We start from the raw sequence: 72,089 nt of genomic DNA, 5'->3' as shown, positions 1-72,089 counted from the left end.
ATGCCACCATCTTGCAAACTGACCCTGCTCCCAACCATTCAATCAAATAATCAAAATACAATGCAATGGATTGAAGAAAAGACAACCTTTATCTGCAAAATCATAACAGTAAGAAATTTTGACTCATTTACTTACCACCAGCCAAGGAGGAGGTTGCCAGAGGGAGACTTGGAGGAGATCGACGCGGGATTGCTGGTGGCGCGGAGGAGAATGACGTGAGCGGCGGATGCAGGTGGACACCAGCGATACCGGCACGGTGGAGAAGGGGGCGGCGGTTGATGAGGAGGGGTGAACCGCGATGGCGGCTAGGTCGATGTCCACAGAGAAGGGGGCGGGGGATGATGGGGAGGGGAGAACCGCGACGGCGGCTAGGTCGATGGCGACAGCGGTGGAGTGGAGAAGGGGGCGGCGGTCCATGGGGAGGAAAACGTGGCGGCGGTGGCGGGGGAGGCGACGCGGTGAAGAGGGCTCATCACGAGCCGGTGGAGGCAGGTGGAGGGGCGGTGGAGAAGGGGGCGGGGGAGGAGGACGGTGATGGTGGGGGCTCACAAGCCGGCGCGGAGACGCGGACGGAGGAGAAGGCGGCGAGGGCGACGAGGAAGGGCTTCGACGGAGGGAAGCTGCCGATAGCGGGGGAGGCAGGGAGGCGGACGTCGATGGAGGGGCGCTGGCGGGGGAGAAGGCGGCGAGGAAGGGCGAGGGCGGCGAGAGAGCGGAGAAGGCGATGGCGCTGGAGGGGGAGCAGACGCCAGGACAGGCGACGGAGGTGGCGAGGGAGATGGACGGCGACGGAGGCGGGGATGGAGGGGAATGGCGACAGGAAGTGGTGAAATGGTGACGATGCGAGAGGAATCGGATAGGGATAGGGTGAGTAAGAGACTGAAAAAATACGATAATACCCCTACGCGATTTTTTTTCCCTTAACGAAAACACCCTTTCACATTTCTACTTCCACTAATACTGGTGGGAGTAGAACTAGATCTCAGCCCTACAATTAAATACGATCAATGGCCCAGATTTTTTTCTACTCCGAGTAGAAAGCACCGGAGTGGGGCTGTTTAAAATTAGGAACTTAGCCCCTCAAACAACCCAATCCGAAATTCGCTTCTATGAAGATTTGAACTCAGGTTCTTGGGATGCTACTTAGGTCACTGCAACCGGTGACATGCACTTTTGCTGCTGTAATTGCTTTGTTGACAAATGTCACAAACCAAACGCAAACTACTTCACAACTCACACTCTAACATAGACGAGCCAAGGGTTTTCGTTGATTATTGATCCTAGTTAACAAGACTTGTTAAATTAGGTTGTTGGGACGGCCTTGTTGAGGTGCTTTGTTCTTCTTTTGCTCTCTTTTTGTGTTTTGCTTTTTGGTTCTTTGTATTTGCGTCTTGGACACCTCTCTTCTTCTTCTTTAATGCAATGATATGCAACTCTCATACGTATTCGAGAAAAAAAAACTCTCATGCTCTCTTAGACACGAGCCTATCACTTCAATTTAATTCTTTGGGGTTTGGTTACTCAACCTGAGCTTATCAATGACTAATATGATCATTCCGTTATTCCTATTCAGCTGTCGTCCATCCATTTGCAGAGTTAGTGGCCTATGATGTACTTTTTGCAATCCCAGTGGTCACATGCTTGTTGACTGGAACCATCTCCATCCTTGCATATGCAATTTACATATTCTACATAGACTTCATGAACAACTTGGGCCACTGCAATTTTGAGTTGGTTCCCAATTATCTCTTCAAATGTTTCCCTCCCCTCAAGTACCTTACGTACACCCCTTCGTAAGTACCTCATGTTCCTTCTTGATCTCTATCGATATTCCAAACTGTTGTTTATACTTACATTACATGCACATTACAAAATCGTTTCTACTTAATTTGAACTTTGGTCTTCCGCTGCTAGGTTTCATTCTCTTCACCACACGCAGTTCCGCACAAATTACTCCCTTTACATGCCATTCTACGATTATATCTACAATACCATGGATAAATCATCTAGCACCCTATACGAGAGCATGCTCAAGATCAGTAAGGAGAAATCCCTGGATGTGGTTCACCTCACGCATCTCACCGACCTCCAATCCATTTATCATCTGAGGCCCGGATTCTCCATGTTTGCTGCTAGAGGATACAATCAAAGTAACTGGTCCATGATAACCATCTTGTCACCCCTATCATGGCTCATCGCCATGTGTACCTGGGCGTTCAGTTCTTCTCCATTTGCTGTCGACAGAAGTGTCCTAGATAAAAACCTCAACATGCAGACATGGGCCATACCAAGATACAGTTTCCATGTAAGAATTAATATCCGATCATTCACAATAATGATGATTATGCTAATTAGAATGCAGGGTCAAAGAGTAGTATATCCTAAGAACGTGCATCTAATTTGTGTGTGTAGTACCACTTAAAAAGGGAGAATAAAGCTATCAACGACTTGATTGGAAAGGCAATACATGAAGCTGACAGAAGAGGTGCTAAAGTTTTCAGCCTTGGACTCCTAAACCAGGTGAGAAAAAAGAATAATCATGCATATATACATTTGGCCTGAGAAGGCCACGAAAATGACAAGAATATGAGTTTATAAATCAATGGAAACAGGCACGCAATCTCAATGGAAACGGAGAACGTTATCTTCATCAGCAGCAGCCAAAGTTTGAGGACTAGAATTGTGGATGGCAGGGCAGCAGCCTAGCAGCTGCGGTGGTTTCCGATAGTGTAGCCTCAAGGACAGACCAAGTTATTCTTGCAGGAAATCTTGACAAGGTGGCTCGAGCCGTTGCTATGGCATTATGCAAGAGAAATGTCAAGGTGATTAACCATTTGCAGTACTTAAGGGTGTGTTTGGTTGCTCGTATCTGTCTAGCCTGGCTCATCTCCCTTATCCAGGTTGAGCTTATCCTAGTTAATGGGATACACATGCAGTCGTTTGGTTGTTTGCATTAGTCTAGCTTAGCTGGTATGAGATGTTGTTTGGTTGTCTGCACGAGAGATACAGTTTAGAGGAGAGTTTGTTTGGTTGGTTGTATGAACCGTATGTATGAGGATCTTTTTTTCTGGGTAAAACAATTCATTATTTGAGCTCATGTAGTGGAGTACGTAGTACTATTACACAGTATATCTTATATTAGTGACTAATTACGGCATAGAGAATGAGAACGGTAGAAAAAAAAAGAGTGACCCTCTCACTCCTCGCCGCCGAGCACGGCCCCTGCCGCTGGCAGCCTGCTCTGCCGAGCCCGACTGGTCGCTGTCATCATAATCACCGCATCCATCGCTCCCACCGCTCGCCACTCCTCTTGCTCCACCACTCTCTAGCCGCGCCGGCACGCCGCTCCCTGTGGTCATCATGCTGGCGATGGTTGCTGCTGCTGCTCGCCACCGTCGTCATGGTGGCGATGGTTGTTGCTGCTGGTTGCTGCTGGTTGCCGCCGTCACCGTCGTGGCGGCCAGATCCGATGGGAAGCGCTGGAGGTGTCGGTCGCGAAAGGGATTATGTGGCGGCAGCGCGGACACCGAGGAATGGATGGGGGCGACATCGGCGATGGCGAGGCAAGGGCGACGGTGAGCTTCCCGATGTAAAATCCTCTCTGGGTCTTCTCCTTCCTCCCGAATTTGGCCGAGGTCGAGCCCGGCGATGAGCAATGCAGCAGCAACAAACCCTAGCATTTTCGTTTTGGGGGAGAAATGAGAAAGGGGCAGGGTGGTGACCAGTGACCCCTTCGCACCCCTTGCACACACGGGTAGCATCGACGTTTCTCTAGCCCGGAGCAGAGGGGGTCTCGACCTCGACATCAGTATCCCGCTCGAACTTGCTATCAATGTCGCTAGCAAGTTCGAGCGGGACACTGATGTCGAGGCCGAGTTCTCCTCTGCTCCAACCTTGTAGAGAGTCCATGCTTGTGTTCTGTCGATGAGGCGAACGCAGGTACGACATAGAGGTCTATCAAACCATCAGGGAATACAATGTGAATTTGTGTAGAATACACATGTAGTTCCTAGTTTATGAAGATATACGTGCTTAGTACTTTTTTTAAAACTTTCTTCCCGTACAACAGTTACATAGGCAATGTCGCAGCAAGGCGAACCAATGTCAGCGACTACTAGTGGGACAACTTCGAGCTAGGCTCCTAGGACCCAAAATAGGATTCCTAAGCAAGTGTACACCATAACAGAGGTGGACGAGCTTGGATTTCCGACGGCTCCTCCGAAAGCTGTCAAAAAATTCCCAACGATATGCGGAGACCTACAGAGGCGGAACTTCACCATTCTGGAGGACCACATCGGTCTGGTCCCACGGGCAGAAAAAGAAGAGGCCTGGAAGCAGTTCAAGGAAAGCTTCGAGTACCCTGCAGAGGCCTAGGCAAGACTCAAGCGGCAGGCTATCTGCAAGATGGGGAACTTGTAGAAAAATTTCAAAACCGCACTGGTCACGGACTACGTCCTCAACCCTGCCCAGCCAGAACCATTTGTTAAATACCCGTTCATCACCCGGGTCGTGTGGGAAGAGTTCCATGCTGCCAAATCAACCCCTGAGTCTTGAGCAAGAAGTGAGGCCTATAGGGAGCTGCAGGCAAAGAACCTTCACCCGCACCGGCTTCGCACTGGAGACTACACGGGGAAACAGGCGGAATGGGATAAGGAGGATGAAGCTACTGCGGAATCTAACACCCCGCAAGTGCTTGGTGATATCCCGTTGCAGCGGGCAAGGAACTGGGCAAGGGCAAGGGTGAAGAAGAATAGTGATGGAACACTTTCGTTCCTAAATCCCTAAGATCAAGCGGTGTACCAGAAAATCGTAAGTTCAACACATAGAATAAGTTTCATTAGGTTATATCGTATTCTTCATCTAATTCATCCTAACTGTACCACAGGTCGAACTGACTATTGAGAAACAGTCCTCCCAAGAGGTCTCCTCACAAAGTCGCGAGGATGACGTCCTCACGAAAGCGTTGGGAACCGAAGAACACCGTGGACGGACAAGGGGAATTGGATCCAGTGTTCCATGGAAGCTTGGGTTTCCCCAATACGCGTGGCAGTACAAGAAGCACAAGCTTTCAAAGGCACAGAAATATGCACGCCTTAAGGAACAACTTCGGGCGGAGCTTAGAGAAGAGCTCAGAGAATAGTTCGATGAGAAGTTGTTGCAAGTGAAGGCTCGGGTGGAGACATGCTTAAGGGAAAGCGAGCCCCACGCAGAGGCGTAGCAGCTGCACATCAACTGAGGCAGCGGGAGAACAACCAGAAGGGCCCACCGCGGTGGACCACATAACAGTAAAACCAACAAATAAATGCATTTGTTGTCTTAGCACCACAATACGTTCTAACATATTCTAAGGATACATATCAATGTATCTCAGGAACCCACATCATGCACCCTAGTTGTTAGGGTGACACATGCATTTGCAATTCCTGCCACAGAGGGTCAAGCGTTCAAGCCAACGCTAGAGACCCGAGTGCATGGGGCGCAGCTGCTAGCTGGGCATGGCAAAATTCAAGTGGACTTAGTGAAGCTCGATTGGGTTAACTTCACTCTCTCGCACCCACCAAATGACGAGATTATGACCCTTGGAGCTGCACGTGGGACCTTTATTCAATGGCCCAAGCATAGCATTCAGATCAATATAACTCCTAGGCTAGCACCAAGTTCTCGTACACCGCTGCGGCATCCCCCTCCAACTCTTGTATCTGCCCCTCCTGCCGTTGAGGAATGAAGATCTGCAATTGCAATACGGTACAGATTTTGGTGCCAACGGTACGGAGGTCGACAGCAGGCCGCACCTCCCCCCTTAACATACCCAAATTCTAGGGTTAAGGAATTCTTGTCAAAAATAGTAGGAAGCTAACTTTTCCATTTTTTGAGAGCCAAAAATTTCCATTTTTAACTTAGGTGTGGTCAACCCAACTTTTACTGAAGTAAAATTTAAGAAAAAATTAAAACCTTTTCATCTTTAACCTATAACATAGATGCAAACACAAGTGTAAGCATGCATACTTGCATAAGACATGTTTTGATTTGAGTCTTTCTTGTGCATTTGGATTTTTGGTTGGCATTGCATATTAGGTTTCATGAGCATAAATAAAAGATAAAATTTCACTAATCAAACCTATAACCACTTGTCGGTGATATGGGCCCAGGGGTACGCACAGTAGAGGGAAGCCGCCTTCCTGTCTGGCCACGTGGCTGAGCGGCCTGGCTTTCCCCCGCCTCCTCGGGGGGGAGGGGGGTGGTCAGGTAGCACTGACGCGGCCAGGGGGCCTTTGGGGCCACGTCACGACCCTCGGGCCTTCAGCGTGCTCCACCCCGAGGGCCTCGCCCGACCACCATGTGGCTGGGAGAGCAGGCGGAGCAGGAGACACTGCTCCGCGCCTTCAATGCACGGTGCCCCAACCGCCCCGCGCCGCATTTAATGCGGTGTTGGTGGGCGTGTGGCGCCGCTCGATTGACCCCTATCAATCGAGCACGACCGGTCGGTGACTGGTCGCGGACGATGGGACGGGTGGCAGTGCCCCCACGTTCCGCTCTGTGTCAGGCGGAGTGGGGGCAGATATGCCCTGTCCCATCAGCATGTTCCTAGGAGCGCCCTCCGCGCGTGGTGAGCCTCCAAAGTCTCCATGCGTTTAATGGCGAATAACAGGGATCTCCCCCGTGTCAGGCGGGGGACGGCGTTGGACCCCACCCAAGGACGCATGACCACCTTGCTTCCGGTTGAAGGCACGTACGGCCGTCTGACCCAGGCAGGGTGGGTCCCCCTTTCACGGACGGGTAGGTATAGGCGGCACATGTGGTATCCCCTTGAACTATAAAAGGAGGACCTCGCCCACCGGAAAAAGGGACGACTCTCAGACAACTTGAGCTCGTGAGGAAGAACAACTGGGTTTCCCTTAGAGCTCAAAATCTCTTGTAAAAGTTAACCATAATCCTACACACCTGAGTAGGGTATTACGCTCTCGATAGCGGCCCGAACCTGTATAATCCCTTGTCTTTCACAGAGGCTAGGTAGCAATCTAGCGGCTAGACTGCAAGCGGAAGCACGCTCTTGATCATCGTGCCATCTCCCCCGGCCGAACTCACAAAGGGGGGTCTCACGACCACCCACTAGAGAGGATCTCTCCTCGACACCACTCTTGAGCAAATAATTATAAAGACATGAAAATGATGTTAAATGATATCACCTTAGATCAAGAGATTCCAAATATATTTTTTATAAATAGCTAGATGCATTTATGAGGAGGAAAACCCATATATAAAGATAAGTCTTGCTAATTATCTAAAATAATTTGAGTAAGATAAAATCATGGGAAAATTCATGTAGGCTCTACTTAACACATACAACTCACTGTAATTTTCGTACAATTTAATAACTAAATTTTATACCTCAAATAAATCAGTCAAACCAGTCAAATAGTAGGCTAATTATAATCCTTAATCGGCTAAAACATACACTCACCAAAATACGCATTAAACTGCATATAAGTGCATGAGTGAAAGGCCATTTATCATGAATAAATATAATTTTTCCAGAATTTATTTCATCTGTTTAGACCTCCTAAAAATTTATAAACTAGTTTACACCAAGCCTATTTTCTCTAATTTTCTGAGAGCAAACTACACATAATTTTTGAGTGCAACCCAAAAATAAAATAAAAACTAGGTATATTCACCTACCTCCAGTAAAATCCACATGGATTTATCTACACCATAAATTAATATAGGAACTAACGAAGATGGGAAAAGAAATAATCCTGTAAATAACTGAAAATCGATTTTCAGTCAAGAACCTACCCATCCCTCATGACAATCTCACTGGCTTGTCCTTACACTTGTTAACCTCCCTCAGCGACAAGAAAACAGAGACAGAGAGAGAGCGAAGGGAATCAGAGCCGACCGAGCTCTGGGCGTGCTCGACGCGTGGCCTCGACGTGTCCAACGCGGAGCTCGCCTTCTCCACTCCACTCTTCCAGCCGCGTCATCCATCTCCACTCCTCACTCCAGAGCCGACCAAACTGAGGGCTCCGTCGCCCTCATCTCCATCGCCGGCCACCGAGAAGACGAAGGTCGCCAACGCCATGGAGCCGCGGTCGTTTCCTCTTCTTTTGCGTTCCTCAATCTACTCTTGATGCCGTCTCCGTTCCATCTAATTTCGTCCCATTCCATGCAGCGGTTAAACAGGAACGCGACCGCGCACTCCGAAGCTCTGGAGCGCGCACCGAGTGCCACCGCTGCATCACCATCGTCGCGCCGGCCTCCGTGGACCAAATCCGGCCGAGCCGTCACGCCATCATCATCACCACGACCTCTTCTTCGAAATCCCTCAAGAATCCTAGCCAATGCCGCAACGTAGAGGGAGATCGGCGTCGCCTACCTTAAGTCCGGCCGCCGGCCATCGTCGTCCATACCTCGCTCTCGGGTGAGCTTCGGCGCGATTCCTCACTCGTAGAGCATCTATAGGTTCCCTCTAAGCCGTTCCCCTCCTGTCCTTGGCTGCTCAAAGACCGAAGGAACGTCGACGCCGTCGCCATGCCGATTTCCGTCGCTGCCAGGTCGTCTTCTCCACTGTCACCGATGTTCAGACCAATCCAAGCTGCGGGTCTAGCTTCAGTGAGTACCCAAGAACCCAGTGAGTACCCAAGAACCCAGTAGACACACATGCATGCACCCATTCGCTTAGAAACGAGCCGGAGCTCGACATGCCTTAGCATGCCGAGAACCACCTTCGCTCGCACCAACGCCGTCGTCAATTACGGCCACCGTAGCTAGCAAGATTACCACCATTAGCTTCGCAATGACCTGCTGCATGTTTTTGCTTCTGGTCGCACCGCCGCGTTGTTGGGTTTAGTCCCACATCGGTAATTGATGATGGGGGAGCACGACTTAAAAAGTGGGGGCGATCCTCACCCATCAGACTAGTCTTTTGAGTTGTGTAGGCCCAGGACCTAAAGTTGTGGCTCCGATTGGGCCTGTGGTAGAGCAGAACCAATGTGACCTGGGTGGCCCACGGTTGGTGGGCCGGGCTGCCACACTCTAACAAGTGGTATCAGAGCCCAAGGTTTAGAACCCCAGGTCCCACATCATTCTAAACGAGCCCAAGGGGTACAATTTCCATGGGTCACATGGTGGAGAGGCCAGGTAACAAGTCTTCGGGGTCACATGGGTTGATGTGACGGGTCCCACATTATCCATGGGTCACATGGTGGAGAGGCCAGGTAGCAAGTCTTCGGGGTCACATGGGTTGATGTGATGGGTTGATGTGACGGGTCCCACATTATCCATGGGTCACATGGTGGAGAGGCCAGGTAGCAAGTCTTCGGGGTCACATGGGTTGATGTGACGGGTCCCACATCGGTAATTGATGATGGGGGAGCACGACTTAAAAGGTGGGGGCGGTCCTCACCCATCAGACTAGTCTTTTGGGTTGTGTAGGCCCGGAAACAAAACACGGAAGAAAACGCCATAGGAGATCCAAACACAATAACGACACCGAGGCACGATATTTGATAACGGAGTTCAGCCGAGGCCTACATACGCCATAGGAGATCCAAACACGATAACGACACCGAGGCACGATATTTGATAACGGAGTTGCCTACATCTCCGGAGCACTGATTACGGGCGCTCCTCCCCAATCCAGCATATACAGCGTATCAGAGTTACAACGACTCACGACCGGTCGCTGCCGGCAGCCGCTCCCTCTCGCTATGCTAAATTGCCATGCGGTTACAACAGGCACGCCCCTCTATTTATGAGAGATGCTAGGATAGAGTCCGATTCTTACTCTAGTCCTACACCTAGTACAACTCCAAGTCCTAAACTGTAACCGACTACGTACACATATTCGACGCAAACTCTAACACGCGTAAATCGCAGTCAATCGCCGCCGGCGAGCTCGGCCAAGCCGCTGCCCTGTATTGCTTCCTGTACAGGAATAAGCCAGGGATCTCTTTCACGAATTCGATAAAGTGTAAGGACTAAAGTGTGAGACATTTCACTCACTGACATGTGGGTAAAGGACTAAAGCGAAAATACAAGAGAAAAATGGGGACTCTTTATAAACTGTGGCATAGACACATGTTGGACTGCGGGTTCTATTCCTCGGAACCGTAGGGGCCTTTTTGTATATTAGCAGAGGATGGCATGTGGACCCCATGAACTTAAAATCTGAAAATATAAGGGAAAATCACTAAAGCTTTACATTTTCTGCAGAAAAATGCTCAAACTTGTAAAATCCATATAAAATCAAATGTAGCTCATTTTGAGATGATTCCAGTTGCTATAGATTCACAAAGTTATGAAATTTATTTTAGAAACATAAAAATTGACACACTGTACAAGGTTTGTCTCTAAAATTTATCCAAGATAAATCATACATAAAGCATACCCAAATTATAAAATGCAACCAAAATTCATCTCAACTTATTTTTGAACAAACTTAAGTTCTACAGATTCACCAACATGCACACTCTAGATAGGAGAAATAAAATTATATACTTACTTTAAGCCAAATACGTCTAAAACTAATATCTTCAAAATAATTAGTTTTGTGTAAGGTGAACTTTAGAAGTTTATATAAAATTCATTTTAACTCCTTTTTGAGTAATTTCAGGTTCTGTAGAATCACAAAACCTATACTTCCATGTTATACAATAAAATTATATGCATACTGTATAATGAAAGCCTCTAAAAAAATTTATGTAAGGAATAACCAACGTAAGGTAGCCTTTAATTTATACAATTTGTAGAAAATTCATCCTTAGTCCATATAGAGTGAACCAAGTTTCTATGGAGTCAGCAAGGAGTGAAATTTAATTTAGTAAAGTATAATGTGGCACTTTTTGTACAAATTATAGCTCTGAACCTTAATTTGATAAAATAAGTGCTAATCATATAGTGTTGATTAAGCAAAACATAGGTATGTATATATATATAGACGCACTCTAGCTCTAATTAAACCTAACTAAAATTTGTTAGACCAGACAAGCTATAGATTCATCCTCATTCACTAAAACCTAGATGAACATAGCTCGTGTAACAAACTCTAGGTTGATATGTTAAGTCATTAACATAGAATATTCCCTAAGTTACAAAATGTGTAGTAGAGTAATATCAACTCTAAAATTTGTGAACTAAAATTTAATTGATTGACTAAATCATTCATTTTATACATCACTAGCAAGATGGAACAAGTTCTGGACCTAAACCTCCAAAGCCACATACACATAGAAACTATATGCCTAGAACGCGTTATAACTTGTAGAGTACATAGAAAATTCATGATAACTCCAAAAATTGTGAAACCAAAGGGTTAGTCTTCGAAAATATATCTCTACACTCCTGAGAAGTCAAACATAATAAAAGTCACTTTACAAAAACATTTCACTACGTAACCTAGTAAATATTACCCTATACCGAGTAATTTCTAAAAGTAATAACTCCCAAATAAAAAGAGATAAAATAAAAATTCTTTCACCTAAATTTATGTTAGATCAGTACCTACCCACAGTACACAAATCATGCATTTTAGAGCATTTTGGATTTTTGCCTATTTCAGTGTTTAATTGCATAACGTATACTTTATATAGATAATTGCCTAAACAGTGAAGAGGTGACTTAGGTGCTAACATTTTTGAGGATCAGGCAAGTTCTCCTCCCATCCTTTGAACACATTGAATCCTATGGTTTGAGGAATGAAAATATTTATTTGCAAAATTGCATGCCAACCTAGACTATATCGATATTTAAATTTTTGTTATGGTATATGACCTTTTTGCTGCATTCCCTACCTTGAATAATTGCGATCCTTGCAGTTTGTACCCCTAGAAATGGTTAGAGTACATTCCTTGTGCTCAAATGGGTTTATATATAATGTATATGCAACTACTTGCTTAGCCATGCTTAGAAATATGCAAATGCTCATTCCATCTATAATTAAAATGTGACTTTGATATGTGAACCTTTGCTGGAATAAAATCAATATGATGAGTATTTGCGAACTAAAATGTGTAAAATGTGATTTTAGACTTGGGCGACAAGTGGTGTGCATATGGTGTTAGTTGCATACCGATAGGGGGAGTGTTTGCCCAAGTCCGTAAGGACCAAACTTGTGTCACCAACTTAAAGTTATTCGTACATCCATATGTGTTAGTATGGGATGGCCTAAGCTGATTTATCTACTTAGCATATCTAGCCTTGCATTCTGGTAGGCCGGTGTGTATGAGTTCGGATAACTCAGAGGAACTTCCTATTTATCCCGACATGGTATTTTAGGTGACTAAGTCTATCCAATACAACAGTATTGTGCCACGTGCTAGGTTCTCGTCGTGTCCGCCACCACAGCGTTAAGTTTAAGGCGTGAGCCCGCCACTTAACGGTTCTAGGTATTATTTCCAGTATGCCTAGGATGGAGGAACACGTATCGTGCTGGTGCAAGGCTAGAAATTAAGTAGTGTAAAGGTTTCGTGCTGTTGAATTAACACGTATCGTGAATGCGGGTTTCGATTGCTTCTTCTAGGATGTGAACTTAATGAAGTGAACCCCTAGTCGGTGTGCTTGAGGATTGGGTAGTCAAGCTTCCGTTGTTCTTTAATATGCCTATTTGGCCGGTCGGCCTACTTAACTATTAAATTGATGTAAGTCTCTAAGTCCCTTTCGTCTTAAATGTCTTTGCTATGTATGTCCATGCTTAAGATGAAAGTGTGAATCTAATGCACATCCTGGGAATTTAGATTCACATGAGTATGAGTTAAAAATATTTGAGATGTTGTAGATCTTTAGCCATTTTGTCAAGTCTCCTAAATGTGTAACACATCTGGTCGCCGCCTTCGAGTGCTTTGATGGGCACATCTCATACTGAAGTTGGCTGGCAGGCTAAAAGTCAAGCAATGTCTCCAATATTCTTGTCTCAAGGCATCGCGTTGGATATTTCAAGAGAGCCTACGTTTTAGAGGCGCCATTCTCGGCACCGGCGAGAGAAGTCCTCGACGCCATTGCTAACCGGTGAGCTCCATTTCCATTCAATGTGCTTCTCTAATCCAGTCTCACTACCCTCTCTAACGCCACCAAGAACGCCTCATTTGGTGCAGCCAATCTCCGGGAACGCGACCACGTCAACTCGGAACGCCGTCGCGTTCTGGACACCGCCGCTTCGCCTTTGCTCGTCGCCCGGCTTCCACAGTCCACCATTGGTCAAGCCATCTCGCCATCATCTTCACCAGCACCCATTGACCAAGAATCCCGAAGGAATAGACACGTGGTGAACCACGGTGGGAGATCTCCATCTTCTTCCCCAACTCCGGCCGCCCACGCCATTCCTCTCTTCTTCCTTCTCTGGTGAGCTTCGGCCCAAGCTTTTTCGCCTAAATCTGTCTTGTGCCATCTCAAATCGATGCATGCCTTCTCTTTGAATAGATCAAGACCGGAGGTGTACCGCCAACGACAACCGTAGCCGCTGCGCCGCTGCCAGACCAGCTCTCCATCGCCAAGACCGTGCTGAGCCGTGTTCGCTGCTTGGTGAGCTTTCTGGTAGTCCCTAGGACCTTCAGCAAACACATGCACAAACAGATCGAGTCTCTATCATGGCATGCATGTGCAAGCTGTGCTTTGCCGCCGCTTCTAACATCCTAACTGCCGCTATAGACCACCAAAACTTGCAAGAAAGCTATCTATAGGTTCGTACGGTTGTCCTCTACACCTTTTGTTTTGGGAGCTTGAACTGAATCGCCGCTGTTCGCCGCCGGCGATGTCGGGAAGCTCGCGGGAGAGCTGCTCCTCTGCTCTGTCAAGAGCAAGGGCATGGCTTAGTGAAATTTAAAAACCTCCAGGGGTGTTTCAGAAAATAAACAGACGCTTTACATGTGGGACCATTTACTCATTTGGTAATAACTTAAAAATTAAGAACCTTTTTGAATAAAATCCTGGAGCACGTGCTTAGAGGCTGTGGGACCTATTTCTTGAGAACCCAGGGACTTATGCGCAAAAATATAGTCACTGACCGGTGGACCCGAGAGAGATAATGATTTGAGAAAAATAGAGAAAATGCAAAACTAGTTTCTTATCAACTGAAAAATGGTAAAATTTTAGAAATTTGTAGAAAATTCATTCTAACTCTGAAATTTACAAACTAAATTTTTTTGGAATCATATTTTTATGCTCTGCATCATAAAAATGTTCGACTTAACAAAATCATGAAGATTTATGTCTCAAAAATCCGAAATGCATGTAGGTCTATATTTAATATGAAGACACTTTAAAATTTTGAAACTTTTAAATGAAAACTGTTAAAATGAAAATTATTTCACTAAAAATCAATGTAACACATAACACAATTAATCTATGAAAAACATTCATTTTAGAGCATGTTGGATTTTTATGTATGTTTATAATTTTGATTTTGCATATGTATGTTTAGACGATTCGCAGTCGAATCACGAGGAGACCCACTTCGTAGCTGAGCAAGGAGAGGAAGAGCAAGGCAAGCTACCTCCCCTCTTTGATCACATTGAACCTATGATTTGGAGGTTATTTGAAAAGGATTGCAAAATGTGCATGTTGATTATACACTAGTTCACTAAAACTTTGTAAAAATTTGTTAGATCAACTCCTTAACTTGCATTACCACCTAAACTCCACAAAAGACCTTAACCATTATTCCTAGCCTTAGGAACAATTCATTTTGTCACATTAATTATGATGTTTGGGGTCACAAGTCTATGAAAATGCTTAGCCATGCTTAATGTTGTGTTTACTTACCATTTGGGCTCAATTATGTATATAAAATGATCTACTTTATGGTCTGGATAGAAATAATAAAATGTGATATTTGTTAAATAAAATGTTAGAAAATGTGGATTTTAGGTTTGGCCCTCATGTGGTGCACATATGGTGATTAGTTGTGTGCGGATAGGGGGAGAGTGTGCCCAGACTGACCTAAGGACTTCACTCAATGTCAGTTCGTTTCGTATAGTTCATTTCGTATATAGTACAAACCACATGTGCTAGTATAGGATAGCCCAAGCTTAGTAAATTATTTATGGTTTAGCCTTATATTCTGGTAAGCCGGTGTGTATGAGTTCGAATAATTCAGAGGAGCTTCCTATTTACCCTGATGTGGTAGTTTAGGTGACTAAGCGTGTCCAATACAACGGTATTGTGCCACGTGGTGGGTTCCCGTCGTGTCCGCCACCACGGCGTTAAGTTTAAGGCGTGGGCCCGCCACTTAACGGTTCTAGGTCATATATCGAATATGGCTTAGGATGGAGAAACACGTATCATGCTGGTGTAAGGCTAAATCATGAATTTTGGAAGGGCTTTGTTGTGAGTAATAAATCGGATACTTATGTATCGCATGCCATGCTTTGCATAATTATTATATCGCATCATGTGGGTAAAGTATACGTACTCTGCAGAGTTAAAACTAATCGATTAGCCGTGCTCGCGGTTATGAGCGGCGTGTGAATATGTCATGAGTATAGACTTGTGTTCTATTCTTCCATAAGCTGAATTTAAACTTCAAAATGTGATGTGATTTGTGGATTATGTCCTTGCTGCCATGGAAGGCAATAAGGAGCTATGTTATATGTGATTAACATCTACTTTGATGCCCATTTGCTAAGTGTATGCTTGCTAAACTTTAATTGAAAAGAAATCTGAATTTGAAAATGGTCTTTGCAAACAAAATATGCTTTATGCTGAAAATATCCAATGTAAGCTTTATTTTGAATATGCCATGCATGTAGTGTATTAGCCTTGCTTGGTGCTTGCTGGTACAATTTATTTGTACTGACTCTTGCTTGAATTGTTGTTTTGTTGTATGCTTAGAATTGGTTGCAAGTGAGATCACTCCTGAGGAGGATGATTTCGCATGAATTGTTGTTTTGTTGTATGCTTAGAATTGATTGTAGGTGAGATCACTCCTGAGGAGGAGGATTTCGCAGGGGATGTTTCGTTCTTCTAGGATGGTTCTTACTAGGGTCTACCCTAGTCGGTTGTATGAAAGATCTTTTGGGTAGATTATGCTTCCGCGAACCTAGCTATTTGGCCGGTCGGCCATATGTATCTAAGTACTATGTTGTATGATCCTAACTAACACTTAGAATTTAGAACTCCTTATGTTAGAGATATCATGTGCTTGGATGAAAGTGTTTAGTGTGTTCCTTTTGTTAGGAGCATATTAAACATGAGTATGAGTTAAAGATATTTGAGATCATGTAGATCTTTAGCTATTTTGTGTCAAGTATCCTGAATGTGGAACACATCTGGTCGCTGCCTTCGAGTGGCTTGACAGGCACATCTCGGGCTGAAGTTGACTGGCAGGCTAAAGGCCCAGCAAGGTCTCATGTATCTTTCTCTTGGAGCGTTGAATGTCTTATTATGTTTGATGGAAGAATTGAGTTATTCTATTCATCCTTCAAATATAATAAGGGGTTTGGAGTGCTTCCCACAATATTGGTATCAGAGCAAGACCGACGCAGGAACCCTTCTAAGACTGAATGGTAGCAAGGCTTCAAAAGAAAATATTTTGAGGGTAATATCCTCACTAAGAATATTTTTGCAAAATATAATATATTATTACTTCTTAGCCCTCTTTGGATAAATTTCTTTCCTTTGAATCTTGTTTTGATTTTAAAAACCACATCTTATTCTATAGGATTGGATGATGCATAAATAGAAAAGTAGTAACTCATAGAAAAGACTAGGAAATGAATGAAACAAATTCTATTCAAGTTAGTACTTGAAATATTTGAAAACTTTTCAGTAAATAAATGGCTAATTACTCCTTTCCAAAGTTAAATTCAAAATTTTAATTTTTCATTGATGGCCTAGAAAATGGTAGTATGGGGCAGGATGGAATTGATTTGTTATTAACCACAGATTGCTTGTCATATAAAGGCCACCAGATTTTTGTGAAGCCTCTACATTAAGCTCTTAGCATGTCCTAATTTTAGTGCGGATTTTTCATGCTTGCATCATATTTTAAAAATTGCAAAAACCCTATGCTGCGCAGATTCTAGAGCATGTAGTAGTCACTCTTCATATTTTTGCATAGACCAGTATCTAGTAGCTAAAATTTTGCCGATTTACCAATAGCTACCAAACTTAATTAAGAAACCCTCACATTTTTCCTAGAATATTTGCATGCCTGGAGAATGGGTTAAAAATTCGAACAGCACAGATCAACCTGTAGTTTCAGAACTGCATCATCTAGTTTAGAAATTCATTACAGATAAATATATGTGTCTAAAAATTGTAAACCTTATACCATAATGTGGTGTATAACAAGGGCATCCTTAGGCATGTATTTAACCAAGAAATTTATGCATTCACATGTTGAATTAAGGTTAACCTATTGCATAATAGTATGCTGGACAGAACATGATAAAATAACCATAACACCATTTCCTAGTTCCTAATGAGTTTCAATTGAAATTCTAATTGGTCTATACTTCCAACGCTTGTAGATGTCTACTGTGTGGCAACCACTAGGCTATTCCGGAGATTATGAGGAAGGATCATTGCCTCACATCTTGTGGCTCATGCTGCAACATCTTGGCCATAACCACCCACCGGAGTATCATTTCTTTTCTCTTGAACAGAGTTCATCTCTCCGAGCTTATATGGCTGAGCTGTGTATACAAGGATTTTGGGCCCATGAATCACCCCTTTACTTTCAAGCTTATGGTTGGGATGCACCCTCAGCAATGCATGAGGCCGCATTTCAAGCGATTGTGTATTATCGACATCACAGGCCAGGGATGGATGGGTTCTTTCACTATTTTCCAACTCGCACAAATCAAGCAACTGCCAATTACTATCCAGGTCTCGAGGGAAACATGAGAGAGATTGACACTCCACAGCTTTTCTTAGCCGGCCTAGTTCATGCTATGGATAGATATCTCACGAATACTATAGCTGAGTTGTGTAGATTGCAAGCCAGAGTCGTTATGCTTGATAGAAAAATAGAACAACTTGGGCATCAAGGGCACTTTGATAATGCCAATATTTATGGGAATCATGAACTTCAGCCTCTTACTGAGACTTTGCCTCCTCCAATGGGCGTTTATCAAAACATAAACACTAGAGCCCGCATAAGAGTTGGTTTCCACTGCAATCGTCCAACCATGCCAGACCCTGCACTTGTTGGAGATCCAGTGTTGCTGGGACCATTCTACGTGTTTGAGCAGAATGGGAGACAATACCATTTGACCATGGCCACTCCGTCAACCACGGGGCCTCAACCTCCTATCGGATTCTCCCAAGTTCCATAGAATGGTGTACTAAAGGAAAAATGTATGGGGCGTAACTTTCATTTCTTTTTCCAAAAGATGTATGAGATGACACCCTATTATGTAATCCTTCTAATGGTCAAAATTTGTAACACCGAGACATGAACTTGGTTTCTTATGACCATTATCCAATTCTATGTATCTATGATCACTTAGATCCTTTGGAACTAATGTACTGGAATGAGACTTATGCTCCTTTTGGAATGAATTGCTTGTTGTCCAGAAATTTGTTTTATACAAATATGACACGAATGACTTGTAAATTCAGCTATAAGAAATCATTCCTATGTTCTATATATTTAGGGTGATTGTCACGCCCAGAAATTTAGCCCAAATTTCCAGACTATTTTGTGTACTAAATCCCTGTCCAGGACCAGCCGGGGTACACAAAACGACAAGTAAATATACATATCCAAATGTAAATAAAGCGTAAAATACTTACAGAAGAGGCACTTAGTCCTCACACCGAAACGAAAGCAGCAGCAGCTGAAAAAGGCGATCCTAGCAGGGCTTCAGCTCCACTCCACAGGCAAAAACTCAACTGGGGTCTGAGCCTTGGTCCTCTAACTTCGTCTTCATCTCAGAAGCACTACACTTCTGAAAAGGGGGAAAATAATAGCAAGGCTGAGTACAACCACCGTACCCAGCAAGCCACACCAATGATGCAGACATGCAAGGGGATACAAGGACGCTTGGTGGCTATTTGCATAAAGGCGGTTGTAAAACACTTTATTTAGCAAACAGTAAAATAGTTGAGTAATTAAGGTAATATTAAATCTCCACTGGTCAATGCTACACCACGTTGAACAGGCCCAACCAACCCACCTGAACTACAGTGCTGGTCGATCGCCCATAACCGCGGGCACGGCTATTTGAATAGTTTTACTCTGGCCAGAGGTGCACAACTGTACCCACAAGACACAATACACTGGCATGTCACCGTGCCCGGCCAGACACGTCACCATGTCGAGTGATTGTGACAAGACCCTTCATATAACCCGCACTGACCAAGCACACCACACCTCAGGTTTCACCCCCGCCCCCAGCAGGCAGCGGACAGTCCCCTCTCGTGCCTAGGTGAATCCGGAAGCGACAGAGGCCGTTGCATGGCCCGCCCTGCTCCATCACGCCCACCCTTGCCTGGATGCGTCAGCCAGAGAAAAGCTACACTTCAAGGCAGGCAGTTACCCATTCCCGCTTGTGGCAAGCGTTGTATGTCTTCTAGTGCATCCCGCGAACCGGTCCTTAATTGCCATGGGTGCGACCAGCAAAACCATGCACCCACAGCCCACTATTCAGTCGTATTTTAGTTGGATAATTATGACCATGAAACATGGCCAAATGTCTCGAGCACGCAGCTCATCATGATACTAACATGTCTAATACTGCAATTATCCCATCTACTGAGCTAGTGGTAATTAAGCATCGCTAAGCATATAGTTCTAGCTAGGTCATCAAAGTAACACAAGCTAGTCAATTTATCACCCAAGGTTGACAAAGGACAGATATCAAATAACATGGCACAAGCAAGCAGATAGGTAAACCCTATTCCCATGTAATTAGCAAAACGATGCATATTTATTTGCAAACAATAAAACATTTATAAATTTGGATCAACATGCTCAAGGGGGATGTGTGACTTGCCTTGCTTCTTCACTTTTATCTTCTGAACTCTTTTCCTCGAGACCGTAGACTTCCGAAACGACGGATTCTATACGCTGGCACGCAAAACAAGGAAAAACTCTAATAAACACCAAGGGAATAGTACATAAAAAGTAAACAAACATGTAGAGCTCAATTTTAGATGAATTTTGCAAGTTGAACGCCTCAATTCGGAGTTCATATGAATTAGATTTGAATTTTAAAAGTTTTGAGCCATTTAAATGAATTTCTAGAATTAAATACGATTTATAACACAATTAATGATTAATTTCTCAGAGGAATAGTGACGCGCTGACGTCATCAAGGGGAGGCCGGCGCCGACACGCTGGCCCCGCACGTCAGCGGCACAAAGGGGCGGCGCACGGTGGACCAAGTCCGCACATGGCCTCGGGTGCGCGTCCACCACGTGGACGGCCCAAATCGGCCCGAGCCGATCGAGCGGCCGAGGGGAGCGGCGGCCAGGGGCACGGGCGCGGCACAAAGCCAGCCCGGCAAAGCCAAGGCACGGCGGCGGCTGTCACGCCCGGAATTTCTATCCAAAATTCCAAACGCTTACATGTGCGCGAACCCTCGTCCAGGAATCAGCCGAGGCACACAATAACAAATTGATAATAGAGTACAATTATTACTCTAATTAATAAGCGAATAAAATGTCATTACAGAGGTAGATAGTTCCTCTCAATCAATAAAGATCTAAGCAGCGGAAAATAAGATAAACGGCGCAGACGATTCCACTCCACAGGCAGCTTGACCAGGGCTACACCTAATCCTCCACACCATCAGCATCACTGTAGAACTCCTCCTCTGATGAATGATTGCAAGGTGAGTATATGACATACTCAGCAAGCCACGCAGCAAATATGCAAGTGCACAGGATAACAAAGGATGGCATAATAGGGTTTCATTTGCATAAACAGCATTTAATAAACATTTCAGAATTTAGTAAAACAGTTGAGTAATAATTAAACAATATTATTCCAACGCTATACAACATACCCTGTTGCATAGGCCCAACCATTCTGAACAACCCATCCCGGCTGCACAGTTCTATCTCCAAACCAGGAATATACCATTCCAAACCAGGAGCTAATCAAATTATTACCAGTCATAGTATCTTTTATTATGATGAGAGGTATGAGACTAATCACGAAAGACATTGTTAAACCCGCCCATAACCGCGGGCACGGCTATTCGAATAGTTTTACTCTGACCAGAGGTGTACCACTGTACCCACAAGACACAGCCCCACGACATGTCACCATGCGCCTTGATACCACCACGGTACCTCAGAAAGGAGCTGTGACAGTACCCCTCGCACAACACAATCCACCACAGCGCACCGTTCCTGGATCATAATCACCCCCTTATAAACAAGGCATGGACTCCCCAGCGACCCCCGTGGGCTTATCTCCGCCACTTCTCAGTCTGGTGCCCCGCAATGAACTATGCTATACAAAAGGTAAAGCCGTTGCCCACGCTGGCTTGTGGTTGGCACGGTTAATGTTTCACAACCGAAACTCGTGAACCGGTCCTTAATTGTCATGAGCACGACCATCAAAACCATGTGCTCACAACCCACCATTAACAGGTTTTAGTTGGCAAATTAATTAATTAACCAATCATGATTAACCATCATAAGTTATCATTAAGCCATCATTAAATAATAGTGAGTCATAAGTTATCCCAATAGTGTGCTAATGTTTCTAAGCATGGCTAAGCAATCACATCTAATATCTAGCTGAACCAATATATAAAGCTCAACTAGTCAATTTATAAGAACCCAAGGTATCAAGGAATAAAGTAATCAAGAACAAAAGGGCTATAACAAACAATAGGTTAATTCCACCCAATGACATTCGAAAATAAATGCAATAGTTGAATAGAAACAATAGCTTTAAACGGGATCAACATGTTCAAAAGGTTATTTGGGATCTGTGTGACTTGCCTTGCTGGCCTTGGAACTCTTCAAATTCTTCTCCTGTGAAAACGGACTCTCCGGAAACGTCGGAATCTAAACAAAAAAGAGCAAAACACCAAAACAGCACATAAACAAGCATGAACAGTACATGTGGATATTTTTAACATGTAGATCTCAATTTTAGAAAAATTTAGAGACTTGAACCAACTAAATCCGAGCTAAGATGAATTAGTTATGAATTTTTAAAGATTAAATCGGATTAAAACACTTATATGGATTTTAATTGAATTATGACGCAATAATGAATTATTTTTGAAAAGGAAAAGAGGATTTATTGCGTCAGCGGCTAGGGTTAGCGGTGGACCGGGTGCACGGTGACGGTTCACGGGAACGGACGGCCGAGATCGATCCATCCAAAACGAACGGCCGAGATCGACCGGTCCACAGCCGGACCACGGCGGACGGCATCGATGACGTCGGCGATGACGTCATCTCCGGCGGCGACCGAACCGCGCGAGCTCGCCGGCGAACGACGGCGTGGCGGCGCGAACGGAGAGCACCTACGGGTAGCGGACGGCACGGCGAACTCACCGACGACCAAAGCGACGGCGGACGATGACCGGACGACGTCGGCGACGAGGAAGAAGCGGCGGCAACCTTCGGCTTGATGACGGCGACGGAGTTCCGGCGGTCGACAGCGACGACGGAGGGGCGGACTAGGACGGCGACGCGACGGCGACCACGACGGCGGCCTTCCCGAGCGACGGCGACGACTAGAGCGACGGCGGCGCACGGCTGGAGCGGCGGCGACGACGGCGGCGCGAGGACTCACGGCGCTAGGGCTCTACGGACGACGAGAGGCGAAGGCGAGGGTGGCGACGGGTAGCGGAGACACCGGGGATCCTTTTATAGGGGCAAGAACACGGCGGCGAAGGCCCACGGCGGCCGGCGACGAGAAGGAAAGTCTAGGGTTCGGAGGAGAGAGACCGATCCGATTCGAGATCGAATCCTCCGCTTTCCAAACGATTTTAGCCGAAGTTCCAAAAGGGAAAATGTAGAGGAGATCGAGAAGATCATTTCCCCTCTATTGATTTCACCGGAAACGGAAAGGATCGGCCGGATTTGGAAAGAGACGGCGGCGGCGCGGTGCTAGGGTTTCGGGCGGCGGCGGCGCGAGGAAGACGACGAGTCTGACAGGCGGGCCCCACCTGTCAGCGGGCGGACGCGCGCGCGAGCGACGGCTGCGGCTGCGGACTGGGCCGACTTGGGCCGAGGAGGAGAGAGAGAAGGTTTTGGGCCGACTTTCGGCCCAAAGCCAAAAGAGACTTTTAAAAACCTTTTTCCATTTAAATTATTCATGAAATGCAACTCCATTTATTAAAAATACTTCCTTAGCTCAAATAAATCCCAGAAAAATCTAGGAATTATAGAATTAAGCAAAGTATTTAATAAAATTTTATCTAGCCCCATTTTATATTGGAATTTATTATTTAAAATTAGATCTTCTCTTCTAGGCTTTTAAAATCAATTCTAATAATTCCAATTAAACAACAATTTATATATTTGAAATTTTTAGGGTGTGACAGCGGCGCAGCCACTGGCGGCGACGGCCGGCGACAGCGCGGGGAAAGGCGGCGCATGCGGGCGGCGGCGGCGGCTCACGCGAGGGAGCGGCGCGACCATGGGGTCGAGCGGCACGGGCGAGCGGGACGGCGGCAAGCCGGCCGGCCGAGCACACGACAGCGCCGCGGCGATGCGCCGGGCCCAAAGGCCACCGGCGGTGAGCGACGGCAGCGCAAGGCGGCGACGCACGCACGGAAGTGACGGCGCACGGCGCTACGAGGGAGAGGAGGAGCCCACCGAGGACACGGCGACGAGGGGCGGGGAAAGACGGGGAAGCTCGGCGTTGGCGCTCCTCGGTACGAAGGCGGCACGGCGGCCCGGCGGCGTTCCGCGAGTGGGAACCGGCGGACGGCGGCCGGAAGGACCTAGGGAGGACGAGGGAAAGGTTAGGAATGGGAGAGGGGCTCCCAGCGGCGGGAATCGCCAGCCGGAGGTGAGAAAGAGCAGCGGATGCTCACCAGCGCGAGGGGAACCGTGTTCCGGCAGGATTCTGGTCGTGAAAAGCGGCGGCCGAGGTGCTCCTCGGTGCTGCGAAGCGAGCGGCGGCGACGGCACGAATTGAGGTGGCTAGGAGCGGTGGGAAGCGGCGGCTGGAGCACGCCGATGAGTGGTGGGGAGAGGGAGCGCCGTGGGGAGGTGGTTTCGGCGACGCAATGGGGAAGCGGAGGGGATGCCGGGGTATGGCACGACGCGGCGAAGCCGCTGGTGGCGGTCGCGCGGAGCGGCGGCGGCAGGAGCAACGGTGGCGGCCGGCTGGAGGATCACCGGCGAGCGGCGGCGAGAGGTGCAGCAGTGGCGGCGTGGTTTTCGTGCACAAGAGGGCTCGGGAGAGAGGGGAAAATGGAGAGGGAGGTGCGGGGAATGTTTTTATAGGGAAGGGGAGGTCGGACCGAGCCCGGGAGAGGCGGAGTCGGGGCGGCAACCGCTGGCGGCATGGGCGGCATCGTGGGGTGTGGGTGGCGGTTTTGGAAGGGAGAGGTGGGGGATGAGGAGGACGTGGGGCGGCGGGGTCCCACGGCCGGCGGACTCGCGCGCGGGGTGGAGAAGGAGGGCGGAAACGGCGGCGTCGTGGGGAGGCTCGGGTGGCCATGGCGGCGGTTGGAGCCGGAGGAAGGGGATGACAGGTGGGGCCGCTGGTCCCACTTGTCAGCGAAGGGAGAAAGGAAGGGATGCAAAAAAGACTTTTTGCGAGGGAGGATAGGAGGGAGGCCGAGCGGGCCGAGGGAGGGGAAAGGGAGGCCGGCCTAGCCGGGAAAGAGGAGGGAGGGAGTTGGGCTGAGCCCAAAAAGGGAGGAAAGGGATTTAATTTGGTTTTTCTTTTTATTTAAATGAGTTTAATGAACTTTGTGACTTTAAAATTACTTCTTGAGCTCCGAAACTTCACGGGAAAGTTTTAGAGAATATTTAGGGCCCAAAGAATATTACAAAATATTTTCGGCCAATGATTTTTTTAAGGGAAAATTTTAATTCTCCGTTATTTCACTTGATTAAGTTAATTTAACTTTTATTGAATTTCTAGAAAATGCATTATTAATTGATTTTTAATCCCGACCGAAAATCGGGGCGTTACAGTGATGTATATGTCAAGTCTTTGCACAAACAGCTCATGTACTTGTGTACCTTGAGTGCAGAATGGCAAATACTCGCTCCGGTGATCACTCTGTAGACCGTGCCTGGGGTAGTCGACGTACTGCCACCACTGAGCAGCATGACGATGAACCGTCCCTCGCTTAACTCTTAGCCAATCAGAACCGGCTCTTCGAAATAATGGTGGCGAACTCTGAGAACATGGGGGCTGCTATGGCACAGCAGGCTAACCAAGCTCCTTCCAAGTTGGCAGATGTTCAGCGAACTCATCCGCCACATTTCTCCTCTGCAGCTGATCCACTCGTAGCAGATGATTGGCTTCGTGATATTAAAATCAAGCTAAATCTTTGCCAGTGTGATCCTGTAGAGAAGGCTACATTCGCTGCATACTACCTGCAAGGAGCATCAGCTGCTTGGTGGGAGACATACAAGACTCTCATTCCTCCTGATGAGCCTATCAATTGGACTGTTTTCCGGGAAGGATTCATATCTGCTCACATCCCTCCTGGTCTCATGGAGATCAAAAAGAAAGAGTTTCTTAACTTGAAGCAAGGAAACATGACCTTCATGGAGTTCATGGAACGCTTCAACTATCTGGGTAGATATGTCGCTGCTGACATGAACACTAAAGCAAAGAAGGTTGAGCTATGCAGAGATCGTCTTGCACCTGAACTCAACCATGCTATTACTGCTCATGAAATCACTAGGATGAAGTCACTGGTTGAAAAAGCCCTTCGTGTCGAATCAAGTGAGAAGGAAGCCGTTGAAGATCGTAAGCGCAAGTGGGCTGCAAAGAAATTTGCAAGTGGCAGCAGCTCCACTCGGCCTCGTCTTCCTCCATCTCCTGTGGATCGTCCCATGGCGCCTCAGCCACCACGGCAGATGTATGTGCCTCCACGTCCACAAACTCAGATAGTCCGTCAAGTTCCTCGCACAGTTCAGGCTGCGGGAGATGCATCTCGTAATGATAATGCCGCATGTTATAATTGCGGCAAGAAGGGGCATTATTCTCCTAACTGTCCTTACCCGAAGACTGGAAAATCTGGACCGCATACACAGGGAGCACCGCAAAGGAGAAATGTGGCGGATGAGTTCGCTGAACATCTGCCAACTTGGAAGGTGCTTGGTTAGCCTGCTGTGCCATAGCAGCCCCCATGTTCTCAGACTTCGCCACCATTCTTTCAAAGAGCCGGTTCTGATTGGCTAAGAGTTGCACGAGGGACGGTTCATCGTCATGCTGCTCAGTGGTGGCAGTCACCCATCCCGAAATTGCTCCAGACCAAGCACACTTAACGTCAAAGTTCTTTAGAGATTGGCTTCCGAAAAAGTAATTGTATCATGTTGGTATAAGTATTCTATTAATCCTATTATGTCCTAGGCCAGGATGTCAAATTGGGGTTATTAAATGATTTCAAATGGAAAAGTCACCAAAACCAAAGTTGTAGAACTCATCGAGATGCAAAATTTTTATTTTGGTCATTTCTCCATCTGACTATTTAAACAATTTGAAATTTGAAATTCAAAGTTTGAAAAGTTCAAATAGAATTTTAGATCAGTGAACGACTTCAACTGAAAAAATCATCAACAACAAAGTTGTATAACTCATCAAAATCTATACCTTTTATTTTGGTCATTTTTCTATATAACATTTTTTGAACCGTTTGAATTTTATTTGAAAATATGACAACTTCCAACAACATTTTCAAATACTAAATGATATCACCTAAAAAAAGTCATCAACAACAAAGTTGAATAACTCATCAAGATCTAAAACTTTTATTTTGGTCATTTCTTCATACGACAAAGTGATAGTAACATTGTTCACAAAATTGACATATCTCTTATCTGGTTTTATAAACTATAACACATATATGTAAAATTTGTGAATAATATTACTAACATTTCATCAGATGAAGAAATAACAAAAATAAAAGTTTTAGATCTTGATGAGTTATTCAACTTTGTTGTTGATGACTTTTTCAATTGAAATCATTTAGTATTTGAAAATGTTGTTTGAAGTTGTCATATTTTTAAATTCAAATTCAAACTGTTCAAAAAAAAATGTTATATTGAAAAATGACCAAACTAAAAGTTTTAAATATTGATAAGTTATACAACTTTGCTGTTGACATTTTTTCCATTTGAAATCATTTACTACCCGTAAAATTATTTTGCTATAGTCAACTTACAAATATAAACATTTCATATGAAAAATGGAAAAATAGTCATCGGTGACGGGCTTTAGTTAATGTCCGATAGAGATTAAGTATATAGCACGTCACTGATGAGTCATCTGTGACGGGCCTAGTTGTTATCTCAAACGGACCTCAAGTTGGTGCACGTCACAGATGATGGTCATTTGTGACGGGCCACAACTTGAGGCCCGTTTGAGATATGGAATGTTATCTCAAACGGGCCTAAAGTTGTGGCCCGTCACTGATGATGGTCATCTGTGATGGGCCACAACTTTAGGCCCGTTTGAGATATGGAATGTTATCTCAATCGGGTCTATAGTTGTGGCCCGTCACTGATAGGTATCATCCGTGACGGGCTTAAGTTTTATACCCATCTAACATGTCTGTGTGACCATATCTCAATCGGGTACTTTTCGGCCCGATTGAGATGACTTCCTTGTGACGGCCCGCTATTTCTAAGCATATTAGAGCCCGTCACAGATAGAAGGATCTGTACTAGTGAGTACGTCGACTACCCCCGGCACGGTCTGCAGAGTGAGCTCCAGAGCGAGTATTTGTCATCCTGCACTCAAGGTACACAAGTATATGAGCTGTTTGTGCAAAGACTTGACATATACATCACCCTAAATATGTAGAACACACGAATGATTTCTTATAGCTGAATTTACAAGTCTTCCATTTCATATTTGCATAAAACAAATTTCTGGACAGCAAGCAATTCATTCCAAAAGGAGCATAAGTCTCATTCCAGTACATCAGTTCCAAAGGATCTAAGTGATCATAAATACATAGAATTGGATAATGGTCATAAGAAACCAAGTTCATGCCTCGGTGTTACAAATATTTTACCATTAGAAGGATTACATAATAGGGTGTCGTCTCATGCATCTTTTGGAAAAAGAAATGAAAGTTACACCCCATACATTTTTCCTTTAGTACACCATTCTATGGAACTTGGGAGAATTCGATAGGAGATTGAGGCACCGTGGTTGACGGAGTGGCCATGGTCAAATGGTATTGTCTCCTATTCCGCTCAAACGCGTAGAATGGTCCCAGCAACACCGGATCTCCAACAAGTGCAGGGTCTGGCATGGTTCGACGATTGCGGTGGAAACCAACTCTCATGCGGGCTCTAGTGTTTATGTTTTGATAAACGCCCATGGGAGGAGGCAAGGTCTCAGTAAGAGGCTGAAGTTCATGATTCCCATAAATAATGGCATTATCAAAGTGCCCTTGATGCCCAAGTTGTTCTATTCGTCTATCAAGCATGACCACTCTAGCTTGCAATCTACGCAACTCAGCCATAGTATTCGCGAGATATCTATCCATAGCACGAACTAGGCCAGCTAAGAAAAGCTGTGGAGTGTCAATCTTTCTCATGTTTCCCTCAAGACCTGGATAGTAATTGGCAGTTGCTTGATTTGTACGAGCTAGAAAATAGTGAAAGAACCCATCCATCCCTGGCCTGTGGTGTCGGTAATACACAATCGCTTGAAATGCGGCCTCATGCATTGCTGAGGGTGCATCCCAACCATAAGCTTGAAAGTAAAGGGGTGATTCATGGGTCCAAAATCCTTGTATACACAGCTCAGCCATATAAGCTCAGAGAGATGAACTCCGTTCAAGAGAAAAGAAATGATACTCCGGTGGGTGGTTATGGCCAAGATGTTGCAGCATGAGCCACAAGATGTGAGGCAATGATCCTTCCTCATAACCTCCGGAATAGCCTAGTGGTTGCCACACAGTAGACATCTACAACCTTTGGAAGCATAGACCAATTAGAATTTCAATTGAAACTCATTAGGAACTCGGAAATGGTGTTATGGTTATTTTATCATGTTCTGTCCAGCATACTATTATGCAATAGGTTAACCTTAATTCAACATGTGAATGCATAAATTTCTTGGTTAAATACATGCCTAAGGATGCCCTGGTTACACCCCGCATTATGGTATAAGATTTACAATTTTTAGACACATATATTTATCTGTAATGAATTTCTAAACTAGATGATGCAGTTCTGAAACTACAGGTTGATCTGTGCTGTTTGAATTTTTAACCCATTCTCTAGGCATGCAAAAATTCTAGGAAAAATGTGAGGGTTTCTTAATTAAGTTGGGTAGCTACTGGATACTGGTCTATGCAAAAATATGGAGTGACTGCTACTTGCTCTAGAATCTACGCGGTATGGGGTTTTTGCAATTCTTAAAATATGATGCAAGCATGAAAAATCTGCACCAAAATTAGGACATGCTAAGAGCTTAATGCAGAGGCTTAAAACCCTCCTCCTGCCAAAAGGAGCAGGAGGGTGAAATCTTCTCCACCCCAGCTTAACACACTCAAAAAACCTGCTGGAAGGGGAAAAGCAATAGGAAAGGTGCAAGGGACTCTTCTGGCTCCGAAGAAGCTAGATCTTGGCAAGACGCCATCAGCTCGTCCTAAGCCTCCGACAGAATTCACATTAGGCATGCCATTGGTCAGAGATGACGTGTTAGCGAAGATGGGCCCTGCATGCAAGGAGTTGCACGGCTACTACATGGAGAGGTCCAACGCAAGGAGGAAGAATAGAGAGACCTCCATGACGGGCTACCATGATAGACAGCCGTTCCTCGGGCCTGAAGCCTTCATCGCCGTAGACTTTAAAGATCTATGGGACCTCTACAGGGTGCGGTCGATCGACACCAACCTCTTTAAGTGCTACTCCTTGTAAGTATAGTTGCATACGAGCTATGGTATTCACTATCCATATACTACCGCTTACCCGGATTCTTGTCTTGTTTCTAGGTTAACTTGGAAGCATGTCTGTCGTCATGCACCCCATGTTGCCTTACTCGATCTAGCTGTCGTCAACGAGACAATTATGAACAGCGATCGAGCCAACATGGTAGAATATATCAAGGACTGCTTATGGTACCATCAAGACAAGGAATTCATTATGTGCGCCTACAATCAACAGTAAGCGTGTACCCTACTTAGAATCAAATGTGCGACGCATATAACTTAAGTTTTTAACTAGCAATTTATTAATGTCACAGGCGTCATTGGATTCTTTTGGTCATAGTGCGGAAGTGGAATTTGGTATACTACCTTAACTCCAATATCAAAAAAGACATATGCGATTGGTCGGCGATTGAAGCTGCTTTGAACAACGCCTGGGACCAATATGTGGCAAAAGGCGGGAGGCATAAGGAAGGGCATCCCACACTCGATCACAAAAAAGACTTCCCAATGCATCAACAAGTTGGCGACCAGTGTGGGTTCTATGTCTGGCATAACATGAGGAGCTTCGCAAAAAAGGTGACATTGCTCGACCTTAAGGTGTGTGCTTCCATTGATTATTATAGACATAGGACGAAAACTTGCCAAGTATGTAGACTAACTTGGCGCCTCACATACATGAAAAACTTTCAAGGATCCCGGAAAACAACTTCGATATCATTAGAGATAAGATAGCAGAATTCATACTAGATGATATGTTGTCAAAACAAGGAATGTTTAGAGTCAAGGTCCAGCTAGCTCGTCTCTGAATGGTTGAACATTTGCAATGTTTGCGACAAACATTGGATTTATGTAAATATTCTTTGTAACACAATTTTCCACAATGTTATGTAAATATTTGTATTTCTAATTACATATAAACTTGTTTAAATTTATAACTCAGTTTTGCAGGTTTTGATGCATGTAGGCGGTTTGAAGAGCAAATAGGATGTGAATGACATAAATATGTGATGGATGAATGAATGCTATGACGGAATATGTGAATGGATGCTGGGAATTGTGGGTTGCTGGGAATGGGACTATGTATATTACTTCTATTATTTTTGCTGCAAGCATGGCTAGCAAAGGCCTGAGGCTAGCCAAAAAATAATTTTTTTTTTGGATATACTCATCCCTGGCAGGCATTTCAAGTAGGCCCGAAAGAGATAGAGCCATCTGTGACGGTCTCAACCTTTAGACCGATAGGGATATAGTCATCCCTGACGGGCTATAACTATAAGCCCGATAGAGATAATTCGTCCGGCCTGTGATTATTTTTGACTCAACACGTTGGTTAAACCTATCGGTGACGGCCTTTATCTTAAGGCCCGATTGAGATGATTAGTCATCCGTGACGGGCTTAGTAGTGTGCCCGATTGAGATTAGTCATCCGTGACGGGCTCCTTCCTAGCCTGGTTTGACTCGGTTTGCTTGGTCAAACTTATCTGTGACGGGCACTGTTTTTAGCCCGATTGAGATGACTTTCATCCGTGATGGCCTTGTGCCCGATTGAGATATGTTCTCACATCAGTGACCTTTGCTTAGTGACGGGGGTTATACCCGAAAGAGATGAGGCTTTTAGCCCATTAAAGATAACCAATCCCGTTCTAGTGGCTTAGATCAGAACGAAATCACGTTTTAAGGGAAACTATAACATCATTTCGCTTTTGACAAAATTTATGTAGGTTTTAGTCCAATCTGTGACTAATACCCCTTCCGTTATGGGAAATTTTCATATACTACATGTAGAACAGAATACTGCAGCTGTTTAATTTGCTTCGCAATAACGATAGGGCCCTGATCGAGCAACACTACGTCCCATCTTCTATGATTAGAAAAAATCCGAAATGAAGACATGTTCCATATGCAAATGCAAGACACAAAGTGGTAAAGATCGCATCCCTAAATGGTTAAAAAGTCGACCTAATCAATTTGGATTGCATGTTCCTTTAGAAAAACATATAATTTGATATGTGGTTCCTCAACTATGGAAGTCGCACCGAATATTGGAAAAACCAATTTATAATTGAGCCAAACTTAGGGCCAGTAACCTATAAAATTTTTCAGAGATGAATCGAGAGAGTTAAAAAAAAATGCTTAGTAAAACATCCGGAAAAGAGGTTCATTAAAAGGATCATATTCTGACATACTCTTCATAGCTCATTAGCTACATCAAAGTAGCCCAAGAAACATTTCCACACTTTAGGACCAACATTTACACTTTCTTTTAGGTTTCAAAAAAAATCATATTTAGGTGCACACCTGAAAGAACCTGATGAATATCGATGAGTGATACTGAGTTGATAGTTTAACACCATTCGAGAGTGATACTGAGTTAACAGTTTGACACCATTCCAAGAATTGAATTCATTATGCAAACCAAGACATAAATCATTACCAAGATAAATATCTCCATACATCAAAATCTTTCCATAAATATGGGTCATAAAAATATCTCTACTACTTAAAATAAAGTATGTAGTGGTGGCGGTGAAGCCAACCCTGACAGACACGCGTCCTATGAACCATTGGATTGGGACATCAGACCCCGTCGCACGCGAATCGCTTTTCTCGCTTTCCTCCGCCGCGTCGCTCACGCTCGCGATCCAACTGCCGACGCCACGCCTCCCACTTGTTCGCCGAGCACTGCTACACCTCCACCGCCGGCGCCCCTCAGCCCAGATAGCAGCCCGTCAGCCCATCAGGAAGAGGAGAAGTGGAAGACCTCGATCTTTTCTCAGCTCATCCCGTACGCCGCCCCTCTTCCACGTCTCTCTGGTTTCCACGCCGTGACTCCCGAGAACATCTCGCCGTTGCCTTCCCCCTCGCTTGGAGAACGGCAGTGGGTCACGGCTAGGGACGCCGCACTCGCTGGCTGCCGGCCAACCCATCGCTAATCGTCCAGTCCAGGGGCACAGCCAGCATCCGGCCAAACTTTCACAATATCAGCCACGAATAAGTCCATCAAGGTAACAAATAATGCTTCATCTATTTATTTTTCAATCAACTTCACTGGTTATAGACAAAACCAATTGGATGTTATTTTTCATATTGTAGGGTTAGGAGTCCAGTATGTTTCAATTTGGGTTCTTGAGAATTGGAGTAAAACTGTAAATTGGAGGCAAATTGTAAGTCATGTAAACTGTGATTTTACTTGAATGAATGATAAAAAAAATACACAATTTCAATTTCTGGAACGCAATGATAGAGCATGATACTTGATTTCTTTTTCTTTTTCTTGTTAAGAGAAAACAAGGATGTGGATATTTAGCATTTCTTAAGAAGAAATTGTTTAAGGCTGAAATTGTTAATTGACACAGATGGACTCTGCTGAGACCAGGAAAGAACCAACTGAGATTTTAGCCAATACAGAGATACCAGAGCAGGTCAATGACTCAAACATCACTTATCAAAGAATTGAGTAGATAAAAAACATCTGTGCATCAGAACACAAAAAAACCAAAGAAGGAACATGTAATCCAAATTATGCTGCAAGGTACTTCTATTTTCTTTAGAAATTATGATGTATTTTCTTTTGTTCAAATATGATTTATTTTTGAAATCTTCCGCTATAGATTATATTTGCAGCGCAGAAGATAATCAGATCATAGGTTATGTGAGACAATTACTTGAGAGACAAATGGTGGTCGACATCAGTGCTGCCTTTCTTTACAGATATGACATGGCCTGTCTTTCTTTTTTATGACAGTAGCTATGTTAATGACGATGTACGTACAATTATGTTTAGTATGCATACCACAACATGGCCAAAAACAATCTAATTGGTTTTTTTTTGCATAGTTTATAAATGTTTATATTCATTGTATAAGGGAAGAGAAGCACCTTACTAATAGAGATGGTGGAAAGGTATTTTTGGATAACACTATTATTTCTAGCATTCTTAAAAATAATGGTACCTCAAACTTAGGTCTCAAAAATTATAAGGATGAAACTATTTGTGGTTCTCTGATTTATGTCATTGAATATTGCTGTAGCATTAGCTAAAAAAAACTGATGGGAGATAAAAATGAGGATTTTAAAATATATGGAATAGGTTTGCCTGGTCAATTATGGCCGTGTTTACTTCGTGTGCCAAAACTTTTTTGAAGTATACGGACACACATTTAAAGTATTAAACAAATTTTGGCACACGAACTAAACACGGCCATAATTGACCAGGCAAACCTATTCCAGATATTTTAAAGTCGACATTTTTATCTCCCATCAATTTTTTTAGCTAATGCTACAGCAATATTCAATGACATAGAACCGCAAATAGTATCATCCTTATAATTTTTGTGACCTAAGTTTGAGGCACCGTCACTTTTAAAGAATGTTAGAAATAATAGTGTTATCCAAAAATACTTTTCCACCATCTCTATTAGTAAGGTGTTTTTCTTCCCATATACAATGAATATAAGCATTTATAACCTATGAAAAAAACAATTAGATTATTTTTAGCCATGTTGTGGTATGCATACTAAACATAATTGTAGTTACATCGCCATTAACATAAGTACTGTCATAAAAAAGACAGGCCATGTCATATATGTAAAGAAAGGCACCACTGATGTCGACGACCATTTGTCTCTCTGGTAATTGTCTCACATAACCTATGAGCTAACTATCTTCTTCGCTGCAAATATAATCTATAGCGGAAGATTTCAAAAATAAATCATATTTGAACAAAAGAAAATACATCATAATTTCTAAAGAAAATAGAAGTACCTTGCCGCATAATTTGGATTACATGTTCCTTCTTTGGTTTTTTTGTGTTCTAATGCACAGATGTTTTTTATCTACTCAATTCTTTGGTAAGTGATGTTTGAGTCATTGACCTGCTCTGGTATCTCTGTATTGGCTAAAATCTCAGTTGGTTCTTTCCCGGTCTCAGCAGAGTCCATCTATGTCAATTAACAATTTCAGCCTTAAATAATTTCTTCTTAACAAATGCTAAATATCCACCATCCTTGTTTTCTCTTAACAAGAAACAGAAAAAAAATCAAGTATCATGCTCTATCATTGCGTTCCAGAAATTGAAATTGTATACTTTTTATTATCATTCATTCAAGTAAAATCACAGTTTACATGACTTATAATTTGCCTCCAATTTCCAGTTTTACTCCAATTCTCAAGAACCCAAATTGAAACCTACTGGACTCCTAACCCTACAATATGAAAAATAACATCCAATTAGTTTTGTCTATAACCAGTGAAGTTGATTGAAAAATAAATAGATGAAGCATTATTTGTTACCTTGATGGACTTATTCGTGACTGATATTGTGAAAGTTTGGCCGGATGCTGGCTGTTGCCCCTGGACTGGACGATCAGCGACGGGTTGGCCGGCAGCCAGTGAGTGCGGCGTCCCTAGCCATGACCCACTGCCGTTCTCCAAGCGAGGGGGAAGGCGACGGCGAGATGTTCTCGGGAGACACGGCGGATGGAAACCAAAGAGACGTGGAAGAGTAGCGGCGTACGGGATGAGCCAAGAAAAGATCGAGGCATTCCACTTCTCCTCTTCCTGATGGGCTGACGGGCTGCTATTTGGGCCGAGGGGCGCCGGCGGTGGAGGTGTAGCGGGGCGCGGTGAAGAAGTGGGATGCGCGGCGTCGGCAGTTGGATCGCGGCGCTGCTATACGTACGACTAATTTGTTACGACGGTTGTACGATGAAACGTTTCTTTTCTAGGCTCATAACGCTGATTAACGTTGCAAGTTCTGGTCCCACACTGGACCTCTTCTAACGCTGAGCCGGCCCATATCCAAAACCCCAAGCTCATCACATCATCGTCCTGACATCTTATAATTAAGCCTCCTGACACAGCTAACCAGAGTAATTTATTTTTCCTAATCAATCTTATATACTCGTACTGTCGCTCAACACTTATCATGTAACCTAGCTTAAGTTAAGTAAATTATTTTGACATGAACCTAGTTTTACAAATACTCCATCCGTCCTATAATATAAGAGATTTTGACTTTTTCTTACAATGTTTGACCACTCGTTTTATTTAAAAAATTTGTGCAAATATAAAAAACGAAAAGTTGTGTTTAAAGTACTTTAGAATAAATAATAATTCTAATTTTTTTAAATAAGACGAATGGTCAAACAGTGCAAACAAAAAGTCAAAATGTCTTATATTATAAGACGGAGGGAGTATATATGATCCTTGCACCTCGGTCCCTGGTAGCATCACCCCTAGCTGGAAGTATTCTAAATTTCCAATGGCACAAATCAGGATAAGTCGATAAGATGCAGCAAATGTTCATGTATGAGCCAATGTTTGGCATGGTTTATATTTATTTGGATACAGAGAAAAAAAGGCAAAATAAAATAATGAGTATATGCGTATGGGCTTGGGCTGCAACATACGCATGCACCACGTAACGTTAAGATGCCAAGCGCCGTCCGCGTAACGATGCCAACCGCCGTCCTCGTTTGATCGTATAAAAATCGTACAAAATCACCGTATGCGTAGCATTTTCCGTTGGATCTGTCCCAATCCAATGGTTTCATAGGACACGTGTCCGTTAGGTTGGCTTCACCATGACCACTATAGACTTTTTAAATAGTAGAGATAGAGATAAATTATTCGGTTGGCCTCATACTTACACGTCTGTATAAACAGAGGGATGGACGCAGGTACGAAATTGTGGTGTAAACGATAATTTGGGGGTAAAAAACAAGACAATGGCCAAATCATGGTGCTAATTTTGCTTTCTCGTACTCAATACAATTTTTAGAGAGCGAGGAGGGGAACAAACAAAAGGTTTAATGTCATCTAGAAACTGGCATATTCAATGTTTAATGGATAAATGTAACGGATCATGCTTCCTTGAAAGAATGAAAGATACAGTAATTGAAAGGAAAAATAAATTCTTTATTAAATGTGTAATCTAGTTACATGTAGAGAAATTTGGGGTAAAGATATACACAGTTCAGGAATTGGTGTTTCTATACATGATTGCTCATTTGCTCAGAGAAATGTGTTCCTATAATGGACCATCTCCAACTTTATATGGGATGGCATGATTTCTCTAGCCTAACCTTTATCAGACCATCAGGGCCCTTATGCACATGAAATTAATTATTGAGAGAACAAAAACCTAAATGGAAATTATGTCTTCATTGAAACGAATCTGTTGAAAGACCCAATCTGGCTGTCCATGAACTCTGGTGGCAGTCTTAATTAAGATGCTGAGGTCTCAGCATCTCCATCTTCCGAGTGCGATGAGCCGCCACCATTGATCATCTCAGTATCACCATCACTCTGTCCTACCAGCGAGTCCGTCTTATTGCGCCTTATTAATCCAACTTTCCTTTGTTCTGAAGACAAACAAATGAACAAAAAGTATGTTATAGTCTACTATTAATGATATATATATTGATGTACTTGACTACTAGCAGGGAAAAATTAAGTGACAACCACAAGAAATTTTAAAATTCTCGTCTTACTTTTGCTGGTTATGGTGTCTCGAGTCATATCCAAGAAGTCCTTCCAGGTGTAATTCTGTAGTTCTTTCTTCTCTTCCTCAGAAAGTTCAAAGTTTGGCTCCCTTCCACACATAAAAGCAGCCCTGTGTTGATATGTCAAATCTAGTCAGTTCAAACAAAATATCAGCTTCTCCTACACAATAAATTATGATCAGTTGGCCGCGGCAGATATGCAAGTGGCGTTTGAAGTAATATGCATATGATGCAACCTATACTCTATGTATACAGGCTTGAGGGTTGTATGCCAACAATGATGAGTAGTCCACCTTAAGCATGGAACAATATTGATCTTTTAGGATGTTAACAGTCTTTAATCATTATATAATAAAAAAACCTTAGTTTATTGAGACAACAAACAGATTTGATAAAGCAACATTGTACTGTTTTGGTGAAGGTGCTTCTAAAAATTTTTGGCTATTACTCCGATAACTTTGCAGACTAGCTAGTTCCTTTGTAATATTTTCTAGCATATATCAATATATCACTTCTTCATGATATTAAAGTAAATTAGATTTATAGTATTGTATACAAGTATCAGCATATTACTAACAAAGCAGAACATGATATTATATGCAAAGATAGAAATATCATAATCGTGCATAAAAGTCCAGCTAATACCTATCATATAGTCGGGCTGCTTCCTCCTGTGTCCCGACAGTACCTAAGTGGATTTGTTTCTTGTCAACTTTTATAGCAGCTTGCCATTTCATGTTTTTGAAGTAGACCCCTCTCATTATGCATGGTTCTTGGTCCACATACTGCTTTCTTCTATGTCGTTTTCTGCGCTTGATTTCCTTGCCTATAAATATAAAAGGAAGGAAATTATATTTTTTTCAAAATAAAAATGACACGTTCAGCTTATGCCTTTGGATACCTCATTAAGGATGAAGGTAACCAATGCAAATCTGAAATAAAATAACAAAAGAGTTTCTGTACATGAATAAAAAAAGGGAATTCATGGAAAAGAAAAGGTAGAATCTTTTAGAGAAAGAAAAGGCTCTAGTGAAACATCCCAGGTCAGGTCACTTAGTTATGTAATTCAACTCTATCTGGTTTTGGTGAGAGCAGTTTCATCCTCGACATCACGTTCGGGGTAATCTCAATTCATGTGCAAGTCTGTTCATGGATCAGAAGCGTCCTTTCTATTGGTTGCTAAAACATAATATATCCTGTTGTGTTCAATGCTTCAATGAGAAAGTTGGGCCAAGAATGGATTCAGTTTCATCATGATTCAAGAAGTTCAAAGTCAGCCTAATTTGATGGGACTATTATAGAGTTGTACCTAGATAAGATTTCTGATACCGAATTATAAAACAACCATTTGCCATATAAAATTTACCTGGACTATATACTTTAAGGAAATACAAAGAGTACTATGAAATAATATGAACCTGGATAGTAATGGTTTTTCTCTTCCTTTAAAGAATCAGACCCATTTGAAGATTCCAGAAGTACATCAGAATTTTTAGTCTGCAACAAAAAGGTACATTTTAACAAACAAAACCATCGTTGCCAGTGCAAATAGCATGTGTTCAGAAGCATCAGAAAATAATGTAGTTTCTAAGGAGTCACTATAAAGCAAACCATATGAAACAGAAGAAAAAAAAGGAATTAGTATAACACATGAAGCTACTGTTGAAAAGTGGCACTGCAACAAAACAAACAAGAGCAGCAATCTTGTTATTCAATCCATTGGTTTTACTTATTTTCCCACCATGTAGATAAAAGTACTAGAAGGTAAAGTAGATATGATAAAAAGAGAACACCATCAAAGTAGTCCATTGACACAAGGAGCAGTCAAGCACAATCTATCTTACAGCGCTATGTTAAGAAATAGCTTGTCAGTGCCTGACGTGTTATTTCTGAAAAGCCACAGGTTGTACCATTTATTGTCAGAGAAAGAGCAACTGAATATATTTCTGACATATTCGAAGTTCAAAACCAAAATCAGAATCCCATTCGATTTTGATATCCTTCACAAATACTTGTAACTTTTTACTATGGCTTTTTACTACTTTATTTGTTCACAAATATATGCCACGAGCCCATGAGTGCTTTCCAATTAATATTCACTCATTTGGCCTCATTAATTTTCCTCACTTACTTGCCCGCCAAAAACGCAGTGGACCCATAATCCAGTTATTAATGGAGAAGTCAAAATGGGCATAAACAAATTATTGCCAAGGTAACTCCATTTTAGTAAAAGTTGACAAGGATTTATCAATGTAGTGGGTATAAATTTGAACTCCTTAAATCATACCATTAGTTTTTTGAAGGTGCTAATTTGGTAGTATAATTTTATGGTCAATGACAGCCTTGCGAAAATACAGTTATTTTATTCACACTATTCTAAAATACAATTAAAATGGTAAAAATCAAAGTAAAGATTAAACCAACAATGGTAAATTAACTTGCGAAAATGATTGTCAGAGTTCTGTCACAGAAACTTTGGTGATATGCTTGAATATACCATAACTTGTAATATCCATTAACTATAAATAGAAACTGTGATAGCATGGTTTTCACAGATAATCAAACACAACACAAGGTGGCAACTAGCAAAACATTTTTGCAGCAAAGTTGTACTGGCATTGAGGTGTTAAACTTACCAGGGGCAGCGGGTGCACACTGAATGGCTTTATGTTAGGGTGTGCAACTTCCACAGAATTTTCATTGTCACTAGGCTTTGGAAAATCAACCGGTAACGAATCTTTCCCTGAAACAAAAGGTAAATTAATATGAGCGTTCAAAGTGTACGCATAATACATTCATTGGTCTAGCTGTCTAGGGAGGTATGTGTTGCATAAATGATCCCCTTGCTTGGGTTCATGGGAAGAAGTACGATGAGAAAACAATATAGTCATACTTCGAAATAATCTTATTTTGCCAATAGTATTTTGTCCGTAATCTCGATTGTTGGTCAAATCAACAGTTCACCAGAAGCCATGTGCTTCTAACAGTGATTCACACAGCATATTTGTAGTTACGATGTCTTACTATATTAGGATTTGTATAGTTGCACGAATCTGGCTACATCTGCCCTTGTTTCATTTCTGTGTGCCTACACAATAGTATGAACTTACACCCTTCTTGCTGAAATACTTCTAGAGTTACATGTAGCTTCAGAAAAGAATACCAGAACACTTGACGCTGACATTTGCGATAGCCCTCTAAATTTATTTAAACATAAGTAATATGCAATTTTGCACCATCTGTTCATGTAAAACCGCAGCTTGTGACATTTAACACATTAAAATATCATCTTCCACCATGTAATTTGGACAAATTGAGCACTCTTCCGCCATGTAAAAGCATGTTTATTGTTACAGGTTTGCCTCATTCCGACAATGAGATGGAAATGGTGCATTGAGACCTTTGTGGGCACATCCACGAAATGGCTCATATATCCATGTGAACAAAGACCCAGGTGTGTCCAACATGACCTGTGATGTCAGGAGCTAACCAAATGGAGGGTGAGAATCGGCTTGACCGTTCTGTTATGCCATTGCAAAACAAGGAATTCACTTTCACCTCCTGTGTGGGTGAATAAGCCAGCTCAGACATGCCCCCAAAGAAATCACCTTCAGTATGGCGCACAGCATCCTAACAGGACAATGAATGGCCTCTGGCCATTGCTACACCAGCATTTGGGTGCATCCCACCTCACATAATGTTCATGAACCACTGAACCTGGTTCAGAGAGCCCAATTTCTGTGAACTTAGAAGGTGGAAGTGGTGTGTTAACTTACAAATAGTGCAAGCTGCTGTGTTTACAATCAGATGGTGGGCAATGCAACTTACTCTTTAAACAAAATTGATTTTTAACCCACAAAGGGCACTGATATACATCTTTGAATAAAAATTACAAGAACGGTAGAGGAAGCACGACATATATAGAAAGCCTTCCCTTATTGATTTCCATAATAAATTTTGCAAAGACTGCTCATAGTAAGCTAACCAGTCAGCAGAAAAATGTTTAAAGTACTTCATTCCACACCATGCAATATGGAACAGATTATACGTGCTCCATCTAATCATGGTACCATCAGGGCTACGGCAACTCCCGTCTAAATTCTTTGCACAGATAATTCTGGTGCTGGAAGCAATTGATGGATAAGTCTGTGTGGTCCTTGTTTGTGATTCTTTCTTTTGCTTTTGGGTAGTTTCACCTTTTCACCTTTTCAGGACAGCATCTACTCCTTTAGCATATTTTCAGTTGCTAGGACAGCTGCGGTTAGTAGGACAGCAGCGGTTAGCATCTCCTTTATGCCCCCCTTTATGCTTTATTCAGTTGGGATGCCCTCTAGGACAGCATCCCTTTCAAAATTCGAATTTTAGACTAGAAGAGTGCAGCAATAGGCTTGCAGCCAGCTATGGCTATATATATGTATCCAACCTTCCTCGGGAAGGTATGGCTTTGTGTTTGTGAATGAGAGAAAAAAACCAGAAAATTGCCCCATCTCTTGTGCCATCCTCTTCTCAATGAGAGTAACCATTGAGGTTCTAACATCTGGTATCAGAGCCACACTTTCCTGTAGGCTAAACATCTCCTGTTCCACCCCTTCCCAAGCTCGGTTGAGCTCTCAGCCAACAGCAGCAGCAGCAGCACCGGCTGCTCCTTTCCCTCTCCCTTCCCCCTCTCCACGCAGCAGCCTCCCGGAGGCACGCCATGTCCGACGTTCGGTCTCGGCGTTCGGTCGCCTCGAGCACTCGGCGTCAGCAGGACGCCGAGCTCGCCGCAGCAGAAGAGCGCAGGCGAGCAACGGCTCAGACCGCTGCAGCAGCAGCGAGGGCGGCCAGACTGGCGGCAGCGGAGTTGGCAGCAGCCAGGGCGGAGGCGGAAGCAGAGGCGGCGGAAGATGCGGCACGTGCGGCGGAGGTAGAGGTTGAGACCTTGCGCAGCAGCATCAACGGCTCCATCGCCGGCGACATCACCGCCGACAGGGAGCTTGAGGAGCTGGCAAGAGGAAGGGCGCGGGAGCGGGCAGAGCGGTGGGCAGCAGCCCACCCCCACGGCGGCGGCGGCGGTCCAAGGGACCGCGCACCCGCCGACGGGAACCTAGACGGGCGCTGGCGTGCCGGCGGCAGCCCGGAGCCCGCGCGCGGCCCTCGTAGGCAGCGCGGCTCTCCCTCCCCTGACCGGCGGCATGGTCATCACGGCGTCCAGACGGTGGTCAGGGACTTTGGTCCCGGCGGTGGGTGGCCTACCCTCACCAAAACCAACTACATCGAGTGGGCCGCGGTGATGAGGGTGAGGCTCCAGGTGCGGCACATGTGGGAGGCAGTCCGGTACGGCGACGTCGACTACGATGAGGATCGGCGGGCACTGGATGCCCTCATCGCTGCAGTCCCGCCCGAGATGCAGTTCTCGCTTTCCCAGAAGCGGACTGCCAAGGAGGCCTGGGACGCCATCGCTGCGGCACGCATCGGCAGCGACCGCGCCCGCAAGTCCACACTGCAGGCACTCCGCAAGGAGTGGGAGAACCTGGCCTTCAAGCCGGGTGAGGATGTTGATGACTTTGCCCTCCGTCTCAACACTCTTTTGCAGAAGATGGTGCAGTACGGCGACGACACCTACGACGAGGAGAGAGCTGTCGAGAAGCTCTTTCGCTGCGTCCCAGAGAAGTACAGGCAGATCGCTCGCTCGATCGAGTCTCTGCTGGACCTCTCCACGATGTCGATAGAGGAGGCGTTAGGTCGCCTCAAGGTCGTCGATGGTGATGAGCCACAACCTCTCTCGGGGCCTATCACCATCGGCGGGAAGCTCCATCTCACTCGAGAACAGTGGGAGGCTTCTCAGAGCGACGGGAGGAAGGGGGAGTCTTCTCCCTCGACAGGCGGCCGCAAGCCGCGCAAGGGGCGCGGAGGTGTCCAGTTGCGGTGGGCGCGAAGACGCGCCGAGGGTGGTGCTCGCAGAGGCGCCCAAGGCGGCGCCGCCGGCAACCACAAGCCGGCACGAGACGACGCCTGCCGCAATTGTGGCAAGCTTGGCCATTGGGCCAAAGACTGTCGCCAGCCACGACGCGGCCAGGCCCACGTTGCACGGGTGGAGGAGGAAGAACCGGCTCTGCTCCTGGCTCACGCAAGCATCGAGCGACCTCCAGCGGCACCGGCCGCAACGGCTTTTCTCCACCTCGATGAGCCGAAGGTACTCGTCTCCCTCTGCAACGACTCCAGCAACGACAAGGCTGATGGGTGGTACCTCGACACCGGCGCCACCCATCACATGACCGGCCGACGGGAGTTCTTCACCGAGTTCGACTCCAGCGTCCGAGGCTCTGTCAAGTTTGGGGACGCCTCCGGCGTGGAGATCAAGGGCGTTGGCTCCGTCACCTTCACTGCCAAGTCCGGTGAGCACAGGCTGCTCACCGGAGTCTACTACATCTCCGCGTTGAGGAATTCTATCATCAGCGTGGGACAGCTGGATGAGAACGGCTCACGCGTGTTGGTCGAGGACGGACTCATGAGGATTTGGGATCGCCGTCGTCGCCTTCTTGCCAAGGTAACCAGAGGCACTAATCGACTCTACATCCTCAGCGCGCAGGTCGCACAACCAGTTTGCCTCGCTGCTCGTCGGGACGACGAGGCGTGGCAGTGGCACGAGCGCTTCGGGCACCTCCACTTCGAGGCCCTGAAGCAGCTCAGTGCCAAGGAGATGGTGCGAGGCATGCCGTGCCTTGACCACGTGGAGCAGCTCTGCGACGTCTGCGTGGTGACGAAGCAGCGGCGGCTCCCCTTTCCCCAGCAGACGAGCTTCCGAGCCAAGGAACGGCTCGAGCTCGTGCACGGGGACTTGTGTGGCCCAGTGACACCGGCCACACCAGGAGGACGACGTTACTTCCTGCTGCTCGTCGACGACCTCTCCCGCTACATGTGGGTGATGGTCCTCGGCAGCAAGGGAGAGGCTGCGGACGCCATCAGGCACGCGCAGGCTGCTGCAGAGGCGGAGTGTGGCCGCAAGCTGCGCGTGCTGCGCACCGACAACGGCGGCGAATTCACGGCGGCTGAATTCGCGTCGTACTGCGCTGATGAGGGCATTCAGCGCCACTACACCGCGCCGTACAGCCCGCAGCAGAACGGCGTCGTCGAGCGGCGCAACCAGACGGTTGTGGGGATGGCTCGGGCTCTCCTCAAGCAGAGGGGGATGCCGGCCATCTTCTGGGGAGAGGCGGTGGTGACGGCCGTCTACATCCTCAACCGCTCGCCTACCAAGGCTCTCAATGGCAGGACACCGTACGAGGCTTGGCATGGGCGCAAGCCGGCGGTCTCCCACCTACGGGCCTTCGGCTGCCTTGCGTTCGCCAAGGAGTTTGGACACATCGGCAAGCTCGATGACAGGAGCACCCCAGGGGTGTTCATCGGCTACGCGGAGGGCTCGAAGGCCTACCGCATTCTCGACCCGGAGACACAGCGTGTGCGCACGGCGCGCGACGTAGTGTTCGACGAAGGGCGAGGGTGGGTATGGGACAAGGCGGTGGACGATGGTTCGACTCCGACGTACGATGACTTCACCATCGAGTACGTCCACTTCGAGGGAGCTGGGGGAGTAGGCAGCTCTTCTTCACCGAGCGTGTCTACCCCAGTCCCCGAGCCTCCACCGACTTCGACACCAACACATCCTCGGACCACGACTTCGACTACAACGAGCTCTTCGCCGACACCGCCCCAGCCGGTGACCCCACGCGCTCCAGCACCAACAGCCACTCCTCCGGGCACGTCTACTCCGACGCCAGCTCGTGTTGAGCGCAGCCCGGTGGAGTTCGCTACTCCGCTCTCCCACGACGGGGAGCGCATCGACGCGTACCACGACGGCGAGCAGCTACGGTACCGTACGATGGAAGATCTTCTCGGCGACCAGCCGGTGCCGGGACAGGTGCCTCGCGACCTGGAGGCGCAGTTGCACCTTGCGTGCGACGACGGTGAGCCTCGGTCTTTCGCAGAGGCCGAGAAACACGCGGCATGGCGTGCCGCGATGCAGTCGGAGATGGACGCGGTTCAGGAGAACCGCACCTGGGAGCTTGCTGACCTCCCTCGTGGTCACCGCGCGATTACCCTTAAGTGGGTGTTCAAGCTGAAGAGGGATGAAGCCGGAGCCATCGTCAAGCACAAGGCTCGCTTGGTGGCACGCGGTTTCGTGCAGCAGGAGGGGATCGACTACGACGATGCCTTCGCTCCCGTGGCACGGATGGAGTCTGTGCGACTCCTCCTTGCGCTGGCTGCTCAGGAAGGCTGGGGTGTCCATCACATGGATGTCAAGTCGGCGTTTCTGAACGGCGACTTGAAGGAGGAGGTCTACGTGCACCAGCCTCCGGGATTCGTGCTCCCCGGCAAGGAGGGCAAGGTGCTACGCCTGCACAAGGCCCTCTACGGCTTGCGGCAGGCACCGAGGGCGTGGAATGCCAAGTTGGATTCCACGCTCAAGGGGATGGGCTTCGAGCAAAGCCCGCACGAGGCGGCCATCTACCGGCGGGGCAATGGAGGAAATGCCCTGCTGGTAGGTGTCTACGTCGACGACTTGGTGATCACCGGCACCAAGGATGCGGAGGTGGCGGCGTTCAAGGAGGAGATGAAGGCCACCTTCCAGATGAGTGATCTGGGGCCTCTCTCCTTCTACCTGGGGATCGAAGTGCACCAGGACGACTCCGAGATCACGCTTCGACAGACCGCCTACGCCAAGCGCGTCGTTGAGCTAGCTGGGCTCACCGATTGCAACCCAGCTCACTCCGATGGAGGAGAGACTGAAGCTGAGCCGCGATAGCACGACGGAGGAGGTGGATGCTACACAGTACCGGCGTCTTGTGGGGAGTCTTCGCTACCTCACCCACACACGGCCGGACTTGGCCTTCTCCGTCGGCTACGTCAGTCGGTTCATGCAGCGACCGACGACGGAGCACCAGCAGGCTGTGAAGAGGATCATCCGCTACGTTGCGGGGACTCTCGACCACGGTCTCTACTACCCGAGGTGTCCTGGCAAGGCACACTTCGTCGGGTACAGCGACAGCGACCACGCCGGCGACATCGACACCAACAAGAGCACGAGCGGGATTCTCTTCTTCCTCGGCGAGTGCCTCGTTAGCTAGCAGTCGATCAAGCAGCAGGTGGTGGCCCTGTCCAGCTGCGAGGCCGAGTACATGGCGGCATCCGCCGCTTCGACCTAGGCGCTCTGGCTTGCTCGACTGCTTGGTGATCTCCTCGGCAGAGACATTGGAGCGGTAGAGCTCAGGGTGGACAGCAAGTCCGCTCTGGCCCTGGCAAAGAACCCCGTTTTTCACGAACGGAGCAAGCACATCCGGGTGAGGTACCACTTCATCCGAAGCTACTTGGAGGAAGGGAGCATCAAGGCGAGCTACATCAACACCAAGGACCAGCTTGCGGACTTGCTCACCAAGCCTCTTGGGAGGATCAAGTTCCTCGAGCTCTGCTCCAGGATTGGGATGGCCCAACTTCCCCACAAGACGACGCACAAGACTTAGGGGGAGAATGATGGATAAGTCTGTGTGGTCCTTGTTTGTGATTCTTTCTTTTGCTTTTGGGTAGTTTCACCTTTTCACCTTTTCAGGACAGCATCTACTCCTTTAGCATATTTTCAGTTGCTAGGACAGCTGCGGTTAGTAGGACAGCAGCGGTTAGCATCTCCTTTATGCCCCCCTTTATGCTTTATTCAGTTGGGATGCCCTCTAGGACAGCATCCCTTTCAAAATTCGAATTTTAGACTAGAAGAGTGCAGCAATAGGCTTGCAGCCAGCTATGGCTATATATATGTATCCAACCTTCCTCGGGAAGGTATGGCTTTGTGTTTGTGAATGAGAGAAAAAAACCAGAAAATTGCCCCATCTCTTGTGCCATCCTCTTAATGAGAGTAACCATTGAGGTTCTAACAGCAATTAGTTCGCAGCCAAATCATGTTCTTGTAAGGTCCATTGACTATTCAAATTCCTCCTATGGTCTCCAGATAATTTCCCAATCCCACTAACTTATACACCATGGGGAGCAACATAAAACACGTATACAAGGAGTTGCAAAGTTGTATCAACGGAAGCTGACTACAGATGGTATACCAATAGAGAAACAAAATCAAGAAATTTCATGTACAAGATATTTGTAAATTGGGTGCACAGTACTGCTTTTTTTAATCTGAAAGAGTAGGTATAGCATGTTCCATTGAAGAGTCAGATCATAATAGAATTGATAAGCATAACCAAGAAAGACATGCTATGATGACTTTGTATATAACTTGTAAGTAAATAAAGTAGCACATTTTCACAACAGAGTTCCTCTGAAAAATTACATAAACATATCAGGAAACAAATCATGACAATGCAGTGAGTCTCATACCAGAACAAAGCCCCAAAAGCCGGCGCCTCCTCAAGCTAACCATATTTCAATGCCACCTGCAATATAGTTAGAAATATAAGATTTTCTAAACCAATTATAAAAGCGAGTACTATAAGGTTGTATAAAAAAAGGTTTTAGGTTCAAATATGGAGACATCGTGAGAGAAATAAGTGTGTCGCAATTAATGCAAGAGCTTTTGATTACATTAGACAATACTAGCCTGCTGGAAACAACAACAGTGTTCAGTGCCCAACACATTGGTGAAACCGGGGAGAGCTGAAGAGAAGGGAAACCCCAGAGGCATTGATCATTTGGTACAGCCGCTAATTCGGCATTTGGTACTGCCACCATTTCTCGAACTGGAATTACGTTACACTTCTCTTATTGGCCATATCTATTTCTTCCCTATGAATGGTAATCTTAACCATATTGCCAAATATATACAGAATAATATTGACTATTTGTTCTTCACATCAATAGACAAAAAAAAAATGTTTTGTGATAGTAGCACATAGATGCGACTGGCAAACCTAGTGGCGGGTTAATGCACTAACAAACAAATGTGGAAGATCACACTCATATCTTTTTACTTATTAGCATTAAGTTACTAATCAATAAAATGGAATCTAAAGGAGCCAATCGTACTACAAAAACTGATAAACTCATGTGAGTTATCAATCTCTGGGAACAAAACTGTTGACAATAAGACATCAACATTCAACAGGCCTACAACTTCCATGGAGACAGTGAAGAGTACTACAGGCACTGGAAATTGAGGGCTCAAATAGACAGCAAAGGAACAAGGATGCTGACAGTGCAGCAATGTCCAGCACGATCCTCAACAGAGCTGTATCATCTGACAAAAGCCCCACTAACGTCACGTGGAGGCACAGGTCAGCTTTAACTGAAACTCGGCGAAAGGAGTAACCAAATAAACGCCCTAAAAATAGTGAGTGAAAAAAAAAAGAAGAAATCAAGGTGATGTACTTGTCACCAGTCACCACTAACAGTTAGCACAGACCTAGCAAGCACACTCCAGGGCCTACAGAATCCAACGAATCCTACTAGAATTTAACTCTTGAGGAAAAAAGATTTCTTTGTTGTGACAGTGAAGTGCACGAACTCTGCAAAGAATCTATCTGTATTATCAAGCCAAGGACTACTGCAAAGATGGAATTTTCAGGCACACTAGTCATCATCATCACCAACATAATCCTACGCTGACTTTGTTACCGCGGAATTATCTGATTTGCACATAGGAGAAGCACCCACTGTGTAGTACAAATCAATCGCAAACACGAACAGGGCAGGTGGCAACAACCAACCTTCCGCCACCCAACCAATCCTAAGAGGCTCAGATGATAACAACAACAACCCCCAAGAACACAGAGAATTCACCCCCTTCCCTCACCACCCAAAGACCCCCCAACCACCGCCACCTTCCAATCCTACCACCCCACACGAACTCAACAAAACAACCAGCAAGAGAAAAAAAGAAGAGAGAAGAAGCACGCCATCAGAATGCCGCCGGAATTCGCGGGGGGGCCAAGAAACACCACGCCGATCAATCCTGCCGGAATCCAAGAACCGCCGGAAGCCGCCAACCTCTGGCCGAGAAATAAACGCACACGCGAACAAGAAAAGACGACGGCGACGGAGGGTAGGGGCCACAGACCGGCCCCCGTAGTAACACGTACCGACGACGAGACCCGCCGGCGGCGTCGGCGTCGGCGGCGGCGAGCGGCCACCAAGAAGAAGAGGAGGAGGAGAAAAAAAGAGAGAGAAGTTGGTAGGAGAAGTTGGCGACGGGGGATACAAAGAAGAGAGATGACTCTCTCTCTCTCTCTCTCCCCTCCTCAAATCTACTACTACTCTACTACCACCTTTCTCTCTCTAGCCCTCCTCCTACGGCGACTCGGCTCTCTCTCTCTCTTATCGCACTCTATCTCCTCGTCTCGTCTCCCGTTGATTCTTGGTGGTATTTTTCCTGGTTTATTATTTTTATTTATTTATTTTTCTGGTATTATTATTTTTTTTGTGAAGGGGATTGGTGACGTATCGCCGTAGAGGTACAGGAGCCATGCTTTGGCTGGTGGTGGCGGCCTGGCGGGGGGGAGGGTGGAGGAAATTACGGGATTGCCCCTGGGGAATGGGGATTAGCCGGCGTGGACTTTTCAGAGTCAAGGGGCGACCCTGACAGGGATCTTTTAGTAAATAAATAAATTATCGTTACTTCCTCTCCTCTCTGCCCATGAAAAGTTACACAGTTTTTTCTTATATATACTCCTTACGTTCTAAAACTTTCTAGCATTTGCCTATATTTATTTACATATTAATGAATCTAAACATATATATGTGTCTTATATTATGGGCAATGCTAGAAAGTCTTATATTATGAAACGAAGGGAGTATTATTTTATTTATCGCTTTTGATCGGTGTTATCTCAGTTTTGACCATTCATGAATTTTAAATTATCGTATTTTCTTGTTCTTAATTATAAATTATATGGTTATTTTTAATATATCTTATATACATCATGCTTCAATAATGTATTCATATTTATACGTGGTTAATATAAACTGTTACCATTTTTAACTCTATCAAATTTTAGTATTAGCAACTTTTAGGATGACAAGAAATCAAACATATTATTTGCAATTGCTACTCTATCACATTTTGATAATTCCATAAGTTTCTACTCTCAAATATTTGATTTGGTAAGGCTTTAAACTAAACACATCTAACACTCTCAAGTTTTTGATAATACTAAAATGTGCTAGAATTTGACATTGTCAAAAAATGTGGTATGACTGAAACTGACAGTAAAGTAAATAAGCTTATGAATATTCAAAGTTTAAATATCAATAGTGCTCGTTAAAAGTACTTGGGAACAGAGATCACTATCTAATTCATGCGAATATGTGCGGGCGAGAGTTCATAATGTGACAAAAAATGTTTAACTATTAACAGAGACACATGTAATGTAGCCTCGTAGAGGTATGTTAGACACCTTTGTTGGTGTTAAAATACTCTCTCTCTCTGTGTTGGTGTTGAAATATACTCTCTCTCTCTCTCCTATTAAAATTATATCACATTTGATTTTTTTCTTATGTGCAATTTGACTATAACTTTTTGTTACAAGTTTATAACAGATCTACACAAACTATTTTTTATATTTTAAAACTACATAATTTAAAACATTGTTGATTGTTAGAATTTTAAAAGTTTAATCGACCGTTGTTCAAATGTCATATATAGCCGGAAAAGAGTTTTCTTATTAACTAGAACGACGTGGAAAATGGCCCCTTCTAAGTTCTAATTCACGTCGACCGAGTGGTAGCCCTCAGTATTCGAGGGCAAGTTTCAGAACTGTCCACAAATTAGATCATTTAAAACAAATTGCGCATCCTACCAAACATGATCCAATGATATGTTCTTTCACCTGTACAAATCTAAATTAGTGAAAGTTGGGAGGTTTCTCATCTTCCCATATGGCAACTATAACCATCTAATAGCATATAAGTAAGTCATCTTGGTGCACTAATTATTCGCTCCATTTTCAAATGCTACCTCCATCCCAAATTAATTGTAATTATAATGTGTTTAGCACATATTAAGGTTTGAAAAGAAAGATTATGATACCCTTATTAAATGGTTTATAGGTAAGGATGAGAGAGTAGTTGAGGGTAAAATGGAAAAAAAATAGATGAGCGATGAATGGGATCATTATTACTCTATTGGGATAATTATTTTGAGATAAATTCAAATTCTAGAAATACAATTAATATGGTATATAGATGGTACTTATCACCAGAAAATATTCATATTTATCTTTTTTTAAAAAAAAGATACAAATACTTAAATACTTAAGAAGATGGCATACTGAAATATGTATTGCATCCTAAAGATAAACATTAAGGATTCCGTTCATCCTAGTCTTACTCTATAAAAATTATTTTGATCAAAGCTACTCCCTCAATCCCTAAATATTTGACGCCGTTGACTTTTATAAACATGTTTGACCGTTCGTCTTATTCAAAAAATTTAAGTAATTATTATTTCCTATCATTTGATTCATTGTTAAATAAACTTTTATGTATACATATAGTTTTATATATTTCACAAAAGTTTTTAATAAGACAAAGGGTCAAACATATTTAAAAAAGTCAACGGTGTCAAACATTTAGGGAAGGATGGAGTATAATAGAGCGTCACCACGATATTGCCCAAGCAACTAAATCCTTTCAAAAGGAATGTAACCAATCCATGCATGATGAATCAGCCAAGCCATGATGTAAACACATGTGAAAGGTGGTCAAAAAAGGCGAAGAGAATACCAGGAAACATAGCTCGCACTCACGCTTTGGAGTGGTGGACCGCTGACACAATCTAAGGTGGTGAATTTAAGTAGCGAGCTTTCATTGTCTCAAAGGTGGTGAATTACTTAATTAGTGACTTGAACTATGCATGTATTACATGCTAAAATTGGAGGTTTTGCAGGAATGCTCAGAACTGAGAAGAATATTTGGACACCAGGATTTTGTCAAATATTCAGTTACTATTGTACTTTTTGGGGCACCGATACTTGTGTCTGTTAAACTAAATGGCAACTCTCCCTCTCTTTTTTTTTTAATGTTAAAAAAAAACTCTCCCTTTTTCGAATAACCTGGCTAGTTATCTTATTTCTTTACTTTTTTTTAAGAACTACTATTAGTTGTACTATCTTTGTGTTGGAAAAAAATATTTCTAGCTACTCCAAAAATAATTAGTAGTAAGAGAAAAAGACTAAGGGCAAGTTTTATAATGGGGGTGATAGTCACTCTTAATTTAGTACACATCATCAACTTATTAATTAAGAGACAATACATACAATAAATTACCTCTAGCACACTTGTCCCAATACATCATATTAATTTACTTTATTTGTTTCATATCAATTCGTTGGTCTCTTGTTCTCATCTCTCGTGGAGTTTGTGTAGAGGATGCTCCTTGCATGGGAGGTGATTCTTTTTCTCTCCTTTCATATCTCTCATCCACATCATCATATGAGCTTATAGTACTTGTCCTAATATGTTTCTTACTAAGGTCCCATTCTTTTCTCACGAAGATGGAGATTTTACCTCTGTTTCTGTTAGCACGTTTTTCAAACTACTAAACGACGCATTTTGTGCGAAAACTTTCTATATAAAAGTTGCTTTAAAATATCAAATATATATTTTTAAGTTTGTAATAATTAAAACTTAATTGATTATGTGCTAATAGCTTTCTTATTTTGCATGCCCGTATTTAATCTGAATCTTTGTAAGATTCGAACTCAGCTTAAGTGGGTATCCAAGGGATAATACTTCTTGTGTCGTAGATCGTAGCAGCTAAGGGGTTAGGAATAAACTTTTTTTTAAATGGAGGGAATGTAAGTTAAGCATATTTTCATAAGACACATTATAGTATTCTAATTACTCATTGGGCCCTTATCCATGATTTGTCGTATGTAAACTTTTGTTGCGTAAGGTCCTCAGGAGTTGTGCTTAAACCGTAACATGGTACACCCTCCCCAACCTGTAGAAAAAAATCTCTTTTGCTTAGTACTTTTTATATTCAATAGCTTGGATCATGTTTGTACGAACATTATAATACTCCAATTTGGTAAAGCTGCTCTTTCTAGACGGATTTGCTGATCATTGTAGGAATTAACTTTTATATCATTCTTTAAGAAAAACGGCCGCAGCCTATCTATATTCAAATAAGAAGAATAGATGGAAGCGCGCACACATATCTATATACTAGCCAAATATTCGTGCTTTGCTATGGATTAAAATAAATTAATAGTGAGGTTCTGGGGACGTTTTTTACATGTAGATATATCGTACGTGTGAAATATGATAGAACTATATATGTAGAGGGATTATTTTTATAAAATAAAAGTATATTGGTTATGAAGTAGTAGTTGTTAGAAAACATGATGAAGTAGATGATAAATAAAAAAAATACTATACTGGGTACTTGGTGAGGTGGTGGCACCTTTTTTAAGAAGAGTATAAATACAAACAATACACTCAGCAGTTACACTTTCTATAAATAAAAGAATCAACTCGAAATTAATTTTATTTCCGATTTTTCTTGTTCATTGCGTCTATATCCAAATAGCGAGATGCTCTCAACGAACAAAACGCTGCCCTGTGAGATTTTGTGTGTGTACTTTGACCATGGATTTGTTTATTGTAACGTTCGTTTACCTTTTCTTCGTCGAGGACTCTCCATTGCCATGCTTATGATTTATGTTAACCATTCTTTTATCCACGCATGACATGTTCTTTTCTATAAGCAAGAGCTCGGAGTCATTGCGTCAACATTGTCCGAGTTCGTAAAATCCTAAACATATTATCATTCAAATTTAAAAAGCTAATATATACCATCTATATATAAGCATATTCGAGGTTACATGTATGAAACCGCTAGGAAGTTTAGCTGAGCCTAGCTCACTTGGACCATGTTTGGGGAGATTCTAGCATATGCAATTTTTCATGGAAGTTGTATAGCTACCTAAACAGTTCAAATTCTGAAAATATGTAGTTATAAAATTAAGAAAATAAACTAAAAATCAAAAGTTGGATTTCCTAGGTTCTCTAGATCTTTAGAAGTTAGCTATCAATCAACTACGGTCCTGTTTAGTTCCCAAAAACTTTTTCCTAAAAACATCACATCAAATTTTTTGACACATGCATAGAGTATTAAATATTGATAAATTTAAAACTAATTGCACAGTTAGGGGAGAAATCACGAGACAAATATTTTGAGCCTAATTAAGCCATTATTAGCCATAAGTGCTACAGTAACCCACATGTGCTAATGACAGATTAATTAGGCTCAAAAGATTTGTCTCTTTTTCCAGGCGAGTTATGAAATTAGTTTTTTCATTCGTGTCCGAAAACCCCTTCCAACATCCGATCAAACGGCCAATGTAACATAAAAAATTTCCTTTTCGCGAACTAAACAGGTCCTACTTCTCAAAATCTTAATATCTCCAAATAGATCGTGGTGGACGGTGAGACGGTGAGGAGAGTGTGTGCATATTTCTACGTACTATATCCAAGTTGAGCCCCAGTGAACAATTTGTTCATTAGTAGGAGGGATACAGAGCACAACTTCTTTCTTTGGCCCGTTTTTGGAAGCTTCTGAATCCGAGAAACAATTGTTGAGTAGTCAGCTACTCAGCTAGTGAGAATCTGAAATGCTAGATTTCTCAATTTTTATCTTCAAGTTCATTCTTTTATTCACATAACTATATATTCTCAATATCTAGGTGAGAAAATATATTGTTTGATAGAGCTGAAATTCCGAAGGTAACTACAACCCCCAAATAAGACATTGTCTCCTTTTAATCTAGAATATATAAAAATTCCTATTTTGTTTACATGTGAACGGTCCTAACGTATCACTTTTTAAAATTCTGTTTTAGATTCTATATGATTTGTTCCTAGGTAACATTCTAATCTTGCAATTTTTTCTATTTTTGTATTTATAAACTCATGTGTTCCAAAGAAACCCTCAATCGAAACTAATGTAAAGTGGCCTTTTGTTAGAAGTAATCAATTGGGAGGTCAAATAAAGGGACTATTTATACTAAATTCGCATGAAATCTCTCTCCCATCTCACTCGATTTTTTTTCCATTCATCCTATTGAGATCAATGATCATCTAGATCAACCAATCCAATCGATACATATACACACTAAACCCAACACTTTCCTCCTACTCCTAGCCACCATCCTACACCTTTCTTCCTCCCGACACTTTAAGCGCACCACCTCTGACGATGTTTTCCAGTTAGTTCTTCATTGAACACCACCCGCCACGGCTTTTGAAATCAAAATTTTATACCGACACCGCAACATCTCGCCATGGACGAACCACCTCCTTCTTCATGAGCTCCAAAAGGTGCCCCCACCTCGCTCTCCTCCTCACCACTCGGCTAAGATCCTCCTACCCCACCCTCCTCCATCTCTCACTGTTGGATCTACCACCACCCACCATGTGACTGAAATTCTTCGACGTCACCATATAGCTCACTACCCTCCTTTGTGTCCCCACGGTTGTGGTAGCGCCATCTCCGCTTTACCTCCTTCCCATCGTTGCCACCCACAGTCAGCCCACCGCCACCACCCCTAGCCTCCCTCTAAACCTATGGAACCCTCTCTCCCTCCTATCTTCTTCCCTCGCCCCAAATCCAAACTGGTTGTCAACGATCGTCGTGGTTCATCAAAGGTCATATAATTGGAGGAGAAGCATACTAGAGAGCACAAATCATTACGCTTTTCAAAAGGTTACGAATCCTAATTAGGTCATCGATCGTCAGCAATCAACGGAATTTATCAAGGTCGCTAAAATTGAAGCAGAGACTGACAAGAGCGCATATCACGATTGGATATTAATTTATAAGATTTTGACTTTCATTTTTAGTTGAACGTACTTTATCAAATTTGTAAATAATAAAATTAGCAATCATGTAATGCAGCAAGAGCAAATTAAAGTCATCAAACATTTTGGTACAACTTGTCTATACTCCGGACTCCAGAGGATGGCGCCAGACAGCAGCAAAAAGACGAGAGGGAGGTACTCGGGTGGTGGTTCGTGCGTAGCGTAGGGGTAGGACGGGAATTAGAGGAGGTGACAGTTGGACGGATGGGGGCGGAGAGGACGACGCGACCGATTGGTTTTTGGTGTTTTGGGGGCTTCCGTTGGTTGGCGCGGCGCGACCTGCCTTGCCTGCCTGCCCACCTCTCTCGTCTCGTCTCTCCGTTTCGATTGTTTTTGCGCGGCGACATCTCATCCGCGGGGCTCAGCCACATGCCTGCCCGCATCTGATCCACAGCCATATACACAGCCTCCTCTCCTGCATCTGTATGCTACCAATCCACACGTGTGGAATATCAGTTTGTCAAGTCTTTGGGCCAGTTGAAATGGGCCCCAACAGACAATTTCGCCCATGGCCAGCCGAAGATGCGTGCCTGTTTAATTGGGCGTTGGGCCTTAGCATTTCTTTCGTGGAAGGAATAAGTCTAGTTTACGTCCCTCAGCTCTCACCTCTAATCGAATCGCATCCCTCAACCGCAAAACTGGGTATAACGCATCCCTCAATTTTGAAAACTGGTGCAAATCGACTCTTTGATGGTTTCGAAAGAGGTTTCTGCTGATGTGGCAATTGACTGTGATTGACTTGCTGAGTCAACAGATGGGGCTACTTGTCAGTGAAATGTGAATTCTTCCTCTCTATCTTCCCCTTCTCTCCTCTTATCTCATTTGAGGCCAGTGGCTTAAGCCTAGTGTAAAGATTCAAGACCCAGCGTCGATGGTAGAGGGGAGGGCTCACTAGCACTCGGAAGGAGGAGACCCACAAGCGAGGCGGTTATGGCTAAGGATCATCCCGAAGGAGCTACGTTGGGTCCAGTGGATTTGCCATCGCTGTTACCCTAGGTGGTGATGGCGACAACTAACTGGTGGCGGCGCAGGGAAGGTGGCAATGGGGGTGGTAGGTGAGGGATGGGGAGGAGAAGGAGCGAAGTCGTGGGAGGGGGCGAGGCATAGGAGGGATGCAACCCACGCTATGGGCTCCTCCCATCAGCTACCGACGGGCCACCTAGGAGCTTCTCTCTTGGTGTCGCCGCCCTTGTGGAACGCCGTAGAGGTTGGGAAACGGGGCTAACTACGGTGGGATAGAACGAGAGAGCAATTTATGGAATGTCGAGGATGCCAAGCGTCGGGAGGTGGAAGCAGAATGGAAAACCTCGACAATGGACATGTATTGGAGGGTGCTGGGAACATCAACATCTACATCGGCGAACACCGTGCGGGCGCTCTGCTCCCCCTCTACATGCGACACCCGAGAACCCACCTTCTCCCCCACAAGTGGCATCGTTGTCACCGAGCTCCCCATCCTCGTCCGCCTCCACCCACATGCTCTTGCTCCTCCTTTTCCTCGCGGGCCTCACCTTCCTCCTCCACTCATCCGTGCTCGTTGCCCGTGTCATCGAGCTTTGCCTTGACCACGTCCGCGTCAACCCATCCCCATTCCCAGCCATCGACCTCAAGGTTACGACGGAGGAGGGGAGCGGCAGCGGCGATCGGCGAGGAAGGCGGTCCTCAACGGTGGAGGAAAGGAGGGAGGAGAGGGAGATGGCGATGTGTCGTCACCATCGTCGTCCGCAGTCCCAATGCGCATCCCGTCCATCCACTTCCTCTCCTGATGTGTTGTGCTCCATGAGGCCAGCAGCAGTGGCGACAGCGGTGCTGTTGGTGGTATTTGTTACGGTCACAGATAAATTCTCAAGCACACGGATACCGCTGTAGCATTTCACCAGGAGTGACGGTGTATCATATTTATATTTCCGCAGGGAAGGTGATGGTGTAAAGATATAGTTCATGCATCCTTAATCAAGCTATAATTATTTTACCATAGTATAAATAAAGGTTAATTGATAAATCATAATGAAGTAGTGTGATACAAAAGAGATTTATCTCTCATAAATATACACTAGCTAGTGGAGAAGAACTATAGAAAACTAAGATTCATATGTAACTCTATATTACTAATGTTTAGTTTACACTTAACATATATATGCTTACTAGGGCTAGGACTTAATTATAGGCACTCAGGTAATACCGAGAAACCACTTCTAGTTAGTCTGCCAACGTGGTGGCTATAGAATTTTATGAGCTCTTATATCATATTTGGACGTGGAGGGATACAAGGGATAGACAGGCTTATCACCACCTACCGCCTACTTCCGTGGGATATAACCATATCCAACGAACATTTAACTAACATAAGATAAGAACTATGTTTATATTAATAAATAGTATCAGTAATTCTCTAAGACTTCCATAGACAACGAGCAAACGTACGGAAAGTATCCCAATAGACCACAGTGAGAAATGCCGTGGCAAATTAAAGCTACTCCTACATTGTAGTCAAACTAAACTTGTACTGCATCAATTTCAATCTTTCGAAATTGCATTTTACCTAACTTAAGCCGAGGATTGAAGATTAGACGTATCACAGTTGCGAGTTGAGAGGCGAAAAATATACTAATCCCTCGCCTTAGCTGACAGAGAGAAACAAGCGATAAAATAGAACTATCGTGGCTGTTCACCCTTTTGCTAAGCTTAACCATTTTAATAGACACCTTTTTTTTTTTGCGGGTGATAAAACCAAAAATTGACAAAGTAACAAGATATATAAATATTGCCACAAAGTTTGATCCACAATCCTCCTCTTACAAAAACTTGACAAAAGCAGTAACTAATCTCAAATATAATCTATGCACATCTCAACTTTATCAAATATTAACATGCTAAAATTTGGCACTACAAAATTTGATGCTAAAATTTGGGACTACAAAGTTTGATGAGGTTTGATTTAGGCATCACAGCCAACAGTCCATGTGGCCAAAGGGCCAGGGATTAGCCCCCGCGCAGAAGATCCGACAGTGAGTGCGCCGCGTGCCTGTGTGCTCTCCCACCGGCTCACTACCAGAATTCCGGCCGCCTCGCATTTCCCACCACCACCGCACCATCGCCGCCGCACATCGCACATGGTTCACTTCGCCTAGGCCAAACATTCCCCCATCCTCATCCTCCCCTTCGTGGATTACCACCTAAAAACAACCCGCCCCACGCCACCGACAGGTGGGCCCCACCCCTTGACTCCCCTGTGGGCCCCACACACCAGATGGCGACCTCGTAGTACTAACAGATGGGCCCCAGTGTCAGTGTGAGTGGAGAGGAGTGTCGGCGATGTGATTAGTGAGGGTATTAATCAATTCTTCTGCCGCTTAATCCCCCCCCCGGTAATTAAAAAGGTATTCGCCGTCGCCGCTCGTCTTCTTCTTTCCCACTACGATAGTAGTAGTACACTGCGAGCTCTCTCCCTCCTCCAATGCGACGGCTTCCCGGAGATTGCGAGCTTGTGAAGTAGTAGCCGCCATGGGTGGACGCGGCGCGCTACCGGTGGTCGCGGGGGTCGTGCTTGTCCTCCTGGTGGTCGCGGCGCGGGGAGCCTCCGCCGCTGGAGGTGGAGGTGGTGGTGGGGCGGCGGCGGCGGCTGTCAACGGGGACCGGCTCAGGGCGGAGCAGATCCGGAAGCAGGCGAAGGACGCGGCGGCCTCCGCCGCCGCGCTGGCCGCGGCGTCGCGCAGGCTCCACCTCGACCGCGCGCGCCACCTCCGGCTGCTCTCCTCCCTCCACCGCAACCTCACCGCCACGCTCCGTGACCTCAGCGCCGCCGCGTCGGCGTCCGCGTCCGCGTCCGCGTCCGAGGCCGGCTACGCGTCGGCGGGGGACGAGGTGCGGCGGCTCGACCTGCAGGCCAAGGACCTGATCCGCGCCGCGCGCGCCGCCATCGCGGACGCCAAGCCGCTGTTCGACCCGCAGCTCAAGATCCAGCGGCTCAAGGACGCCATCTTCGCGCAGAACGAGCTGCTCGCGCGCGCCAAGAAGCGCGGCGCCTTCGCCTCCCTCATCGCCGCCAAGTCCATCCCCAAGCCGCTCCACTGCCTCGCCGTCCGCCTCACCGCCGAGCGGATCGCACGGCCCGAGAATTACGCCGACCCGGTGCCGCCGCCGCACGCGCTCGAGGACCCCGCCATGTTCCACTACGCCATCTTCTCCGACAACGTCCTCGCCGCCTCCGTCGTCGTGCGCTCCGCCGTCGCCAACTCGCTCGACCCCTCCAAGCACGTCTTCCACGTCGTCACCGACCGAATGAACCTTGGCGCCATGCAGGTTTTGCCCAATTCTCTTCCTCCATCTTGCAGATGCCTTAAGCTATTTCTCCTATTGTTTATGCACAGGATTTTGTTTACCATCTTATAAAATCAACTAAAGTCTGAGAGTAATGGTTGCTTATTAGAGGCGATTAGCATCTGCCTGCCAAAAATTGACCTTACTATGAGTGGCACTTTCAGTGATTATGATTGTTTTTTTCTAGATGTGAGATCTAGTCAAGTTCTAAGAAATCTTGCATACCGTTACCAGAAGTAAGGTGTTTGCTCACTTTAGCCATTTGCCACCAAAACTACAGATTAGACGAGATTGAATTGAATTGATCTTTAGTCTTGTATAAGCAAGAATAATCCATGTTTTGCAACACTGCCATAAATTACCCCAAAGGTTACTTACTCGTTGAAATGCCATGTAATTTGTAAAATGGCAATTTCTGAAACAACGATTTCCTGACAACTCATGGAACCTAAACATATTCCATTCCGGCATTCCTGCTGAGCGTTTGATCTTACGGATAAACTCTGTTTTGTTTTTACTGAACAATGTTTGAACTATTGCTGCTGTAAGTACATACTACTTGGTTGATTTTGAGCTCTGGAGCAGGAACTATATGTACTTTTAATAAGACGGACTAATAACGACATATTGCCAGAATTAGTGAAGATAAGGAAGACCCAATGACAATGACACTGCTACCAATTAGAGCTGATGTGTTACTGTCAGATGTTAGCAAATGTGGTCTGTTAGATCTAATTATGTCAGTTGTTCTGGAACTTTAGAACTAGACAATCTGCTTGTGAGAAGTCCACTAGGGAACATGCTTTTATAGCTGACTAAACCCCTGAAAAATGTATTAAGTAACTTAGGCGCTTGGAAAGTGAGAATAGGTTTTTCTTCAGTGTCACCATGGCACAAATATTATTGTGCTAACTAATGCCTTATGAAATGTTAGAACCTCAATACTGACTCCAATCTGTTGCCAATTTCATCTTGGTCTTCTTTGGTATATTGCTATTGTGTGCCTTCAACTGTTGTAGTTTCGATGCAAAAACAATTTTACGTTCAGATCTCGTCTATGTTCTATAGCAACCTTAGTAGTTTACTATTGAAAGTGAGCTCAAAGTAGTATGTTCATGTATCCCCAGGTGATAATTCGCCTAATGGACTTAAAAGGCGCGCACTATGAGGTCAAAGCATTTGAAGACTACAAGTTTCTTAACTCCTCATATGTTCCTGTGCTTCGGCAACTGGAGTCAGCAAACCTCCAGAAGTTCTATTTTGAGAACAAGCTTGAGAATGCTACAAAAGATGCTAGTAATATGAAGTTTAGGAACCCCAAGTATCTCTCGATGCTCAATCACTTGCGGTTCTATTTGCCGGAGATGTACCCAAAGCTGCACCGGATACTTTTCTTGGATGATGATGTTGTGGTACAGCGGGATCTTACAGGATTGTGGAAGATTGACATGGATGGGAAGGTGAATGGAGCAGTGGAAACATGCTTTGGATCGTTTCATCGGTATTGGCAGTATATGAACTTCTCGCACCCACTTATCAAAGAGAAGTTTAATCCTAATGCATGTGGATGGGCATATGGCATGAACTTCTTTGATCTTGATTCTTGGAGGAGAGAAAAGAGTACTGAGCAATATCATTACTGGCAGAGTCAGGTACGGTTTTCTTTGATGCAGTTGTAGATTTTCTTTTCTTGTTTGAAGTTTCTGTGTGGTAAAATGTGTGCCAAGCTGCTCTCTGTGATATGGCAATCTGCAACAACTCTTTCATGTAAGAAGAGTAACTACGAAGCCCCTGTTTAGCTCTTTCATGTAGGAGTTGATTGGACATCGTTATGCTGTTAATTTGATCGTATTTCGTTAAAATCTCAGTGGTTCTGGCCTAGCTGTACTGCACAATATGTTGTTGAATTAGTATTTCTGCACTGTATCTTTTTACTACTAGTTAATTGTGACCGGGAACTTTCTGTAGATATTGCCTTCTGTTTCACTAGTGAATAGGGCATGATGCATGTATATGACTTCATTTGTGGGTATGCTATCTTGCAGAATGAGAACAGGACATTATGGAAGCTAGGAACGTTGCCTCCTGGTTTGATCACATTCTACTCCACCACAAAGCCTCTGGAAAAATCTTGGCATGTTCTTGGACTCGGGTACAATCCAAGCATAAGCATGGAGGAGATTAGAAACGCTGCTGTTGTGCATTTCAACGGGAACATGAAGCCCTGGCTGGATATCGGTATGAACCAGTTCAGGCACCTATGGACAAAATACGTGGATTACGACGACTCATTCATTCGCCAATGCAATTTTGCACCACCGTAGAAGGAAAAGCCTTTGCCATTGTTCTACAGATATCAAGGAAGATTGGTAACTAGAGCTAGAGCCACTGTAACAGTTAACACATGTACTATCGCATGTTTTGTGGAAATCTCAGGAGCCTGCGAATTAGAACTGCGGAGGACAAGAAATTCTTTCTAGATCTTGTTGTATGTCATCGATTAAGTTATGGTGAAAATGCTGTTCAAAACATGAACATTATTTTCATCCCGTTTGTAATAATCTTATGCGTGTCAGCGTGTGTATGCCAAAGTCATGTGCTATGTTCATAATATGAAGACAATCTTACTAGGACAAATTATCAGAAGATCAATGAACTCCTGTAGAGAAATATTGTGCAAACGGGCTTATATGCCAATTGCTACTGAATATGTTGAATTTATAAGCTCATAATGATTTAATTTATTCCATAAATAAGTCATGACATTGCAGATATAAGCTAGCATAAACACATCATAAGATCTATACATGTATATTAGATAGTAAGGTATGAACAGATCAAATATTAGCAATATGTTGAACACGTACTGAGGGTACCGGAAGACCGGTTGCTCAGCAGGAAGTACTCGCGGTTACGGGCGTTGACGACGGCGCACAGCACGTGAGCGAAGAGGAAGACGAACCGTTGTGATCGAACAGGGAGCAGTCGTGCGAAGCGCTTCCCAAAAACCTTATCGCCGCCTTCTCACGGTGTAATACGTCGAAGGCGAAGGTTCCGGAGACCTGCTCTCCCGATCACCGGTGCACACCGACGAGCGGGATGGAGTAGACTACGAGCGACGTCGCAGTACAGAGGAGGAGGCAAACCCTAGATTGATTTAGCATGTGTTGTATGGAGGCAGCGACTCAACTTATATAGAGATATCTGGACGCCTGCACGATCTCCGCTCCGCGTAACCGAGCGGATTATTCGGAGTGTTTCCAAAACAAACAAATCTGAATTTCCCGTAGCAAAACAAAACTGCAAAAGGAGGTTGCATCTGCACAAGGGTGAGAAACCAATTTTGGCAGATCATTTGACGCGTACATCGCGTGTGTGTGCAACCATGCCATGCCAGGCGAGGCGAGGCGAGTGCGCGCGTGTGTTCCCCCTCTTCTCTCCACATCACATGTTTCAAGTGGCTAGGAGAGCATCCTCCCTTATAAGGAGGTACCCCCTCTTAGAATAGGTAAGGTGGCACTAAACTGTCTATGCATGCCATCTCATGAGGTGGGCTTTTGTGATTTTTTTAAAAAATTAATCTTCAAATGGGCTAAGGCCCATCTATTAATTCTAACAATTTGGCCTACTTCAATTGTAGCGACACCACTAAGAGCAATTCTCCTCCTTGGAGGTGTCATTATGGCATTCTCCTTCCCCCGTACTGATCTCTATGTGAAAATCTCATTCCAACTTCTAGATAGGTGGTGGTTGTTTGATCAAAAAAAGATAAGTGGCGGTGGCGATTAACGTCGTGTCCTCCATGGATGCACCACTTTGGGAAACATTCCTTGTGCAGCCATGACTATTGGTTGAATCTTGCGTTGTCTCAGGGCTTTCTGCTTCTACACCAAGGCTCCATATATAGGCCTAGGATGTTTAACGAGGACTTCACCGTGGATCCACTTCTTGCTTTGTGGAAGGTCGCAACCACATTTTGTTTGACCTAGTTGTACTTGCTTCGTTGTTGGGGTGCAACCAAGCTTGACAACAATGACACATGGTGACGTCTTTCTAGGTGTCCCGGTGCTAACAGTGTGTAGAAAGTGGCAATATGGTCACTTTGGCTGGCGTCCACCAGGGAAAGTTGGAACTGCTTGGTTGTTATTGCAATGAGCTTGACCATTATAATGCATTTGTATTTATTTGCGGCAAGCCCAGCAACAATGACACACGTTCTTTGTAAAGTTGGAGCTGATGTGCCACTATTGCCACAAGCCCGGCATTATCATAATGTTGTACATTGGGCTCTATCGTTACTCGTTACTTAGTTGTTTGTGGGTTAGTGTTGAATGTTGATGTATGACCTGTGCTTGTCGGCCGTTCTAACCACAAAGGTTATAGTTTCGACTAGATCTAAAGTAGTGAAAGAATTAATCTTTCTCATCACCACAATAAGCCACATCACTCAAAATATTACAACCGTTGGATCAAACTGACATACAAAACTAGCCTTCTGATCTTTGAGTAGCGATTCAAACATGGTTAAGAAAACTCATGATTCTTTAGGAGGCCTCGAACTGAACACTCCTTAAACATCCACCCATGCACAGTAGAAAAATCCAACAGCCCAACAAGCAAGCGAGAAGAGCTGAGAGAGATCATGATCATCAATTGTTATTTGACTTTTTATGTGGACTTCTATTTACTGAATATGTCAAAGGCAAAATTTGGATATACATTTGTTGATGCGAAACACTGCAGTCTGGGAGATCTGCTTAACTCCAATGCAGGTCCAAGGCTAACCTCGAGTGTGTCAAGGGCGTGCCAGGTGATTTGATCCTGCAATCAGCAAGAAAGAGAAAAGCAGAGTTAGTCAGCCGATAGCCGATCGGCCGATAGGCCGATAGGGTATCGTTGGTCGGCTCAGCCGATATAGTTAAACCAGATCGACTAAGGACTTGGTAAAATAGAACATAATAAACCCTAAACATGCCTCATCGGTTATGATATCATCTGTTTGGGTTTGATAAATAGACTTAAGACGATATCATGTAAATAGTCGATAGAACAATATTTAGAGCAAGAAAAGATATTATACCAGCTAATACTCTAGTACAGACTTATATAGGCAAACTATGACCGGTTAGTATTTTAGATAACCCAGCTGATACCGATCTTAGCTTGATATAACTATATAAATGGATCCATTTATATAAGTGGCAAATATACATAAAACTTATGTAAAAAAGCATGTATATTAGGTAAGATCAGCTGAAACTCTGATACTTTACTTAAGTATAATTGTTTCCATGTTAGTTTCTAGGGTTCAATAAAAGACTAGGGATGATGCATCACAGAGTAGATAAAGAAACCTAGAGTCTAAATAATCAAGTAAACAATTACTTTTCAGGATGGTAGATGTCTTAACTAATCTAATCTAGTAGGAAGATTTAGCCGATACCGGCAAGAGCCCTAAAGTGAGAACCAATCGATAGAGATAAATCTAGATACTAAGACTAGATTAGCTAAGACATATGATAGCATATGACCATGATAAAAGAACTAAAACATCTAAAGCGACATAATAGCCCCAATAGCACAAGCCATCGAGACGTGTTACCTCTTGCAAAGCGAACTCGTTGAAAAGTAAAAACAAAAAGGGTGGCGATGCGCTGAAGTTGTATTGGATTGTCTCCCGTATTACAATGCTAGGGGGGTTCATATTTATACCCCGAGTCAAACCTTTCTAAAGATAAAATACAAACAAGACCATATACGGCGGTCTCTTTGTAACATACCCGAAATTCTAGGACTTAAAATTTCTTGTCAAAATAGTTAGAGGTTAACTTCTCCAATTTTTGAGAGCCAAAAATTTCCGTTTTAATTTAGGTGATGACCAACTTAAACCATTGCATGATTAAAATTTGAGAATAAAATAAAACCTTTTCATTCCCAATATTAGACTAGAAATGTCATCAAGCATTTGAGCATACATGTGCATAATACATGCCTAGGCTCGAGTCCCTTGTGCATTTGGATTATGGTCTCGCTTTTCATAAAAGGGTTAAAATTACTAAACAAACCTATAGTTAATCTTGGGTGATAACATGTGGACTTAATATTAAACTCAAATATCATCTTCTCAGCTCAAAAGAAGTTTAATGTAATCCCTGTAACAATATTAGGTGCAATTATGAAGTGGGAACACATATACAAAGTAAAATAATCCTAATTCTCTAAAATATTATGTGCAAGTTAAAAACCATGGAAAAAAATTAGATAGACAATGTTTAGCACAAGAAATTCACTATAACATTGGTACAAGTTAATAACTAAGTTTAATACCACAAATTAATCAGTCAAAGCAGAAAACTAAAAGGAATCAAATTAAATTTTAATCGGCTAAAGCCATACTTCATCCAAAAGTACATTTAACTGCTCATAAGTGAACATGGAAAATAATTTATTCAAATACTAGATTATTTATCATGCCTAAATATAATTTTTTTAGAATTTTCCACCTCTGTTTAAGCCTCCTAAAAATTCAATCTAGCTTTCTAATAGCCCATCTTTGTTTAATTTTTGTGAGCAGTCTACCCATTATTTTTAAGTGCAAACAAAGAAAATGGAATTTAGATATAATCATCTACCACCAGTAAAATCTACACTAATTCTTCTGGTCCACATATTAAGATATTGAGTTGCAAACTTAGGGGGAAGAAATAATTCCGGAAATTCATCAAAAACCAATCTCACCCATGTTTCTACCCAGACCTCTCTCTTCCACCTAGTTTACTTCGCCCTGGCCCCACCTGACAGCTACTATAGCTTGCTCCAGCGCTGTCAAACTTTTTCTCCACCGCTCCAGTCGATTAAACAGCCGAGAGAGAGAGAGAGAGAGAGAGATCGTTGGCGGAGGGAGTGCTCGACGCGTGGAGCTGACGTGCCAACGCCGAGCTTCACCCTTAACTCCTCTCAGACGCGTCGCCCAGCCACACTCACCATCCCAGAGCCAAAGAATCCGAGAGAGAAGGCCCTCTGCCTCTCCGCTGCTCTCATCTCCATCACAGGCCGCGGGAGAGACGACCGTCGACAGCCTCTCTGAGCCACGGTCATCTCTTCTTGTTTAGTGTTCCATCATCTCCTCTTAATGCCGGTTCTATTCCCTCTAATCTCATTCCAAACCATGCAGCTAATCGCCGGGAACGAAAGCCTCGCCGATGACGCCCTGAAGCACGCACCGGAGCGCCGCTGTTTCGTCATCATTGTCGCCTGGCCGAATCCATCTATCTCAAGCCAAGCCGCTGCGCCATGAAGTTTGCCTCGACTTCCTCTTCAAGACGCCTCAAGAATCACCATCGGAGACACTAGGAGCACGGAGAACACGCCCCATTTTCCTCGGCGCCGATCTGAACCTGCCACCGTCGCTACTGCCGAATCCATCCTCTCCGGTGAGCCATTGCTCGATTCCTCGCACATACGCCACCATAGGGACCTCACTAACACTTGATGACTGCATGCATGCCAGTTCTTGGAGCTGTTCAAGCTATCATCGTCGACCCAGAGGAGATTGCCGCCGCCGAGCAGTTGCATGAGTCGCCGTCACCCACCAAGCTTTGCCAGTCTTGTCTAGCATCTCGGTGAGCATCCTGGACTCCTTAGGAAGCACATGCATGCATGTATCTAGCGAAAACGAGGCCCCAAAGCAGCATGCAGTAGCAGCCTAAGCACAGCCGTCGCTCAGACCCGCCGCCGGCGCTACTCCAATATCCCCTAACCAAGAAAACTAGAGGAATGGAATCGCGAGAGCTTGGTCTTCATTTTATCTTTTGACCTCAACCTCAAGCGAGCCACCGTTTGCCGCCGGCGAGCTCGAGATCGACCTCAGCCATGGCTAGCTCTGCTCTGTCTAGAGCAGAGGGATGAGTTCCGTGAATTAGATTAAGCGCAGGGATCCGTTTACAATTGTAGAAACACACTGACATATGGGCCTAGGACTGCGGGTTGATTCCTAGAAACCTCAAGGGCCTTTGTGCATATTGGTCCCTCACAGCCATGTGGACCCCATCCTTTAAAATCTGAAGAATAATTAAGAAAATGCCCAAACAAATATATGTTTAGCAGAAAAATGCACAAAGTTGTAAAATCTATATAAAATAAAATATAGCTCATTTTGAAGTGATTCCAGTTGCTGTAGATTCTTGAAGTTATGAACTTTATTCCAGGAATATAAAACTTGACACTCACTATACAAATAATGTCTCTAAAATTTATCTAAGATAGGTCATACATAAAACATAAAACATATACAAACTTATAAAATACATAGAAAATTCATCTCAACTCATTTTGAAAAAAACTCAAAAACTGCAGATTCATCATCATGCACTCTCTGGTTAGGTGAAATAAAAGTAATTACTTACTTTGCATAAAATGCCTCTAAAACTATTATATCTAAAATGATTAGTTTTAGATAAGCTAAACTTTAGAAATTCATGTAGAACCCAATTTAGCTTCAATTTGAATAAACTTAAGTTCTGTAGGATCACCAAAACACGTATTTCCATGTTATGAAATAAGATTATATACTTACTGTGTAGTAAAAGTCTCTAAATATTTATATAAGGATTTACTAACATAGAGCAACCTTTAATTTGTAAAACTTGTAGAGAATTCATTTTTAGTCCAAATGAAATGAACAAAGTTTCTATAGAACCAGCAAATAGTTAGCTTCAACATAGTAAAATAAAATTTGGCACCTTTTTTAGAGAACATAGATCAAAACCTTAACTTAGTGAAATAAGAATTTAAACACATAGTGTTATTTAAGTAATACATAAACATGTATAAGTATATATACACTTTAGGTATAATTAAACCTAAATAAAACTTGATTGACCAGTGAAGCCATAGTTCCATACTCATCCACTAAAACTTAGAAGAACTTAACTCATATGACAATTTCTAGGTTAATATAATATATTGCTAGTTTAGATCAGAGCATCTATAGTTTATAAAATATGAACCATAGTAGTAAAGACCATAAACATGTGAAATAAAAATGTTTTAGTTAACCAAATTATTACTTTTATTCAACTTAAACAAGAAGTAGCATGTTCTAAACCTATAACTCAAAAGTCATGAACATATAAAACACTATATGCCTAAAACACGTTGTAACTTGTAAAATCTATAAGAAAATTGTTATAACTCCAAAAATTGTGAAACCAAATGTGTTAGTCTTAGAAAACACATTTCCACACCCTTGTGAAGTCTAATATAATAAAAATCACTTTACAAAAATATTTTATAACACTACCTAAGACTATACTACTATAAACCGATAAAAATTCTAAAATTCATAACTCCCAAATGGAATAAGATAAAATAGATATTATTTCACCTAAATTCATTTTAGATCAGTACCAACCCACTGTGCATAAATCATGCATTTTAGAGCATTTTGGATTTTCAGCTCTTTCGGTGTTTAATTGCATAACGTGTCCTTTATATAGATAATTGCATAATCGGTGAAGGAGTGGATTAGGTGCTAACGTTTCTCTGATCAAGGCAAGTTTTCTCCTCCCATCCTTTGAACACATTGAATCCCATGATTTGAGGAATGAAAATATTTGTTTGCAAAGTTGCATGTGAACTTAGACTATATCGGTATTTAAAATTAGGTTAAGGTAGTTATGACCTATTTGCTACATACCCCCACCTTGAATAATTGATCCTCTTGCTGTTTGAAACCCTAGAAATGGTTAGAGTACACTCTTTGTGCTCAAATGGGTTTATATATGCTCTATGTGCAACTACTTGCTTAGCCATGCTTAGAAATATGCAAATGCTCATTCCATCTATAATTAAAATGTGATTTTGATACATGAACCTTTGCTAGAATAAAATGAATATGATGGGTATTTGCGAGCTAAAATGTGTAAAATGTGATTTTATACTTGGGCGGCAAGTGGTGTGCATATGGTGTTAGTTGCATACCGATAGGGGGAGTGTTTGCCCAAGTCCATAAGGACCGAACTTGTGTCACCCATTTAAAGTTATTCGTACATCCACATGTGCTAGTATGGGATGGCCTAAGCTGATTAATCTATTTAGGACTAGCCTTGCATTCTGGTAGGCCGGTGTGTATGAGTTCGTATAATTCAGAGGAGCTTCCTATTTACCCCGACGTGGTAGTTTAGGTGACTAAACGTGTCCAATACAACGGTATTGTGCCACGTGGTGGGTTCCCGTCGTGTCCGCCACCACGGTGTTAAGTTTAAGGCGTGGGCCCGCCACTTAACGGTTCTAGACATATTTCCAAGTATGCCTAGGATGGAGGAACACGTATCGTGCTGGTGCAAGGCTAGATTTTAAGTAGTGTAAAGGCTTCGTTGTGACCTCTAGTCCGCACTCATAATGTAGAGTGTGTGGTACTTGGCCGGCACTGAACCAACTAGAGTATAGCCTCTAGGCTTCTATCACATCATGTGGGTAAAGGTGTACAAACTCTGCACAGTTCTTTAAACTAATCGATTAGCCGTGCTCACAGTCAAGCTTTGGTGATGTGTCATGAGTATAGACTATGTTTTAAAAATGTGATCATGTGACATTGGTTTGAAATTGATAAATGTGTTGAGTTGTGTGTGTGGTGATACATTATGACTTATTCTTAAGTATGACAATAAGAGATTGATTATGATGGAATTATGAAGAAGTTAATAATGAAACTTAAAACTTGTCTTTGTTAATTGAAGCATCAACTCCTTTACAAAAGAATTACGAAACAAAACTTGCTTTATGCTGAAATTGAACTACATATTGATTTCCTTTGAATATATGCCTTACATGTAGTATGGTAGGATTGACTTGTGCTTGCCAGTACATTAACTTTTTTAATGTACTGACTCTCTTGCTGTTGATATAACCTTTGCTGTTGATATAACCTTTTGTTTGCAGGTTTAGATTTAGTCTTTGAGTGATGCGGGTTCCGATTGCTTCTTCTAGGATGAGAACTTAATGGGGTAAACCCCTAGTCGGTGTGCTTGTGATCGGGTAGTCAAGCTTCCGTTGTTCTCTAATAAGTCTATTTGGCCGGTCGGTCTATGTAATTATTAAGCTGTTGTAAGTCTTAAGTTTCTTTCATCTTAGTTGTGTTTGCTATGTATAATCATGCTTAAGATGAAAGTGTGAATCTAGTGCACATCCTGGGAACTAGATTTACATGAGTATGAGTTAGGAATATTTGAGAGGTTGTAGATCTTTAGCCATTTTTGTCAAGTCTCCTGAATGTGTAACACATCTAGTCGCCGCCTTTGAGTGGTTTGACGGGCACATATCAGGCTGAAGTTGACTGGCAGGCTAAGGGCTCAGCAATGTCTCCAATATTTCTCTCTCGAGGCGTCCGATGTTTCATTATGTTTGTTTGATGACTTGAATTATTCACTTC

At 44.0% G+C, this 72,089-nt stretch overlaps 2 protein-coding genes, 2 long non-coding RNA genes and 1 pseudogene across 6 annotated transcripts; 4 read left to right on the top strand and 1 right to left on the bottom strand.

Moving 5' to 3' along the window:
- LOC127762554 (very-long-chain aldehyde decarbonylase GL1-5-like) overlaps positions 1-5,140 on the top strand; it is a 22,875-nt pseudogene extending 17,735 nt beyond the window's left edge.
- Positions 5,141-12,887: 7,747 nt separating this feature from the next.
- On the top strand, positions 12,888-14,543 carry LOC127761208 (uncharacterized). Its single transcript, XR_008015217.1, has 4 exons — positions 12,888-13,005; positions 13,092-13,338; positions 13,417-13,518; positions 14,417-14,543. It is a non-coding gene; the product is annotated as an uncharacterized LOC127761208 (long non-coding RNA).
- A 22,350-nt stretch (positions 14,544-36,893) lies between these two features.
- Positions 36,894-49,766, bottom strand: LOC127762184 (ethylene-responsive transcription factor-like protein At4g13040). Of its 2 annotated transcripts, none has more exons than XM_052286587.1 (7): positions 49,561-49,766; positions 47,864-47,919; positions 40,138-40,244; positions 38,920-38,998; positions 38,147-38,327; positions 37,490-37,611; positions 36,894-37,360 (listed from the first exon to the last, which is right to left on the bottom strand). In XM_052286587.1, the coding sequence occupies exons 2-7, from the start codon at positions 47,904-47,906 to the stop codon at positions 37,224-37,226; spliced, it is 669 nt and encodes a 222-aa protein (XP_052142547.1). In that variant the 5' UTR covers positions 47,907-47,919; positions 49,561-49,766; the 3' UTR covers positions 36,894-37,223. The 2 variants fall into 2 exon arrangements, with proteins under 2 accessions (XP_052142547.1, XP_052142548.1); XM_052286588.1 differs by lacking the exon at positions 49,561-49,766 and adding an exon at positions 48,084-49,248.
- A 9,964-nt stretch (positions 49,767-59,730) lies between these two features.
- On the top strand, positions 59,731-63,339 carry LOC127763748 (galacturonosyltransferase 8). The gene is made up of 3 exons (XM_052288541.1): positions 59,731-60,640; positions 61,786-62,310; positions 62,704-63,339. The coding sequence occupies exons 1-3, from the start codon at positions 59,843-59,845 to the stop codon at positions 62,980-62,982; spliced, it is 1,602 nt and encodes a 533-aa protein (XP_052144501.1). The 5' UTR covers positions 59,731-59,842; the 3' UTR covers positions 62,983-63,339.
- Positions 63,340-67,657: 4,318 nt separating this feature from the next.
- Positions 67,658-71,842, top strand: LOC127764233 (uncharacterized). 2 transcript variants are annotated; one of them, XR_008015828.1, is made up of 4 exons: positions 67,658-67,751; positions 67,833-68,091; positions 68,169-68,280; positions 71,600-71,842. It is a non-coding gene; the product is annotated as an uncharacterized LOC127764233 (long non-coding RNA). The 2 variants fall into 2 exon arrangements; XR_008015827.1 differs by lacking the exon at positions 71,600-71,842 and adding an exon at positions 70,156-70,215.
- The last annotated feature ends 247 nt before the right edge of the window (positions 71,843-72,089 follow it).

Source organism: Oryza glaberrima, chromosome 2, assembly GCF_000147395.1.
Source record: "Oryza glaberrima chromosome 2, OglaRS2, whole genome shotgun sequence".
Classification (NCBI taxonomy): Eukaryota; Viridiplantae; Streptophyta; class Magnoliopsida; order Poales; family Poaceae; genus Oryza; species Oryza glaberrima.
This window is presented reverse-complemented; position numbering and strand designations above follow the sequence as displayed.

What these genes read in the sequence shown, in the direction of transcription:
- LOC127762184 (XM_052286587.1), bottom strand. Translation starts at nt 47,906, where the DNA reads ATGGTTAGCTTGAGGAGGCGCCGGCTTTTGGGGCTTTGTTCTG. An exon ending in GTGTGCACCCGCTGCCCCTG is followed by an intron (nt 38,999 to 40,137) that starts GTAAGTTTAACA and finishes TTTTTGTTGCAG; the next exon opens with ACTAAAAATTCTGATGTACT. An exon ending in AGACACCATAACCAGCAAAA is followed by an intron (nt 37,361 to 37,489) that starts GTAAGACGAGAA and finishes GTTTGTCTTCAG; the next exon opens with AACAAAGGAAAGTTGGATTA.
- LOC127763748 (XM_052288541.1), top strand. Translation starts at nt 59,843, where the DNA reads ATGGGTGGACGCGGCGCGCTACCGGTGGTCGCGGGGGTCGTGCTTGTC. An exon ending in TGAACCTTGGCGCCATGCAG is followed by an intron (nt 60,641 to 61,785) that starts GTTTTGCCCAAT and finishes ATGTATCCCCAG; the next exon opens with GTGATAATTCGCCTAATGGA. An exon ending in ATCATTACTGGCAGAGTCAG is followed by an intron (nt 62,311 to 62,703) that starts GTACGGTTTTCT and finishes GCTATCTTGCAG; the next exon opens with AATGAGAACAGGACATTATG.